The sequence below is a fragment of the Giraffa tippelskirchi genome, chromosome 1 (assembly GCF_054371585.1).
Source record: "Giraffa tippelskirchi isolate mGirTip1 chromosome 1, T2T-mGirTip1v1.2.pri, whole genome shotgun sequence".
Classification (NCBI taxonomy): domain Eukaryota; kingdom Metazoa; phylum Chordata; class Mammalia; order Artiodactyla; family Giraffidae; genus Giraffa; species Giraffa tippelskirchi.
The window spans coordinates 8,720,175-8,792,263 of record NC_137275.1 but is presented as its reverse complement, the minus strand read 5'-3'; the positions used below and the strand labels follow the sequence as shown (position 1 = coordinate 8,792,263).

The 72,089-nt window shown below is 42.9% G+C and overlaps 1 long non-coding RNA gene across 1 annotated transcript; it reads left to right on the top strand.

The window, feature by feature from the left end:
* Positions 1-15,246: 15,246 nt before the first annotated feature.
* On the top strand, positions 15,247-65,326 carry LOC145505025 (uncharacterized). The gene is made up of 4 exons (XR_014052719.1): positions 15,247-16,553; positions 37,760-38,092; positions 64,721-64,788; positions 65,099-65,326. It is a non-coding gene; the product is annotated as an uncharacterized LOC145505025 (long non-coding RNA).
* Positions 65,327-72,089: the final 6,763 nt, after the last annotated feature.

Genomic DNA, 72,089 nt, shown 5'->3' with positions numbered 1-72,089 from the left:
AAAACCCAAAGTGAAAGGGTTTGGAGAGTTTCCGGGCTGGTAAACCAGAATGCCTTCAATCTTTTCCAGCCTCAGGGTCTGATGCTGGGAAAGACTGAAGGCAAAAGGAGAAGCAGGCAGCAGATGATGAGATGCTTAGATAGCATTACCGGCTCGATGGACATGAATTTGAGCAAACTCCAGGAGATAGTGAAGGACAGAAGAGTCTGGTGAAGGACAGAAGAGTCTGGTGTGCTGCAGTCCCTTGGATCACAGTCAGACACAACTTAGCAACTGGAAAAAAACACACCAGAATGCATCTACATGCCAACATTCTGGCCCCAAACTCCACAATGATAGAATCTCCTTGTTCATGGTGGCTCAGATGGTAAACAATCCACCTGCAATGGAGGAGACCCAGGTTCGATCTCTGGGTCGGGAAGAGCCCCTGGAGAATGAAATGACAACCCACCCCAGTATTCTTGCCTAGAGAATCCCATGGACAGAGAAGCCTGATAGTCTATAGTCCATGGGGTCACAAGAGTTAGAAACAATTGAGTGACTAAGCAGACACGCACCCTAGCGAGTAAACACATTTCCTGAGTTCTATGAGATGCTCTAGCAAATTAACTGAACCCAAGAAAGGGGTCATAGCAAACCTCTGATTTAAAGCTACTTAGTCAGAAGTACAGGGGACAACCTGGATTTAAGAAAGTACTGTCTTTCCCTGGTGGCTCAGACAGTAAAGAGTCTGCCTGCAATGTAGGAAATCCAGGTTCAATCCCTGGGTCCGGAAGATCCCCTGGAGAAAGAAAACCCACTCCAGTATTCTTGCCTGGAGAATCCCATGGACAGAGGAGCCTGGTGGGTTATAGTCCATGGGGTTGCAAAGAGTTGAATACAACTGAGCAACTAACACATTTGTGGAACTGAGTCATTACCCTGTGGAATCTGACTCTCTCTTTCCACATAGATAGTGTCAAAATTGAGTTGAACTGTAGGACACCCATCTGGGAGCAGAGAATTATCTGGTGCTGTGGAAAAACCCATGCATGCACATTAGAATTGGGTGCAGAACCCTTAAAAGGGATTATGGAAGGATCACTGTGTATCTGAAAATGAACACTTTGAAAACCAGGTTTCTATTTTTAAAATCACACTCCTGTGTACTTCTAGTTAGCCCCGTTGGGATATCACTGTTATTAAACAGTACCACATTTTTCTATAAATTGGAAAATTCAAGGTTTAAATTCACAGAGAAACTTTATTTTCCAACCCTCAACTAGTAAGTGCCAAGCCTGCCACAATAACAATATTGGAAGTTTGGTCTCCATTCAATGAATTTGACCCTGAAGACAAGTGAAATCAAAGTCTTCTGTGCTGAAATAAACTGGCCCCATCATTCTCAAGATTTGAGGTACCAGGTAATTTTCTGCACAGATTTGGCCTGAAAATACAAAGGAAAAGTTCAACCAGGGACACAGCGTCTCTTTGGCCGAACCCTGCAGGGACGTTTGCCTCGACCATACATTTTTTTATTGTCCAGTTAAGTTTTGAGTAATTCAGCTGATGGGATTTTCAGCTCTGCCCATGGGCTGTGACTCATTCCACCATCAAATTAACAACTCTTTTGGAAAATATTTTTTCATGACTTGGCCAAAACTTTCCATGGCTTAATTTCATCCCTTTCTTCTCAGGGAAACTCTTTGAACACGTCCAATGATTGCACACTTCAGAAGAACCTTTATTTCTAATCAAAGCAGATGTCTGACCAACCTGCTGATGTCAGCTTCCTCAGCCCCTCTCCCTGATCCCTTAACCTTCCTTCTATAGCTTCTAATCAACTCTTTCTCCTCTACTAAAGTGGCTTTACAGTATCTTGAACCAACCAGCTCATGGACTTAAAAGTCTTTTGGCAAAAAGAAAAGATGCACCAGAAAGGCACGTCCAGAGACCTGGACTCTTTCTCTGTTCCTCTAAGAAAAGTGAGATTTTAGCCAAATTGCTTTTTCTTTCAACTTTTTCATCCATAAAACGGTGAGACAAATGGCTCTACAGTTGTTGTTGGTCAGTTGCTAAGGGGTGTCCACGACTCTGCAACCCCATGGACTGCAGCTCACCAGGCTTCCTTGTCCTTCGCTATCTCCCAAAATGTGCTCAAACTCATGTCCATTGAGTTGGTGATGCCATCCAACCATCTCACCCACTGCTGCCACGTTTCCCTTTTGACTTCAATCTTTCCCAGCCTCGGGGTTTTTTCCAGTGAGATGACTCTTCACATCAGGTGGCCAAAGTAGTGGAGCTTCAGCTTCAGCATTAGTCCTTCCAATGAATAGTCAGGGTTGATTTCCTTTAGGATTGACTGGTTTGATCTCCTTGCTGTCCACAGGACACTCAAGAGACTTATCCAACATCACAGTTTGAAAGCATCAATTCTTCAGCACTCAGCCTTCTTTATGGTCCAACTCTCACATCCATACATGACCACTGGAAGACCATAGCTTTAACTATATGGACCTTTGTCAGCAAAGTAACATCTCTACTTTTTAATACTCTGTCTACATTTGTCATAGCCTTCCTTCTAAGGAAAACATATTTTAATTTCATGGTTTCAGTCACCATCCACAGTGATTTTGGAGCCAAGAAAATAAAATCTGTCACTGTTTCCACTTTTTCCCCTTCTATTTGCCATGAAGTGATGGGACCAGATGCCATGATCTTAGTTTTTTGAATGTTGAGTTTTAAGCCAGCATTTTCACTTTCTGCTTTCACATTCATCAAGAGGCTCTTCAGTTACTTTTCGCTTTCTGCCATTAGATAAAACTGAAGAGCTCAATCTATTCAGATCAGTATGAAACAGTAGAAAAGCTAATCTACATGAGTCTGAGTAAACTCTGGGAGTTGGTGATGGACAGGGAGGCCTGGCGTGCTGCAGTCCATGGGGTCGCAAAGAGTCAGACACTACTGAGCAACTGAACTGAACAGAAGTCAAGCAGCAGGCATGGCATGATATAGATATAGATATGAGAACCCTGAGAGGTAGAGTTACAGGATTCTGTCCATGAGATATCAGTGGACAGTGTTTCAGTCAAAAATTTCCTCAATAACACTGCATAATAAGCCAACCCAGAAGGAAGTGGCTATTATCAGTAAGCTTGTATTCTCATGCTCCTGGATCCATAAGTCAGCTGAATCAACTCTACTTTATACCATGGGTGATCTGGACTTGACTGCAGGCCACAAGTAAGACTTGGGCTTCTTCTACATGTCTCATCTTAACTGAGCCCTCTCTCTCATGATAACTGCAGCCAAGAGCCAAGCCAAACTACACAAGCACATTTAAGGTCTGCTTATGTTCCATCCTCTGGTATCCCATTGGCCAAATTATGTTGCTTGGCCAAGTTCAAGATCAAAGAGTCTAAGAAGGATACACTGCCCACATCAGGGAAGGAGGAAAAGAGAGGAGAGTGAATATTGCTGCAGTTATCAAATCATCATATTCAGCTCTCCTTCCCTTATCATCTTTTTTTGACATTGTCCTTCAATATATACGTACATATATATTTTTTCTCTATATGTGTGTATGTATGTGTGTGTATTTTGTTGACTTGAGAATCAAATATGACCAGTTTCTAGAATGCACAGTTTCCTAAGGAAAAATGTCCTTAGGAAGTGATTCATGTATCTTACAATTTTCAGGAGACCAAAAGAAAGTTATTCTGCAACTATGGTCAATTATGTAATAAATGTTAGAATTAGACAAGGGCTGATTCTGTGCCAGGCAACCAATCCAGATCCTTTTCATTCATTATCTCATTTAATCAAATTATCATTTAAACATCCCAACTTGATGCTTTACCATATACAAGATACCATGGAAAGAATTAATCCTAAAAAATATCTTTCCAACTCACAGCATTTTAAAATGTTGGTCTAAAAACACTTCTTCCTTTTGCAACCAATTTAATCAGTATTCACTAAATAGCTCTAAGTCTCAATTTCCCCAGCAAAGTCTAAAATAAAGTATTATTACTCATATGTTTTAGATCAGGAAAGTGAAGAATAGAAATTATTTAATGTTAGCTCAAAAGTGAAGGAGCAGAGATTAGAACCCAGATATATCTGATGCCAAAGCCCATAACCTTCAAACCATATTATGTGTCCTTAGGTAACACTGAAATTTTGCATAATGTGTGCTTAATTAAAGTTTATAGAATGAATAACAGAAAGAAGGGAAAATGGAAGGAAGGAAGAGAGGGAGGCAGGGAGGGACAAAAGAATTAAAAAACCTTCCAAATTGGAAAACTGAGCACACTTCAAACAAATCCACAATAACACAAGGCAATATCAAGCTATAAACTAAAGGAAAACAGGTATTTTTCTTCCCACAATGAAATGTCCAATTGGTAGATCCATTCATTCATTAAATAAACAGTACTACATCTTAACACAAGTCCCCAGTGGTAGGAGGGTAGGTCTGCCTGTGTCCTAGCCTAGGAACCCAACAGGGAGAGGCACCAGGGATGCCCAGTACTCACAGCTGGCTTAGAGGCTTATCACCATCACCACGCTGTGCAAACGACCCCAAAGTCCCATTGCCTAAACATGGCACTCAGGTTCCTACAAAATTTGATCACAACCTACTTCCTGTCTATATCGTCTTTCTTGGCCCCATAGTCTATCAGCACTCAACATCTCACCAGTCTTAGAATACACACCTCTTCCAAGCTCTGTGCCTTTGCACTGGTTCTTTTCTCTGCCCAGAATTCACCCCCTCCTCCCATCTCTGGTCTGGAGAATCCAATGGACTGTATAGTCCATGGGGTCACAAAGACTTTCACTTTCACTTTCCCATCTTTACTTTTTCTCAAGACTTTTCTTACCCTTCTAATATCCAACCCAAGTTCCTCTATGACACAATCCTCAGATTTCCCTGAGAGATTTAGTTCTTCCCTCAGTTGTGATCCTACATCATGTAAATGCCTCTACTACAGTAGATATCTTGGGTCACAGGATTACCAATCTACTGAAAGAAAGTGAAAGTGAACTCTCTCAGTCATGTCTGACTCTTTAAGACCCCATGGATTGTAGCCTATCAGGCTTCTCCATTCATGGGATTTTCCAGGCAAGAGTACCAGAGTGGGTTGCCATTTCCTTCTCCGGGGATCTTCCTGACCCAGGGTTCGAACCTAGGTCTCCCGCACTGCAGGCAGACACTTTACCCTCTGAGCCACCAGCTGGTGCAAAAGTAATTGCAATTTTGCACTGTTGAAATTTGCCATTTGATATTAGAATATATTCTTAAATAAATGTGGTCATGTTATATGTTGTTTTGATGCACATTTCTCGCTTTATGTTTTGTTGCTAATAACTTATTATTTGCTGGATTTATTTTATGTTAATATGTATTTTAGACTATGGAAATGACGTTAGACAAAAAGCAAATTCAAACAATTTTCTTATTCGAATTCAAAATGTGTTGTAAAGAAGCGGAGACAACTCGTAACGTCAAGAAAGCCTTTAGCCCAGGAACTGCTAAGGAACATACAGTGCAGTGGTGGTTCAAGAAGTTTTGCCAAGGAGACGAGAGCCTTGAAGACGAGGCACAGTGGTCAGCCATTGGGAGCTGACAAGGATGAACTGAGAGCGCTCATTAAAGCTGATCCGCTCATAACTACAACAGAAGTTGCTGAAGAACTCAATGTCAACCTTTCTACAGTCATTCGGCATTTGAAGCAAATTGGAAAGATGAAAAAGCTTGATAAATGGGTGCCTCCTGTGCTGACCAAAAATGAAAAAAAACCCATCATTTTGAAGCGTCATCTTCTCTTATTCTACGCAATAACAGCAAACCATTTCTCGATCGGATTGTGATGTGCAAGCAAAAGTGGATTTTATACAACAACCAGCAACGATCAGCTCAGTGGCTGGACCGAGAAGAAGCTCCAAAGCTCTTCCCAAAGCCACACCTGCGTCAAAAATGCGATCATGGTCATTGTTTGGTGGTCCACGGCTGATCTGATTTTCTACAGCTTCCTGAATCCCGGCAAAACCATTACATCTGAGGAATATGCTCAGCAAATTGATGAGATGCATCAAAAATTGCAATGCTTGCAGCCAGCACTGGTCAACAGAAAGCCCAATTCTTCTCCCGACAACACCCGACCAACCACACATCGTACAAAAAACGCTTCAAAAGTTAAACAAATTGTGCTACAAAGTTTTGCTTCATCTGTCATATTCACCTGACCTCTCACCAACTGACTACCACTTCTTCAAATCTCCAAAATTTTTTGCAGGGAAATCACTTTCACAACCAGCAGGAGGCAGAAAATGCTTTCCAAGAGTTTGTTGAATCCTGAAACATGGACTTTTATGCTACAGAATAAACAAATATATTTCTCATTGGCAAAAATGTGTTGATTGTAATGGTTCATGGTTTGTTTAATAAAGATGTGCCTGAGCCTACTTATAATGACTTAAAACTCACAGTCCAAAACCCCAATTATGTTTGCACCAATCCAATATATGCTTAGTCGCTCAGTCATCAAGTCTGATTCTCTGCGGTTCCATGAACTGTAGCCCATCAGGCTCCTCTGTCCATGGAATTTTCCAGGCAAGAATACTGGAGTGAGGTTGCCATTTCCTATTTCAGGGGACCTTCCTGATCCAGAGATTGAACTCATATCTCTTGTGTCTCCTGCATTGGCAGGTGGATTCTTTATCACTTTGCCACCTGGGAAGCCCTAACTGGTCTATAGACTGTGATTTACAAAGCTCACTCCACTGAATGCTGAGGTCTTTACAGAGAGGAAATATGTTATGCACCTTTGTTATCACCCTGTTGTACTTAGCCTAAATCCTAGCAGATTAGACCATCTCACTGTCTTACAACTTCAATCAGTTTTTCCCTGTCAATTGGTTGTGACAAGATTTGCTGCAAGAGAAAAGAGATGCGATTTTTTTTACATCCCAAGATAGAGCCAGGCAACAGTGAGGACTTTGCCCTATTTTCTTGGCTTATTCCTATCCTTCTTTCAACACTCACCTCCTCCAGAGAGCCTTCCCCAAATCCAGGTTGAATGTGTACAAGCCCTGACCATTAGGTTAGGATCAATGAGGGGCCACCCAGAGAGCCACATACTAGGACCCTAGGACTGGAGGTCAGTTCAGCCTGACACTACTCTGAGGCTAATCCTTCATTGCATCAAGCCAAGTGGCTGAAATAATAGCCAGGAAGGGAGCCAGGTTTTCAATCAAGGAAATATAAGAGTGTGCATCTAACCAAAGAATCAGTGGCCTCCTGCAAGGTTAAAAGCTCAGAATCAAGAGAACAGAGTAAGTCAAAAACATAAATATACCTCAATGTTTATAGTGGCACTGTTTGTCTTCCCTGTAGCTCAGATGGTAAAGAATCCTCCTGCAATGCAGGAGACCTGGGTTCTATCCCTGGATCAGGAAGATTCCCTGGAGAAGGAAGTAGCAGCCCACTCCAGTATTCTTGCCTGGAGAACTCCATGGACAGAGGAGCCTGGTGGGCTATAGTCCATGGGGTCACAAAGAGTCAGACACAACTGAGCAACTGGCACACGCACACATTCATGACAACCAAGACATGGAAGCAACCTAAGTCTCCATCAAAGGATAAAGATGTGGAATATATATATATGATCCTTATATATGTCCATTATATATATTATAAATATATATATGTATATATATATATCCTTATATATAGAGAGAGGGTGACAGAGGATGAGATGGCTGGATGGCATCACCAATGCAATGGACGTTAACTTGGGCAAACTCTGGGAGACAGTGAGGGACAGGGAAGCCTGCCATGCTGCAGTCCATGGGGTCACGAAGACTTGGACATGACTGGGCGATTGAACAAAAACAGCTATATATATAATATTTTATGGAATTATAGTTGATTTACAATATTGTGTTAATTTCAAGTGTACAGGAAAGTGAAGCAGTTAAACATACACATATATCTGCTCTTTTTTAGATTCCTTATATGTCCATATATATGTGAGATATATATATATATATATATGAGATGTATATATAGTGGGATATTATTCAGCCATAAAAAAGAATGAAATAATGCCATTTGCAGCAACATGATTAGACCTAGAGAATATTATACTAAGTGAAGTAAGTCAGAGAAAGACAAATATTATCTGATATCATTTATATGTGGAATCTAAAAAATGGTACAAATGAACTTATTTATAAAACAGAAATAGACTTACAGACATAGAAAACAAACTTCTGGTTATAAAAGGTGAAGGGGGCAGGGATAAATTGGGAGTATGAGATTAACAGATGCACAACTACTATATATACAGTAGATAAACAACAAGGACCTACTGTATAGCACAGAGAACTATACTCATTATCTTATAATAAACCTCAATGGAAATGAATTGTAAAGATATATTTATATGCACATTTTATATAAATGTAAAAGACAGTCCTTTAACCCATTTTGCTTCATAAGAAATACTTAAATTATAAGAATCTATTAAAAAGCAGATATGTATATATGTATAACTGCTTCACTTTGCTGTACATACACCTGAAACCAATGCAGTATTGTAAGTCAACTATACTTCAATTTTTAAAAAGTATAGAATAAGAATTTGGGTACAAGACAAAAGAGCTCAGGTGAATCAAGAAATGTTATTCCTTTTATGTGATTCCTTGACGATGCCAGAGCTAGCTACTTCCTTCCCTTTGTTTCTATGGCAATGGGACAAACCTTGACTAGAGCACTTGTCTCAATACCTTGTAACTGTTTATGAATCAGCCACTCCTGTTCACATGAGAATTACTTGAAAGCAGTGGTTCTGTCGCCTTCTCCTCTGTATCACCAGTGCCTGATATGGAACTTAATCCTTCAGAGATGGGAATCAAGGGAAAAAAAGGAAAAAGAAAGAGGAGAAGGAGTGAAGAAGCAAGGAAGAGAAGGGAGGGATGATGCTTCCCAAAGCCGACATGAGTAAAGAAGTATTGATTCTGCACCTACTAGCCACCCGCCAGCCACAAACCTGTCCTCTTCCAGCCTTTTCTACATTTGCCAAGGGTACCAGCAACTGACTTGCAGCACTCACTCTTCCTCTCATCTTTCCCTCGTATTTTCCTCATTAGCACAGACGTCAGCCTCCCAAGTAGAAGGCAGATCTAACCCCTTCCCATTGGCAACACCACTCCATCATACTCCAAGTCCTCCGTAGTTTCCAATCTGATCTTCCTGCTTCCTCTCTAGCCTTCTACAAAAGCAATACTTTTAAAATATAAATTGGAATATTTATTTGCTGATCAAATATCAGCTTGCTAATCAAATTCTTCTAACGGTGCCCCATAAGCTATAATCCGAAATCAAAGTCTTTGCAGTGGCCCCCAGTGTCTTTGTGATCTGAACCTTCCTACCCCCCAATCTCATTTCCCTCCATGCCACCTGGAACATCAGGTTCTTGCCACCACTTGGTTCTATTCCTTGTACACGTTACACTTTCCAACACAAGGACTTTGAGTCTGGTCGTCTCTTCCTTGCACAGCTATCTCCCTCATTCAAAGTGTCACCTTCACAGAGAGGGTTGCCCTGATGTCCCTGGAGAAAGTAGACACACAAACAAACTCACACTACTCAGACACATACACAATTAAACACATACACACTCAGAGACCCCCTCACATACATGTGCTTGTGTGCTTAGTTGCTCAGTCATGTCTGACTCTTTGCAACCCCATGGACTGTAGTCTGCCAGGCTCCTCTGTCCATGGGATTCTCTAGGCAAGAATACTGGAGTGGGCTGTCATGCCCTCCTCCAGGGGATCTTCCCAACCCAGAGATCAAACCCAGATCTCCCGCATTGCAGGCAGATTCTATACCGTCTGAGCCACCAGGGAAGCCCAAGAATATTGGAGTGAGTTGCAGTTCCCTTCTCCAGGGGAACTTTCCAAGCCAGGGATCAAACCGGGGTCTCCTGCATTGCAGGTGGATTCCTTACCAGCTGAGCTACTAGGGAAGTCCCCTCACATACATACATACATACATAAATACAAAATCACATGCAAAACAAACACACACGTATACACACATTCACACATAAACTTTCTCTCTCTCACACACAAGTATACACAAGCATATGCCATTATAAAAATAAAATTGAGAGTCAATTTTATGCAATTCCAGGCTGGTTCTTACTAAAAATTTGATGTGTAATTTTTCCCATTTTTAAAAAATGCATTTTACTGTAATTTGTCAAGTTCCACATCTCAGTGGACAAATTTGTTTTAATTTAAAGCTAGGATAACTTTAGGAACAAGACATGCTTCATGTTTTCATAGTCTGGGGAGTTGTGGTTTAAGCTTCACATTGAGGTTTTCTTTAGTTCTGTTGTCTCCCCCAGGACTGAGAGATGATATTCACTTTGACAGCCTGAATCTTACGACTGAGAAACAAAGCCTTGAATTTTAGACACCTGAGAGTTACACGAAACTGCGCCATTCTTGTAAACATTACAGGTCTTCTGGAGCCTATGAATTGCCTCCATTTAAGCTCAAAAGCCCTAGGACACGGTTCCCGGGGCCTATAAACCCTGTGATACCAGGCGTAATAACTCCCCTGGCAAGAAATAAGCTTGACTTCCCGCGGCCTATAAAGGACCTTGCCTGACCTTTAATATCAATCAGGGGTAACGCGTACCTGGGAAAACCCAGGCCTGGGGCCTGGGCCTTGAGACAGGGAAAGGGCTGGAGACCCCAGAACCACAGTCCTGCCTGGCAGCCTGGCAAATGCCACGGGCATACCTGCTCCTGCAGTGGGCACCCCTGGAGCTTCTCCTTCCTCACCTCTGGGGAGAAGATGTGACGACTATCTACCCCAGCAGGTCGTTGTTGATATTGTTTAGTCACTAAGTCGTGTCTGACTTTTTGCGACCCCGTGGACGGCAGCGCGCCAGGCTCTTCTGTCCACGGGATTTCCCAGGCAAGAATATTGGAGCAGTTTGTCATCTCCTTCTCCAGGGCATCTTCCTGATCTAGGGATCAAACCTGCGTTTCCTGCATTGGCAGGCCAGATTCTATACCTCTGAGCCACCAGGGAAGCCCATGCTACAGGGTTACATGAGAATCAAGAGGCTACAGCATAAATGATGGAAAGAGTATCCTTTGTAGTCACTGTAAAGAGTGTGGACCTTAGGGTGCACACTGGACCTTGGGGTCCACACTGTGTGCACACCAGGGTGTGCACAGCCTAGACCTTGGGGTGCAGAGACCAGGTAAGAAGCAAAGTCAAAGGACATCACTTTATTAATATGAAATCTTTATGATAAATAAGAGGCCTGGCCTACAGAAGACACTCAGTAAATGTTCATCTTTCCATGAGATTCACGGACTTATAGAGCTTCCCCAGTGTGAGTGTGACCTTTTGACCTAAGTAACCTGAGCAAATGCAGTTTAGAGCTGTTGCCTTAGAATAATGATTCCTTTCACCACCAAAAGTACAGCAGGCAGGACAGCAATGGTCACCTCAGACAATATTCTCATTTTTGCAGAAGAGGGAACCGCAGCCCACGGATTAGAAATGACCTGCCACAGTTGATACCCATACCACAGTGTCCCTGGTCATTTTGAAAACCCTGGAGAAATTCTGAAATCTGTAGCCTCCTCTGCTCTCTGAGCACTTCACACCCAGCCTGGGTTTCTCCCTGGACCCACTGTCTGTTGGAGATTCTGAGAGTCAGAAAAACACCTCCTGATGTTTTCTAGAATAACTTGATTCATTGATAATGAGACGTATATACAAGTGGCAATATAAATCCATGAACTGACCAGACTGTGGTGACATTTATTATTTACTTGAAGATTTATAGCAATCTCTGGACTGAATAAATAGGAATTATTTGGAGGCTAGTAAATAGCAAAATGGAACTTTTCAGCGTAAATGTGAATTGTATTCCTTTGTTTTATGTAAAGCCCAGCATCAGATATTTACCAGAACCCACTAAAAAACAAGAATTCAGTAGAGATGAGTAGGTATGCACTGAGATTTTATGTTATTTATTATGTAGATGAAGAAGACTCTTGAGAGTCCCTTGGACTGAAGGGGATCAAATCAGTCCATCCTAAAGGAAATCAATCCTGAATATTCATTGGAAAGTCTGATGCTGAAGCTCCAATACTTTGGCCACTTGATGCAAAGAGCTGACTCATTGGAAAAGACTCTGATGCTGGGAAAGATTGAAAGCAAAACGAGAAGGGGATGGCAGAGGATGAGATGGTTGGACAGCATCACTGACTCAGTGGACATGAACCTGAGCAAACTCCAGGAGATAGTGGAGGACAGAGGAGACTGGCATGCTGCAGTCCATGAGGTTGCAGAGTCAAACAAGACTTACTGACTGAATAACAAAAACAACAACACTATAATAATAAAAGGAGAATGATTTCTATCCACCAGAGCTATCTGATGAGTTTAAGAATCTTTATGCAAAAGATGAACTGAGGAACTAATGATAAAGGTGGATAGAAGAATCACAAGCAAGGTCCAGAGAGGGGGAGCCATGGCTCCAAATCTCCTCTCCAGGCACACAGGTTCTCCTTAGGGTCACAGGAGTAATGCAGAGATGGAGATATTCAAGGTCACATGAACTGAGACTCATTTGCCACTAGGCTCTACATAGGGAAGAGAAAAGGCTGTGTTGTACCTTGCAAATCTCAACACTTGCAGATTTTACAAGACCTTATGAAGTTTTGTACTATCCCTTGCTTAGGTACTATTTTCATTTTTTAATATTTACTTATTTATTTGGCTGTGTCAGGTCTTAGCTGCAGCATACAGCATCTTTGTTGCATCACGTGGGATCTTTCGCTGTGGTGCACAGACACTACTTGCTGCACTCGGGCTCTCTAGTTGTGACACACATGGTCCCTGGGCTCAGTAGTTGCAGGGTGCGGGCCCATCTCCACAGCATCTGAGATCTCAGTTTCCCAACCAGGGATCAAACCAGTGTCCCCTGCATTGCAAGGTGGATTCTTAACCACTGGACCACCAGGCAAGTCCCTGTACTATTTTAAAAACATGTATTTATATCCAGGAGTTACAGGAGATGCAGATTCAATCCCTGGGTCGGGAACATGCCCTAGAGAAGGGAATGACAATTCACTCCAGTATTCCTGCCTGGAGAATCATATGGACAGAGTAGCCTGGTAGGCTACAGTTCATGGGGTTACAAAGAGTTAGACACGCCTGAGCACGTGCGCGTGCGCACACACACACACACACATATTTATCCCATATTGGTAAGAAAAGGAGTGGCTAAAATTCCAAGTCAGTATATTCAAACTTTAAACCAATATGGTCCCTAAGGAATTTCTGCAGAGGGAAGGGGACCTCAATAGACTTCACTCCCATGCATACCATCCTAGATTGAACCAGAGTGACTCCATTTTTCATTGGTTTATACCTTGGGATTCTGCACAAAATGCAATCAGAACAGGAGAGAACCCCAGGCTGACCAAACCAACCCTGCAGCAAAGATGAGAGGAACATCTCTAAAATATACTCTGTGCAATGCTTAGTCGCTCAGTCATGTCCAACTTTTTTTGTGACCCAATGGACCATAGCCTACTAGACTTCTCTGTCCATGGGAATTCTCCAGGCAAGAATAAAATAAGAATACTGGAGTAGGTTGCCATGCCCTCCTCCAGGGGATCTTCCCAACACAGGGATCGAACCCAGGTCTCCCACATTGCAAGCAGATTCTTTGCCATCTGAGCCACAGGGAAGCCCAAAAATACTGGAGTGGTGGTGTTGTTGTTCAGTGGCTGAGTTGTGTCCAACTCTTTGCAACTCCATGGACTGCAGCACAACAGGCTTCCCTGTCCTTCACCAACTCCTGGACTGGAGTGGGTAACCTATCCCTTCTCCAGGGGCTCTTTCTGACCCAGGAATCCAACTGGGGTCTCCTGCATTGCAGGCAGATTCTTTACCAGCTGAGCTACCAAAGAAGACCCCTAAAACATATGACTGAGACTAAACTTATTGTTTCTCACCACCCACCCCCGCCATAAAATCTCCAAGTCTCAAAGAATTGAGAATGGTTTTCAGCCAAAACCCAGCATGGAACTGAGGTCCTAAGTCCAACCTCCTGCAAAGAACTGAGTCCTACTAACAATCACATGTTTTTGAAAGTACATCTTTCCCCAGCTGAGCTTTCAGATGAGATCCAAGCCCCAACATTTATTGCAGCCTCAAAAGAGACCCTGAGGACCCAGCTAAGTTGTGCTTGGATTTCTGATACACAGAAGCTGTGACGTGATAAATGTATATTGTTTTAACCCACTAACTGATCATTTGTTACATAGCATTAGATAACTAATATATCCCTCCAAAACACACTCAACAGGGTGGCCACACAAAACCGATGATGCCCTTCCTCTGATTCAAACATTTCCTTCAATTCATAGAAAGCAAAATAATGGTATTCATCAAGTGTCTACCATGTATTGATGCTTTCATGTGCTATTAATATCTCATTTAATCCATACAGTGAACCAACCAAGTCAGAATTATTAGCCCCCTTTTGCAAATAGGAAACCTGAAGGATTAAATAACATATTCAAAACTACAAAGCTAGGAAGTGACTATTCAGAATGGAGACCCAAATTGTCTGACATCAAAACTCTTCCCTCGATACCATGCTTCAGCATCTTGGCTCAGCATTAGTGCAGAATCAAGAAGACACTAAAGCCAGGCTAAGTCGAGCAGATGAACCTCTAGGCCTAGGAGAAGGGAAAGTTCAGTGAAACCAAAGTGTTGTTGTTTAGTTGCTAAGTCGTGTCCAACTCTTTGCGACCCAATGGACTAAAACAAGAGGGGAGAGAAAGCTAGAGTGTTTCTGCTCACTGTCTGACTTAGGAGAATTTTACTGATATGCTTCAGAAAAATGCAAGTTCAACAACAACAACAACAAAACTTGTTTACTATTAATTGCAGCACTCTGAACATCAATGGACTTCATGAGAAATGTTTTAAACTCAAAGGTAAAATTCCAGAGTCAAGAGTCTAGGGATTCCTTAGGCAACTATCTGAAAGCTATCTTCCTGATACAGAAAACAAAGGCATTTACCCCAACCCTTCTTAGCCTAAGTGTCTCCAGTGGCCAAAGTACAGCCTACTATTACCTCACAATTCCACTCTCTGGCAAAAGCTTAAATCTCCTAGAAGTATCCCATTAACTTCACAAATCTCTCACATACCAGAAGCCACATCAGCCTTTAAAAACCAAAAGGGCAGAGGGAAAAAATCTCACAGAAATCTTATAAGGATGCTGAGGTGTTACAGGCGTGTTCTCACAGATGAGACCTTTGATAAATCGAGCATGAGTCTCCAAGAGAGAAGAGAGTCAAGAAGTCAACCTCTTCCTCCTCTCAGATTTATGAATCTTCCAGCCAGAGGCAAAAGCATCACTCCATCAAGATCAAAGCTCCAAGAAGTGAGAAGAAAAGCAAGAAGAACAGAGATTCCCCCGGGATGGAAGTATGTCTGTTTTATGTAACATACATGGTCTGTGTTCTAGAAAGCACTTGCGTAGGAAACCCATTTAATAGTCCCCATAAAATAAATACTTCCTTTGCATTAAGAATACAAAAGGACGGATGTACTCCTTGCTTGGAATGTATAAAGCAAAGGTTAAAAGTTCCATCATGTTTTCTGCTCATGGAAAATAACTTTTGAGTCTTCAGCCCAGAGTCCAGATATTTTCTTGGAAGAATCAAACATGGAGGCTGAGAGTATTTGCAAAATTCAGCTGCCACAAGCTGTTTTGTCAAGACACTTATTCTGTAAGGGTGATTTTGGTCATTGAAGACAAAGTAGGTTCCAAAGACTGACTTAAAAGATAATAACTACACCAGGGAGCCTTAATGGTTTGCAGGGCTCGGTGATATGAGTTCTTAGCAGACTCTCTGCCGAAATCCCACATGATTCACAGACCTACTGATACTCCCTCTTTACGTTTGCTATTTGGTACGATGGTCATTGACCAAAAGCTATTAGGCAATGATGTGATCGTGGACAAAGAACAAAGGCTGGGAGAAACCAACTTCTCAGTTCTGAGAAAAGAAACACCAAAAAGGAAATGAAAATATCAAAGGGCCGCGTGTCCCATGATGCATGTTTCAGCCAAAGGCAGACGTGGGCGAAAGTTCCTCAGCCTTGTCTGAATAGCACCTCATTCCTCCACGTCTGCAGAATTGGAAGGCTGAATGAGGACAAAAAAGGAGCATCGGGATCCAGGAGATCCAGCACTGAATTGAAATAGGAGCCCAAGGGCATTATTTCTGATCTGCATCCACTCCTTCTCTTGCTCATCTGTAAAATGGGAACAACTCTATTTGGGTTGCCAAAATCTCTTCTTTATTCCACTAGTCATCTGTTTCATTCAATTACTTTAATGTATAAAACACTGCATATGAAGGTGAAACCACCATGGACCCTGCCCACGAGGAGTGCCCAGTCAGGAGAGGAGACACATACATGCGAAATAACATTAACAGAGGTAAGCATCATATTAAATAACCAACCAGAGGAAACTGTAGCCCCCACTGCCAAAAATCTAGTCCCCAACTTGTAGCTTTTTGCCTCACATAAACATAGGTTATTACGCCATTTCTTTTCCATACTAACCCCATTCATGGTGCCATCTTCTTTTCTTCTTTTTGCTTTTTGCCTAATTGTCCCATTTCATTCCAAGCTTATTCTCTCTAGAAATATTGTCTAATCTTTATAAATCCTTTCTTGAAAAAATAAGATTGCACTACTCAGCCACAAAAAAGAATGAAATATGTCATTTTCAGCAACATGGATAGACCTAGAGAGTGTCTTATTAAGTGAAGTAAGTCAGACAGAGAAAGACAAATACATGATATCACCTATATGTGGAATCTAAAACATGACACAAACGACATATGAATAAAACAAAAAGGCTTATGGTTATAGAGAACAGACTTGTGATTGCCGAGGGGAAAGAGGTGGGAGAGAGCAGGATTGGGAGCTTGGGATTGACCGATGCAAACTATTATATATAGAATGGATAAACGACAGGGTCCTACAGTCTAGCACAGGGAACTATATCTTGTAATAAACAATATACTGTAATAAACAATAATGGAAAATAATATGAAAAAGAGTATATACATGTGCATGGTGGTGAAGTAAGTCAGACAGAGAAGACAAATACACGATATCACTTATATGTGGAATCTAAAACATGACACAAACAACATGTCTATGAAACAAAAAGGCTTAGTCACTAAGCCTTAGTGGTTTAGTCACTAAGTTGTGTCTGACTCTTGTGACTCCATGGACTGTAGCCTGCCAGCCTCCTCTGTCCATGGGATTCTCCAGGCAAGAACACTGAAGTGGGTTGCCATTTTATATATATATATAACTGAATCACTTTGCTGTACACCAGAAACTAACACATTATAAATCAACTATTAATACAAATTTTTAAAAAGAAGATTGTATATAAAGGGATATATGGGTGCCTCAGAGAAGTCTTCATGAACACATGGCTGGCTTCAGGTGACTAATGTCCAGACGGGAAGTACAAATTGTTAACTGTTATACAACATAAAGTATGTATGTTCTTGGTGATGAGGACGACAGTTGGGTTTTTTTGTTTGTTTGTTTGTTTTGACTTTCAAGTCCCTTTACTTTATAGGGCTTCCCAGGTGGTGCTAGTGGTAAAGAACTAAACTGCCAATACAGCAGATGTAAGAGACTCAGGTTTGATCCCTGGGTGGGGAAGATTCCCTGGAGGAGGGCATGGCAACCCACAACCCACTCCAGTATTCTTGCCTGGAGAATCCCATGGACAGAGGAACCTGACAGGCTACAGTCCATAGGGTCACAAAGAGCCGGACACGACTGAAGCAACTTAGCACACACATACCCTTCACTTTTCAGGATGAGAGTTATCTTAATGCTATCGGTATCAACATGGAATGGAGATTTACATAAATCTTTTCCCACAAAAGATCTAGCAGTGGCTGTAAGCCACCAGACAGTAGAACCATCTGCACATGGTCAGGGCCCAGTAAACGGATACCATTCCCTGGGTCTCTGGCTCAGCCCTAGCCCAGAGCCCAGGCTCTCCTTGCAGCTGCCCTAAAGGCTCAGCAGGTGAACTTGCTTCACCAGAAACCTGTGTCCACTCAGGACAGAATTCCAATCCTGACCCAGGCTCTGGTTGCCTTCTGTTCTAAGACAAGGGCCTGCCAGAAAATTCTCCTTGGGCAAGAGCCTGGAACACATGCCTCTTGACCTCTCAGGGGCAAGGCAACCTCATGCTGGTCCCTGAGCCTAGAATCTCGTCCAGCTTGCTCTGACTATTGGAAGAAAGTGAAAGTGAAAGTCACTCAGTCATGTCTGACTCTTTGCAACCCCACGGTCTACACTGCCCATGGAATTCTCCAGGCCGGAATACTGGAAGTGGGTAGCCTTTCCCTTCTCCAGGGGATCTTCAAAACCCACGGATCGAACCCAGGTCTCCCACGTTGCAGGCGGATTCTTTACTAGCTGAGCCACAAGGGAAGCCCAAGAATACTGGAGTGGGTAGCCTATCCCTTCTCCAGGGGATCTTCCCAACCAAGGAATCAAACCGGGGTCTCCTACATTGCAGGCAGATTCTTGACCAACTGAGCTGTAAGGGAAGCCAGCTTCAAAGCCCAGTCTGAATGCTACATCCTCCATAGGCACCCTTCCCCAACCGTGACAGCACCAACTGCCGCCTGCTTCTTGCGCCCAGCCTGCGTCACGGAATCACTGGACTGTGTGCAGTCAGCGCTCTCTCTGACCAGCTCCTGGAGAAGAGATTGTTCAGAACCGTTTGACTCACCCCTGGGAATCCTTCCTCGGCAACTAGCATAGTGCCCAGAACTTGCTTGGTGAATTCTTATTAAATCATCTGTTTTCTTTTTGTTGTTGTTCCCAGATCTCCATTTCTTTCTTTTAAGTAATTGGAGACCAAATAACAGCGTGAGGGACCTCCTTGGTGTCCCAGTGGCTAAGAACCCACACTCTTACGGCAGGGGCCCAGGTTCAATCCCTGGTCGGGGAACTAGATCCTACCTGCCACAACTAAGAGTTTGGTGCCACAGCTGAACCCAGGCACAGTCAAGTAAATAAACAGACATAAAATAAGATAAGGAAAAACAAAATAAAATAGTCCTGTAGGACTTTAAAAATATATAACAGCACAAAAACTCTTCAAGGGAGAAATCCTCAGATGCTCTCTGTCAGGCCAAACAGCAGGAACATGTGTTGGTGTCAAACCGACGGTGAGAACACAATGGATGCATTTCATTTTTCACCGTGATGAGGAGGAAATAGCACAGTGTGGCACAAAACAGTGAGTTCAAATCCTGACTCTATGACTTAGAACTTGTGTGATGCTTTGTAAGTTTCTGAGCCTCTTTGATTCTGTGTTATCATCTGTAAAACTGAGACTGTGAATATTACTCAGCCATAAAAGGGAACACGTTTGAGTCAGTGCTCATGAGGTGGATGAACCTAGAGCCTATTATACAAGGAAGTCAGAAAGAGAAAAACAAATATGGCACAACGCATATACATGGAATCTGGACAGATGGTTCTGCTGAACCTATTTGCAGGGCAGCAACAGTGATGCAGGAATAATGAATAGACTTGTGGGCACAGTAGGGGAAGGAGAGGGTGGAATGAATGGAGAAAGTAGCACTGACACCCATACATTACCATGTGTAAAACAGATAGGGGCGTTGGCGAGGAGGAACTTGCTGTACCTTACAGGGAACTCAAACCTGGTGTTCTGTAACCACCTAGAGGGTTGGGAGGGAGTGGGAGGTGGGAGGGAGGTCCAAGAAGGAGGGGACATATGTATGCCTAGGGTGGATTCATGTGGATGTATAGCAGAAACCAACACAATATTGGAAAGCAGTTATCCTTCAATTAAAAATAAATTAATTTTCAGAAGAACCCCAAGACTGTGAAGGACCATAGAGGAGACCCAGTGAATGTGCGTTAGAGCACGCCAGGGCCCAGAGCACAGTAGTCACTCAATAGATGCACTTCCTTCCTTTCCCCAAATAAGGAAACCAAACTAATCCCGTCTTCCTGGGGGGCAGGGGGGGAGAACATATGAAAAGAGAATTGAGCAATGTCAGAAAGAGCAAGCACATTTGTGTAAAGACCCACTCCTGCTCATGTGGGTTTAACTGAATAATTCATGTTTGCACCCAAGGCAATTAAACAGCCAAGCCCCACAGACATCCATCTATGCTTTAGACATGGGAATTTATATTAAAATTTTAGTATGCTTGGGATACATAATTCTTGACCTAAATAAGATTGAACTAATGATGAAAGGCATACCATTTTTTTCAAGTCAAATTGTGAATACTTCTTAACAGAGTATTAGTGTATCATATATATATATATATATATATATATATATATATATATATATGACTTGAACCATCTGCTCTATTTAAAAAAAAAGACATAATGTAAAGAAGTCCAATCATAATTGGCAGTAAGAAAAATTGCATTCCTCCTGCCCTTTGCTCAGGCATGGAGCCATCAAAGTGTTATGCCATAAAATTTAATTTTTGAGTTTTGAATGATTTACAGTGGAGCAGGACTTATAAATCAGAACAGTAACTATTGCTATGAATAGAGATGTATGTTTTTCCAAAATGTCTAAATGAAATAACTTTGAATCACACTAAAAGGCCTGCACAGTTCTCCAAAGGCAGCCATAATTGAAGTTAATCATTCTTGTTTGCACAGAAGGAAACTTACTGACACCTAGGCACCTCCCCCTCCTTAAAATGAAGTGATCAAACAGTCATCAGCTCTTCTTATGAAAGCAGTTAATCACAGCAATATATCATATGTCAGTTTATAGCCTTGTCTGTTAAGTTTGTAAAGCCGTTCTAATGTCTCTGAATGTATCCTAAATCAGATGCAAACCTTAAAATAGGATACCCAGAGCATCATTATGTGAAAGTCTTATACATATGTGCTCACTGACAAAGAATCCCTCCCTTTCTTTCACATCCCAGTTTCTGATCTAGCAGCAAGTCCTCTATACCTTTCTACTTCTGTCCATCTTGCTATTCTGCACCCACCGGGATCACTCACACAGCCTCCTAATTTCCCGCCTGCCTCTAGCGTGGGGAGAGTGTAGGAGTGGGCTGACTAACATGTGAGCCGCAACATGGTATTCCTTTTCTTAAAATTCTCCAATGCCTTCCCATCACATTGAGCATAAAAGTCAGCCTTCTCGTAGTGCCGTATAGGGCTCCCAGGAGCCAGGTCCTGCCCATCCATGGCCCTCATTCAGTCTCCTCATTGATCTTCCTATTCCCTGAACATGCTACTTTGTACATATTCCATGATCTCAAACTTGTGAAAAAGTCTAGACCGGCGGATTGAAATGGATGGATTTCTATGCGTCGGGCTCACTCACTCAGTCGAGCCCGACTCTTTTGCGACCCCATGGACTGTAGCCCTCCAGGCTCCTCTGCTCATGGGATTTCCCAGGCAATCCACTGGAGTGGACTGCCATTTCCTTCTCCAGGAATCTTCCCGACCCAGGGATCAAACCTGCATGGTCTCATGCGTCCCCTGCATTGGCAGACTGGCTCTTAATACTGCATAACAAAAACACAAGCTGGGAAAAAACACCAACGTATTAATAGCCTTTATCTCTGATGGATGGGATTTTAGGTAATTTTATATTCTTCTGCATGCTTGGCTGTGAATTACAAACTATTAGAAATGAACATATTTTAGTTAGAAAGGAAAAAAGACATCAGGTATACTCTGCAATACCCCAGAGGGCCAAACAAGGACTCTGAGGTGCAAACCCACAAAAGATGCCAAGGTTCAGGTCTTTAATTTCCTGCAGAACAGGCAGAACAGAAGTCTTCATTCTAAATTTTATCACCCCCAGAAGTCTCTTCCAGTGACTGACCAATCAAAACATTTGTTGAACAGCTGTGCTCAGATCTCTCTCCCCACCCCCACCCCCAAAATGTGGATAAAGGAGGCTTGGAGCCAGCATGGACCACAGAGATAAAGGGCAGTTGCTGAAAACAGCAATCAGAATCAGGGATTCTGAAATCACATGCGTCCTTAAGTATCTGGTAGTATTAATAAATTCTTAACATTTTTTCATGTCTCCAGCTAGATTATAAGCTCTGTAGAGGCAGGGGCTGTGTCTGCCCATCTTGTTTGTTCAACAAACATTTGCCAAGTGCCTGCCTCACACAAGCACTGTTTGAAGTGTTGAGAACACAGCAGTGAAGGACAGAGGCTTGGTTCCTGGCCTCATGGGGTTGAATTCTAATGGGCAGAGAAAGAAAATAAACAAGTTACAAAGGATACTAGAGAGTGATGAATGATGCCAGAATAGAGAAATGAGGTGGAGGAAGATGGGCTGGCTTTTTTAGCCAGGATACCAGAGAGCACTTCTACTTCCCTGGTGGCTCAGATGGTAAAGTATCTGCCTGCCATGCGGGAGACCCAGGTTCAATCCCTGGGTCGGGAAGATTCCCTGGAGAAGGAAATGGCCACCCACTCCAGTACTCTTGCCTAGAAAATTCCATGGATGGAGGAGCCTGGTAGGCTACAGTCCATGAGGTTGCAAAGAGCTGGACATGACTGAGTGACTTCATTTTCTTTCTTTCTACACTAGAGCTGAGACAGGAAGACAAGGAAGGAGCCAGCCCCAGGCCATGGCCATGTAGGCAGGGGGGTACCTGGGCCAAGGCTCTGAGGCAGAAATGAGGTGTGTGAAGGACAGAAGCAGAACTAGCTTGGCTGGAGCTCAAGGAGGGAGAGAATGAGCACTGGTAGGAGATGAGACCAGATTATAAAAGGTCTTACCCATGATGATAAGGAGTCTCTTTTTTCTGAGTACAGTGAAAAGTCATTGGGAGAGTGGATTCACGGGAGTGAAGTGATCTGTTCTAGCTTTTTAAAAACCCACTCTTACTGCTTTGTAGGGAATGGACTGGTGGACACAGGGGGAAAAAAAAACACACAGAGGGTGATCGCTTATATGATAAGATTTTGAGATAGGACAGAGCCATGGAAAGGAGAGAAGGGAATGGTTTCCTGACTGAAGGTGAGGTTTACAGGATCAGTAATGGACTCAGATGTGGAGACACTGATTTTATTTATTTATTTGGCTGTGCTGGGTCTTCGTTGCTGGGCAAGCTTTCTCTAGATGCAGCCAGCAGGGGCTACTCTCTGGTTGCAGCGTGCAGGCTTCTCATTGTGGTGGCTTCTCTTGTTGGGAAGCAGAGGCTCTAGGCATGGGCTTCAATAGTTGCAGCATATGGGGGTCAGTCATTGTGGCTCACGGGCTTTGTGGTGCACGGGCCAAGCTGCTCCTCAACGTGTGGGATCTTCCTGGACCAGGGATCGAACCAGTGTCCTCTGCACTGCAGGTGGATTCTTAACCACTGACCACCAGGGAAGCCCAAGATGTGGACATGTGGAAAGTAAGAAACAATAGGAATTGAGGATGATTCCTGGGTTTATAGCTCATTCACGGGTGTGTCCGCGGCACCCAGATCTCATCCTGACACAATGAGTACTTGGTGATTGTTTGAATGGCTGGATGGACTGAAGGATGGATGGATGAATAAATGGACAGTCTGATTGTGAGGAGAGTCCAGAACAATCTATGTAGGAGGGGGAGGGAGGCAGCAGTTGTAATCCTCAATTCTTGAGGCCCCATCAGGCATTTTCTCAGGATCTCAACAGGGACAAGAGTGGGGAGAAGAAGACTTCAGAGCAGATAAGAGTTCAGTGATACTGTGAAGTCAGACAGGCTTGTATTTAAGACAGCTCCAGCTCCTGCTCACTGTGTGTCCTTCTACTTTGTGAGCCTCCCTGAGCTTCAGTTTCTTTATCTATAAAATGGGGATAACTATCAACCTCATGTCTTCCCTGATAGCTCAGTTTGTAAAGAATCTGCCTGCAATGCAGGAGACCCCGGTTCAATTCCTGGGTTGGGAAGATCCACTGGAGAAGGGAAAGACTACCCACTCCAGTATTCTGGCCTGGAGGATTCCATGGACTGTATAGTCCATGGGGTCACAAAGAGTCAGACACCTTCTGAGCAACTTTCACTTTCACTTTCATCAACCTCATGGCTTCTCAGGTGGTGCTAGCAGTGAAGAACACATCTGCCAGTGCAGGAGACATAAGAGATATGGGTTCAATCCCTGGGTCAGGAAGATCCCTTGGAGGAGGACATGGCAACCCGTCCCAGTATTCTTGCCTGGAGAATCCCATGAACAGAGGCGCCTGACAGGCTACGGTCCACGGGGTTGCAAAGAGTCAGACACATCTGAAGCATCTTAGCATACACGCACATCAATCTCATGGTCCTGCCTTTGCTGGGCACGCTCATGTGGCCACGGGCGAGCCACTTAAACACTTGGAGCCCCAGTTTCCTCATCTGTAGGATGGAACAAATAATTTCTACTACCTCTCTCACAAGATGGTTGGAAGGCTAAGCAAAAACAATAAAAAGCAGATGAGTAAATGAACGCCTGGTCACCTCTGGGACAACATGAGCAGGAGCACAGCTTCCCCACCAACATCAGAGTCAGGAAAGGGGAGAAGGGTTCCAAGCCAACCTCCAGCCTGGCCTGGAAGCTCAACCCCCTTCTCACCAATCCCACATGGCCATTACTTCTGACCTGAACGTCACGGTTCCAACAGGAGCAGGGTCGTGCCCCACAGACAACTGTCAAGATGTGAAGAGAGAAGGCTTTTAAAGAGCAGAAAGGGGAGTTTGGGGCACCTTGTGTGGTCTTCACTGCAGCTCGTAGGAAGAGCCCTGCATTGTGGGCGCTCTGGCACTAATTGAGGATGACGGGCTGGATAAATGTATTTATTGCTGCAAAACCCAGAGCTTTCTGGCTTGCGCCCCATCCGGCTCGAAATGCCCCACACCTGAGGCCCATTGGGCAGGCAGACGGCAGGGAAGGGAGGTACCAGAGAGCCCCAAGGGCCAGAGGACCAGATATAAATCCCATTCAGACTTCCTTTCCTAAACCCAGGAAATACCAGTCAATTTATATCTCATCATCTTAACCCTGCAGGTCTGGTTAATGGTTTGACCCATGTATTCTCTCCTTTTCCAAAATCTTGTCCCGTTCCCTCTTAACTTGATTTACTCTACTTACTCCAGCTGCTGACTTTGGCAAGTTTTCTAGCTCTCAACCGACCACTGCATGCGGGCATCCTCCTGAAGGGTTTCCACGGCAGCGAGGGTGCAATTGCTCTGGCTACAAGCTCAAGAAAGTGCCCACTCTCATAACCTAGACTGGAAAAACACCCTCCCCCCCCCCCCAGCCTCACCCCTTTTCACTTTCAACACCCAGGCACACTTTGGGGCACAGCATGAAAAGGCAGGCTAAAAGGGGCTTATATTTTTATACCATATTTGAGTTAGCTGTTTTATCTGGACGTGAACCTGAGCAGGGAGACGACGGGGAGAGAGAGGGGCTTTATGAACTCAAAACCAAAATAGACCATTTAAGCAGAGCTGAGTGAAGTCACAGAATATGCTGTGGAAAAGACTTTCAAGGCATTTTATAAATTTTGCACCCAAAAAACTGTCTCGGCCAGGTTGGACCCGCAGCTTTCAGATATTCAAATCCTCTATTTTTCCATGATTTTCCTTATGGTTTAGGGACTTAAGAAAACAATGAGAACGTGTCCCAAAAAGTTACATGAGCATGGCATGTAAGCTCACTTTCCTACAAATGAGCCACAAAAACTACAGGCTCTGTGAAGAGAGTGACTTTCTCAGAAGGCTCCTTCCTTCTTCCTAACCTTTTTTCTTTTTTCTCTTCTTTCTCTTCTCACTATTACCATTAACGCTAATTTACCATATCAACAGTGGGGACTTCCCTGATGGCTCAGTGAGTAAAAATTTGCCTGCAATACAGGAGACACAGGTTCAATCCCTGGGTCAGGAAGATCCCCTGGAGGAGGAAATGGCAACCCACTTCAGTATTCTTCCCTGGGAAATCCCATAGACAGAGGAGCCTGGTGGGTTACAGTCCATGGGGTCACAAAGAGTCGGGCACGACTGAGCACAGCACAGCGTCATCAGTGAGTTCTGACTCCTGGTTCCTGATTTTACTTGGGCTTCTAGAGAAGAGAGAGGCAGCATTGTTAATCTAGAAACCAAACTCAGCATCTTAAGTGGTTTTCCTGAGGAATCTACTCAACCCCAAAATGTCATGCATCTGACTGGCTTTCTGTGTCTATGCATTCTGTCTCCTCTCTCACATCCCCTTGATGGGGACACTGCCAACAGAGGACCCCGTGCCCACATATGTGTCCTCTCTCCAGGTCTTTGTTCCTTCCTGTAGATCACCCTGCTCTTTTTCAGCCTTTCAATCTCAATTTCTAAAGTCCTCCTCGGACCCCAGGCCTGGCTGAGTGCCACCTCCCCCATGAGTCTCCCATCTCCAGCTCCTCTGAACACTTCCTCTGCTTCCCTTCTATCAGATGCATTCTTACCATCTTGGCTAAGATTATTGGCTGGTCCCAGACGAACACCCTCATTCCTAGACTTGCTAGTTGTGTGATCATAGATTAATAACCTAAACTTCCTGAAACTCAGTTTCCTCTACTGTAAAATGTGAATAACAATATTTGTCTCAGAGTCCCAAGAAAATGAAATTAAAAACATACGTGATTACTCAGCTATAAAAAAAAGGAAATAATGCACACTTGTAGCAACATGGATGGGCCTAAAGATTAAGACAAATGTCACGTGAAATCACTTATATGTGGAATCTAAAAAAATGATATAAATGAACTTATTTACAAAACAGACTCACAGACAGAGAAAACAAACTTATGTTACCAAAGGGGAAGGGATAGGGTGGGATAAATTAGGCATTTGGGATCAACAGATATATACTACCATATATATAAAATAAACAACGAGGACCTACTATACAGTACGAAGAACTATATTCAACATTTTGTCATAACCTAAAATGGAAATGAATCAGAAAAGGAATATATATATATGTATACATATATATATACATATAATGGAATCACTTTTATGTACACCTGAAACTAACACATTATAAATCTATTATATTTCAATTTTTTAAAAAATCTTTAAAAAAAACCACATTTACACAGTGACTAATATTTTCTAATAGTTTAGTAAAATGTAACTTACTGGTCTGTTTGTTACCTTGCCATATAAATATTTGAGTCTAACCATATCCTGTCTACTAAATCATAAGATTCTTAATATTGGGATTAATATACAGTTTTCCTTTTCATCTCTTACCATCCTAGCTAGAAATGACTGAACATGAATCTATGCCAAGTCCTGTGCTTATTGCTTTATGATTGTGATGGTAGTTTTATGTGTCAACTTGACTAGGCTAGAGTAACCCAAGTGTCAATCAAACACTAAGTCAAGTGTTGCTGTAGATGTAGAAGGTTATTTTGTAGATGCGATTAACACCTATAATCAGTTGCCTTTAAGTAAAAGAGATTATCTAGCTCAGTCAGTTGAAAAGTCTTAAGAGCAGAACTAAGATTTTCAGAAGAAGAAAAAAAACCCACCTGTGGGATGTAGCATCAGCTTCTGCCTGATTGTTCTAACACATTCTCCCTGATGGCCTACTCTCCAGATTTTAGACTTGACCAGTCAGCCCCCACTCTTCTGCAATCGATTAATCAACCAATCAATCAGTGGATTTGTTTCTCATGGTATTACCATGACTAATGTGATGTTAGTACATTTTGAATCCATACAAGTATGTGATGCTCAATCTTATGTGTCAACATGGCTGGGCCATGGTGCTCAGATATTTGGTCAAACATTACCCTGAAGGTTTCTGCGAGAGTGTTTTTAGAGGAGATGAATATTTAAATCAGCTAACTTGGAGTAAAGTAAATTGCCCCTCACAATGTGGGTGGGCCCCCACCAATCAGTTGAAGGCCTGACTGGACCAACGACTGATCTCCCCTGAGCAACAGGGAGCGGACAGCCTTCAGACTTAAAAGGCAACATCAGCCTTTCCCTCGGGCTCAGCCTGCCAGCCCAACCAACAGGCACAAACTCACCAGTACTCATGATTGTGTGAGCTAATTCCCTAAAATCATTTTCTCTGTATACACACATCCTCTTGGTTCTGCTTCTCTGGAGCACCCTGAATACTCCCAAAATAGAATGGGGTTTGCTTTTGCACTGACTGTCACTGTCAGCATCTGCAATAATATTGGTACAAGTGTTAGAACCGGTATTGGTTTAGTGTGATATTGCTATAGGTATTTGTATTACCATTACTAGCATTAGGATTCAGATTCAGATGGACATCCTATTCAGTACTGATAAATATCACATAAGATAGTGGCAAAGGGAAGTTGTTGTTGTTGCTCAGTTGCTAAGTCATATCTGACTCTTTGTGACCCCGTGGACTACAGCACGTCAGGCTCCTCCGTCCTCCACTATCTCTCAGAGTTTGCTTACATTTGTGTCCATTGAGTCAGCCATGATATCTAACCACCTCATCCTCTGCCACTCCCTTTTCCTTTTGCCCTCAATCTTTCCCAGCATCAGGGTGTTTTCCAATGAGTCAGCTCTTCGCATCAAGGGGCCAAAATATTGCAGCTTCAGCTTCAGCCTCAGTCCTTCCAAAGAATAGCCAAGATTGATTTCCTTTAGGATTGAGACTTGAATTCTAATCCTTCAAAATACAAATGCTGCACTCTTCCCACAACCCCCTCCTGTCTCCCAAGTCCAGGGGCTCACACCTCTAAGGTAGTCAATAAATATTTAAACTGAGCAAACTGCAAGACATGCAAAAATCCACTTTTCTTGTAGTATCAAAAATTTAAGGAGACAGACACACCGGAGTCTTTCCTTCAAACTGAGGATCTTCACAAGTCCAAAGAAAGTCTATTGGAAAAGTTTCCACTGGAGAAAAGGAAAGTCCACGAAGTTGGAACACGTAATAGATGAGAGTCACTACACGTATGTGCTAAAGGCCAAGTACTAACAGGATAAATGTTCTATGAAATACGTACATTATAAATGGACTTCCCCATAGGTGGACAATAGTGACCAATCAGAGGAATGGCTCTTCTCACCCATTTGGAATAAATAGCCTTGGGAGACTCTGCCGGTGACGACAAGGAGGGAGACTTCCCATTCATCTTAAGTCTTATTTTCTTGGTTCGGGGTCTTTTGAATCAGAAACTTCCCCTTTATGTCGACAAGGCTTGTGTGAATGTTTCCTTTATGATGCCACATCTGAGGTTCCAGGAGAAAAAAAATTCATTGGGATTTTTTTTTTTCATGAAATAACTGTATCCCAACTCTGAGATTAAATTGAAAATACAAGGAACTATTGAACTTATTTGCAGGGTGGTAATAGAGATGCAGACTTAGGGAACAGATTTTGGACACAGCAGGAGTAAAAGAGGGTGGGATGAGTTGAGAGACCAGCATTGAAACACATACATTACCATGTTTAAAATAGATAGCTAATAGAGGGAGGGGACATATGTATACTTATGACTGATTCACGCTGTTGTTTGGCAGAAGTCAATACAATATTGTAAAGCAATTATCCCTCAATTAAAACTAATGTTTAAAAAAAAACACAATATAAAGACATCTTTGAAGAATCAGGCTGTCGTTTTCAACCACAGCTGCATTCAAACACAATCTAAGATTAGAGTTGCAAGATTTAGCAGATAAATATGCAGGATGGGCAGTTAAATTTGCTTTTCAAGAAAAAATGAATCATATTTTCAGTGTACCTATGCCCCATGAAATATTACAACATATATTTTAAATTTATCCATTATTTACCTGAAGGGCAAATGTAACTAGACATTCTGTACTTTACCTGCAACCATATCTGAAATGTTTTACCTTTGCCTCTGCCCAGCCCCAGAAATTCTACATTAATTGCTCGAAGATGTCCCTTTCCCAGCCACACACAGGTGCTCACCTCCACGCTTTCCTCTTCCTTCCCTTTCGGGTCTATTGTTGTTGTTTAGCAGCTCAGTTGTATCCAACTGTTTTATAACCCCATGGACTGTGGCCCTAACCCTAGGCAAGAGTACTGGAGAGGGTTGCCATTCCCTTCTCCAGGAGATCTTCCCAACCCAGAGATCAAAGCCGGGTCTCCCACTGTGGCTCCTGCATTGCAGGAAGATTCTTTACTGTAGGTACCTTGTACCTACTTTATTGCATAAGCATGTGTGCTCAGTCATGTCTGACTCTTTGCAACCCCATGTACTGTAGCACACCAGGTTCCTCTGTCTATGGAATTTTCCAGGCAAGAATACTGGAGCGGGTTGCCATTTCCCCCTCCAAGGGATCTTCCTGATTGGCTGGCAGATTCTTCTAACACTGAGCCACCTGGGAAGCTCCGTTAACACAGTGTCTGTGGCACAGGAAATCTACTGAGATCATTAGTGTTTTTTGCTGCTGCGATGATACATTCAGAAAGCATGAGCACTAGTTGTGTTTTGGTCTTTGAACTTTTCTCTCTCCCGCCAGGATCATCAGTTGAATTCCTGTGTCCCCTAACTTCAGAGGCCAGCCCAATTCAAAGGTGCTTGCAGGTGTTGAGGTCCTTCTGTCTTCTGGGAAAGTCTTCGCTCCAAACGCATGTAACAAGCTTTCCCTGAGTGAGGAAGGGGAGGAAGGGAGGAAGCACTTTTGAAGGAGGTGGGGTGATGCCTAAACATGGAACAGAGGAAGGAATTGCCCCAATACTGGACAGCGACTATTGAAATACTATCTCAAGTTGTCTCCACGCCTCAGCTCTTGCCCTCTACATTCCCTCTCCCTGTTTAAATGGAAATCAGATCACACCACTCCTCAGCCCAGATTCGTCTCACAGCTTCCATTTTACTCCCGATAAAAAACTGTGTGTTCAGTCACTCAGTTATGTCCGATTCTTTTCTGATCCCATGGACTGTAGCCCATCAGGCTCCTTTGTCATGAAATTTTTCAGGCAAGAACCCTGGAGTGGGTTGCCATTTCCCCCTCCAGGGGATCTTCCAGACCCAGGGATCAAATCTGCATCTCTTGTGTCTCCTACATTGGCATGTGGATACACTACCACTGTGCCACCCGGGAAGCCCCATTCCATCTTATTCCCAATAAATGATGGATCTTGACCCGTCCCGGTGCCTTCATCTCATGCCCGCTACAGGCTGCTGTTTTACCCTCTTAGCATCTGCATGTCCCCTTCCCTTGGCCAAGGATTCTCTTCTTCCAGATACCCACCAGTTCATCTTATCTTTTATTTTATATTTTACCTTTGTGCAAAATGTGAGGCTCACCCTGACCTCCGCCAGCACCCCCTATTTTGCTTTCTCTGTGGCACCAAACTCTTCTAAGCTTTGATACAGTTTGATTAATTTATTCCATGTGCTGTTGGTCTCTCTCTGACTCTCTGCTACTGAATATCCTGAGGATAGTTTTGTGGAATTTCTGTGTGTTTCATTTCTCTATCCCCAACACAAAGGCTAGGGCCTGGCTTACAGTTAACAACGAGTAAGTACTAGGGAAGGAAATCAAGAAACAGGGAGGAAGGAAGAAGGGGAGGGAGGAAGGGGGTGATCAGAAAGTGCCCAGTACAGTGAGAGGGTCAGGGGATGTACCCCTCTAGACACAGGTGTACCCAGGATTGAGCTGAGTCCTACGTCTTACTGTGCCTCCTAATTAGTAAACCCTAAAGGTGCACAGAGACCTCACAGAGCATTAGGAAGTAACCATGAGGTTGACCAGGTCTCCCAAAGCTGTGTACTCCAGCAATGATACCTGGGATAGTCTTTAAAATCTAGGGAAGGAAAAGCAGAGATACAAAAATGACCAATGAGGCTGAATTTCCCACTAGTATGTGAAATCGGGGCTTAGAATCAGATTAAGATTGATTTAGAGAAATCTATTTCTTGGGAAGTCAACTAATAAAGTTTATACTGGCTAAATTATATATCTGTTTAAAATAGTGTGATGATTGACTAGGAAAAATAGTGTAGTCCTTGGGATGCCTCCCTTGCTAGCTGAGTGAGTCACCTCCCTGAACGTGAAGAGTCACAGCTATAAGGTGGGATCATTGTACCTCATCTATCAGTTGGTATGGGTTGGGTTATATGGAAGTAACATGTAATCCTCAACTCTGAAACAGCAAAAGGGCTTGTTTTCCATTTTTAATTGGAGGGTAATTACTTTACAATATTGTGATGGTTTCTGCTATGAATCAGCCATAGGTAGACATATGTCTCCTCCCTTTTAAACCTCCCTCCCACCTCCCACCCCATCCCACCCCTCTAGGTTGTCACAGAGCTCCAGGTTTGGGTTCCCTGCATCATACAGCAAATTTCTACCGGCTATCTATTTTACATATGGTAATGCATACGTTTCAATGTACTCTCTCAATTCATCCCACCCTCTCCTTCCCCCACTGTGTCCAAAAGTCTTCTTTATGTCTGTGGAAGGGGCATGTCTTGATCACACAACATGTCCATCAGGGGTCAGTGGGAGAGCTTTGCTCCTCATCTCATTCAGGAACCCAAGGTCACCTCCCTCCCATACATCTGGGGGCTGTGCCAGAGGGAACATGAGGTCTGGAGACCCTCTCAGAATGAATCAGCCTAGTCATTTGCAGAGATGTAGATGGACCTAGAGACTGTCACACAGAGTGAAGAAAGTCAGAGAGAGAAAAGCAAATATCATGTATTAACCATATATATGGAATCTGAAAAAAAAATTGGTATAGATGTAAAAGATCTATTTACAAAGTAAAAACAGAGACACAGACTTAGAGAACAAACGTATGGATACCAAGGGGGAAGAGGATGGTGGGATGAATTGGGAAATTGGGACTAATACATATACACTATTGATACCAAGTATAAAATAGATAGCTAATGACCACCTACTGTACAGCACAGGGAGCTCTACTCAGTGCTCTGTGGTGACCTAAATGGGAAGGAAATCCAAAAAAGAGGGGAAATAGGGAAACACACAGCTGAAACACTTTGCTGTGCAGCAGAAACTAGCATAACATTGTAAAGCAACAACACTGCAATAAAAAAATTAATAAAATTAAAATTAAACTAAATTTAAAAAAGAAAAAGAAAGAATCAGCTTTGCTTTGCTCATCAAAGTCACTGTGGGGACAAGTCTAATAGAGAAGCCCCACCTCAAAGAAGCCAGTTCCAGGTAAGAGAGCTTGAGAAGGTCTCACATGGCAATTGAATACATGAAGGGATCTTTGTCTTTTCTATTCACAACCCAAGGTCACCTCTAGTCACAAGGGGACCAGGAAGCATAATCCTACTAATGTGTTCATTTTCCAACATTTGACTCTTGGACCCTCTTACTGCCATTTTTTACTGTAGATTACTCTCAAAATTTTCAAGATGGGGGCAACTGGGAGAAATAACTCATAATCAAATGATTCATGACATCTTTCAGTCCTCACAGAACCCTTGTTGCTGTTGTGTCTGAAGTTTGTGACCTCATGGACTGTAGCCCAATGGGCTCCTCTGTCCATGGGATTATCCAGGCAAAAATACTGGAGTGGGTTGCCATTTCCTACTCCAGGGGATCTCCCCAAACCAGGGATCAAACATGAGCCTCCTGCATAGGCAAGTGGATTCTTAACCACTGCACCACCAGGGAAGCCCATATAGAACCCTACCAATTGGTTTTTATTATTCCCATCTTGCAGATGTGGAAATGGAGGCATAAAGATATTTGGCAGCATGCAAAAGGTCCCACAATAGACAGACAGAGGATCCAAGATTTGCAGGCCAGGCACAAATGCAAAGTCATTCTTATTCTTTCCAGAATATCGTACTACCCTTGACTGCTCTATTTTCCCTTTTAAATGACTTGCATTTTCATATTAGATCCATCCTGTCCAAACCAAAAAAGGAGATGGAATATTTAGCAAAATATGTCTGTTGTTCAGTTGTTAAATGGTGTCCAACACTTCGCAACCCCATGGACTGCAGCAAACCAGGCTTTCGTTTCCTCCACTATCTCCCAGTTTGCTCAAACTCATGTCCTCACGTCCACTGAGTCAGTGAAGCCATCCAACCATCTCATCCTCTGTCGTCCCCTTCGCCTCCTGCCTTCAATCTTTCCCAGCATCAGGCTCTTTTCCAATGAGTCGGCTCTTCACATTAGGTGGCCGAGGTATTGGAGTTTCAGCTTCAGCATCAGTCCTTCCAAAGAATTTTCAGAGTTGATTTCCTTTAGGATTGACTGGTTTGATCTCCTTGCAGTCCAAGGGACTCTCAAGAGTCTTCTCCAGAGAAAAAGAATAAGCATAGCAAATGTTGGATTGACTCAGTTTTCTTTGGTCATCTTTGTCTTCTGTAAGTAGACGGAGAAAGGAAGGGGAATAAAACACAGGGCAGATAAGAGGCCCCTTGATATTGCTGAGGAAGCTTCTGCTTATTTTGAGAGATTCTCCAGGGACTCAAACATGTGTAAGCCAGCTCTGTCCGAAACTCATGTTTCATGGAGTTGATTCCTTATGAACCGTAAAGTGGTTTTCACTTGTCCCTAGTGTTATTTGTAGAAATTTGTATCCAAGAGATCAGAAAATGATTATATGTTCTCTTTTCAAAGGGCCCTCATGAGCAGTCTGTTATAGTTCTTGGTTAGGGTGGCATATTCAGTTATGTTTCAAGTTCCAGCCTGTTGGGACTACCTTCATGCAAAGCCTTGCACAAGTTTAACTTAGCCAGAACACAGACTAACTGTGTTGCTTGAAGGATCTGATTTAAATCTCATATAAATTCAGTGTGTTTAGTATGCCATATTTATTTCTGAAATCTTTTCTGACACCTTGTTACAATTAATCTACACCTCCCATTACAACCTGCGTCCTAAGAGACAAGTCTGAATCATTTGACCTGAGTCACTGGTGATATATCCTGTTCTTCTACACAAACGGGCTTCCCTGGTGGCTCAGATGGCAAATACTCTGCCTGGAATGCAGGAGACCCAGGTTTGATCCCTGGGTCTGGAAGATCCCCTAGAGAAGGGAATAGCTACCCACTCCAGGATTCTTGCCTGGAGAATTCCATGAACAGGAGCCTGGTGGGCTACAGTCCAGCGGATTGCCAAGGGTCAGATATGACTGAGCAAGTAACACTTCATACAAAAGACCCGTTTCTCAAGGATCAAAGATGCCAAATTCTGAAAGAAAAGCTCTCAATTAGGGTAAAAGCGTCAGCCACAAAAAAGATAGAAGGTAGAAAAAGAAATAGTCAGCTATAAAGCTTTAGCTCATGGTTTACACATCTCTTTCATTTGATGGCCTCGTATGCACGCCTTTTTATTCCCAATTTACACGCCAATAAAGCAAGGCAAGAAGATGAATGAGCCTGGATTTGGACCCCTCACCAAAGACAACTGTCTCTCCATGTTCCACAAGGCAACTTGTGAGATATCCCACAAGTTTGAGCAGAGAGAAACTGTCTGTGTATGTGATGGTCGGCCCATAATACCTTCCCAATAGCAATACTAAGCTGAGATTAAATCTGAAGAGTACAGGCAAGTCAGCTCCACGTTAGAAACAGAAGGAACCCCGAACACTGCACATCTCAGCTCCTTAGTTTTCATAGCGGGAGACTGAAGGCCATCAAGGTGACATGCTCCCTAGCAAAAGGGCCAGGGCTGAATCCAAGCCCTTCTTGATATACAGCTGGGAAAGTCCATCTGTATGATTGGCCAGGAACTCTTAATAGTGTGAGAATAAGTTTATATTTAGCCTAGAATTAAATAAGCATTTAATATAGACAAATCTAGCATATTATTTTAATTTATTGCCATTCAAGCTAGATCAATCTAATTTATGTGTTTTAAAACTACTTGACATTTACTTTCCATCTTAACAGTAATAAATAAGCACTGCCCTCCTCCCACTCATCCCCACCAAGGGCTCTTTCCTGCTGTGGCTTTCCCTCTGTGCTTTGCCCCTGCTTCAGTCCAACTCTAATGCCACCTTAAAGATTCCAGTTAGGCTGACCACCTAAGTCCTCCAGATCAGAGGAATTTTCACTGAAATTTCTATAGGAGTTTTGTTTTATGCCCTACAATCTCCCAAAGAATGTATACATTCTTTATGTATTTTAAACATTCATTATGTCTTTATACATTCATTATGCCTTTCTTTAGATACTAACTCAAGTCAATTCATGTAGGTATCATCTATCAAGTCTGTTTCTGAGTTTCTCCAGGTCAAAATTTCTTCCTTTCTTTCTTTTAATCCCCTTGGCTTGAAATAGCAAATAGGTTCCATCCTACAAAACAGCACTGATCAACTGATAAGAACCATCTTGATTTCCAAGAAGAAAAAATTCAGGCTTATCAGGAAAAAGCAGTGAAATATGTGCTTTGACTCTCCTTGAGTGGTGTCTGCTTTAGGACTGAATACAGAGTTTGTGAAACAAGCATTAAGTCTAGGCTTACTACTGCCTCCAAGTCTAGAAGACAGCCTTTACACAAATACACCCTCCCATCTACAGCACCCCCACACACACACAGGAGCCTCAGAATTGGCTCATCCTACAAAAAGATGTCCAAAAATTAAATCTCCTGTTTTGCAGATTAAGAAACTGAGATAGAGAACCCTTCATCAGATGACAGATAACCCGAGGTGACTGGAAGTCAATGATACAACTCTACATGGTATTACTTATATGTGAAATTTTAAAAATAGTACAAATGAGCTTATTTACAAAAGCAGAAACAGACTCATAGGCATAGAAAACAAATTTATTCTTACCAAAGAGGAAGTGGTGAGTGCATGCTAAGTCACTTCAGTCATGTCCAACTCTTTGCGATGCTATGAGCTGTAGCCCACCAGTCTCCTCTGTGCAAGGGATTCTCCAGGCAAGAATACTGAAGTGGGTTGCCATGCCCTCCTCCAATTGATCTTTCCAATCCAGGGATCAAACCCGTGTCTTTTTATGTCTCCTGTATTGGCAGGCGAGTTCTTTACCACTAGTGTCACCTGGGGAAGTGGTGGATAGGGATAAGCTGTACACTGCTATACATAAGCTAGATAACACAGATTTGCTGTATAACTTATCTCTGCCCATTTAGCACGCACAGGAACTATGATCAATATCTTGTAATAAACTATAATGGAGAAGATTTGAAAAAAGAATACACACACACACACACACACACACACACACATATGTATATGTATAACCAAACCACTTTCCTGAACACCTGAAATGAACACAGTAACATATCCCACAATAATGTGTGATCGGTGGGAGAGGAAGGAGTTTCAAGAGGGAGGGGATATATGTATATGTGTGATTGATTCACTTTGTTGTACAGCACAAACTAACACAACACTGTAATCATATTCCAACAATAAAATAAAATAATAAATAATACAATAAAATAATAGAAATAAAAATAAATTAAAAGGCCCCTAAATAAGCTATACTTCAAAAATACATGATTTTTTAAAAGAATGTAACTGAATCACTGTTATTATCCCTCAGCAACCCAGTTAGGAGCAATATTCCCAAGAAGGGTTGGGAGAGTCTAGTAGAATCAGTAGTATCTGGTCTTTATCTAGTTAACTGTGCAAAACTTGGAAGCCTAAAAAAAAAAAAATGAGATTTTTTTTTTTTTTTCTTTAGAGCAACACAGCAAGAATATCAATTGGGAGAATCCAGCCCCTCAGTGCTTCTCATCTTACCATGCCAGAGTTCTAACAGATCCCCCTCTTCATCCTGACCATGAATGCCTCGGTCAGCGTCCCACCAGAAGGAAAAAAAAAAAAAAAGCAAGGAGAAAAAAGATCAGGAAAAGCCCACACTCCTACAAGTAGAAATTTAAGCTGCTCTGAGCGTGTGCTAAGTGAGGGAGCGCCGTGACAGAGCACGGGATGCGGCGCCTCGCGGCTCCACCCCAGACCCCGAGACGAGCGGAGCTTCAGGCGTCCTCAAGTCCCCGGGTCCTCGCCTCCATGGGTGAGACATCCCGTCTTTCCACAATGAAGTGCTTGCTCTCCGGGGAGGCCCCTGCTCTGCCCTGCACATAACTAGACACTTTAATTCCAGTTCTCAGTTTCATTGGTGCAACAGTGTATACTCTAACTATGAGAAATCGAAATGTAAATTATTTTAAAAAGAATGTGGCAAAGACAATCAGATGCAGCCAGATTTAAAGTATTCAAATTAGATTTAAAATAAATTGTTTTGTAAATAACTCCAAAGAAACAATGTCCTAAATGAAGACACTTCTAAATATTCCTCTATTCCTTTTTCCCTCCAAAGGATGAAAGGGATAAACTCTAGCTACCCTAAAAGGGAGTTACTCAAGATGCCCAAGTAATGGATGAATTAAAACTAAGCACAGCTATTATTTATTGCTCTCAGTTCCAGGCACTGTGTCAAGAAGTTTACAAGCATCCTTTTATTTAATATTCATGCCAGTCTCATAAGGTCCTATTGCCCCCATTTTACAGATGAAGGACTAGACTGAGGGACATACGTGACTTGCCCTTGGTCATACACCAAGACTCGACTAGGGTAAGGGAAGAGAGGCCCCTAAGTGCAGAATTTAAGGAGGCACTCAATTTCAAGGTTTCACAAGTGCAAGGTCATCTCCTGAGTGTGAGTGCCACCTTAAATTTAGATTCTGGAAGCTTCCTTTGCCCTACTCTAACCGTGCCCATACATGGGCAGTGCAATAATGGTACACCTTAGATTCAAACTCATAGCTATCTGCTTCCAAAGCCCTTGTTTATACCACTCATCCCCTTGTAGAGACGAGCAACTCTATCTATGACACTTTGCTCCAAAACACAAGTCTCTGCACAGGCATCTCTGAGAGCTGAGGTCACCAAAAAGCAGTGGGAGCCACAGGAGCCCAGTAAGGTAGCACAGTGGTGTGGCAGGGTCACACCTGCCCCAACCTTTAGTCATGTCATGATCACGGGGTACCCCAATATCCTAAAAGACAAATCTACTTTGTAAGTATCCTTAATATGAAACACGAGAGTACAAGCAGTCTGCTCTATTTTAAACCTACGTTAAGTGACCTATTTGTTCTGAGACAGAGAACATAGCGCATATTTTTCATCAATGCTCAAACCAAAACCAAAGCTCTGATTAAATCCCATGACCAATTCCCAGCACAGGCTCTACCCTGCTCATGGCTTAAGCCATAAAACTTCTAATTGCTCACTAGGGGTGGAATAAACTCGTATCTTGAGAGCAATAAGCTTGATGGCCATGAAGAGCACCATCATTTCTATGGCTGGAAAGGAGAGATTAGCTCAGGCTTTTGCCTCGTAGAAGCTCTCTTTGCTGACCTGCCGGTGGTGGGAGGATGCATGGGAATTCTACAATGCCTGCATTTGACAAAATTACCCCCAATTATGAGAGATATTACCCCAAATGACTCTTTTCCCTTGTCAGCCACAATTTCCCATTGTAATTTTCATTTTCATCTGAAAAGCATTTTTACCAGAAATAAAATGCTATATTTTAGTTTGAAAATGAGTAGCTGCCAAGTGTTGGCCATGTGACCTGCCCATCCTAACTGCGTTGCTCTAACATGGTCTTTTTTTTTAATACATTATTTTTTTCAGATGAGTTTTTTAAATTTACAACAAAATTGAGAAGAAGGTACAGAGAGTTCGCATAAATCTCTCTACCTCCCTTCACATGCACAGCCTCACCCATTATCAACATCCCCCAACCAGAGTGGTACATTTGTCACCATTGATAAACTTACACCAGTACATCATAAGCATCCCAAATCCACAGTTGTGTTAGGGTCCACTCCTGGTGTTGTACACTCTAAGGGTTTGGACAAATGTATAATGACTTGTATCCACCACTGTCATATAGAATAATTTCACAAGCATAAAAATCCCCCTCTGTGTTCTGTCCGTTCATCCCACCAGCTCTCCCACAGGATCCATTAGACAATATTGAGCTGCCATAGGATCTAGCAATCCTACTCCTGGACATATACCCAGAGAAAACCATAATTCAAAAAGATCCATGCACCCCAAAGTTCATTTCAGCACTATTTACAATAGCCAGGACACGGAAGCAACCTAAGTGTCCATGGACAGAGGAATGGAGAAAAAAGATTGTAACAGTGGAATGGGACATTCCAGGGGAACATGACTCAGCCACGAAAACGAAGGAAATAATATCATTTGCAGTAATACGATGGATCTAGGGATGATCATACTAAGTGAAGTAAGCCAGACAGAGAAAGACAAATATGATATCACTTATATGTGGAATCTAAAAATAATGATATACGTGAACTTATATACAAAACAGAAATATACCCACAGACATAGAAAAAAACCTTAGGTTACCTCCTTAGATAAATTAGGAGCCTAGGATTAACGTATACACACTTCTATATATAAAACAGATAAACAACAAGGACCCACTGTAGAGCATAAGGAACTATACTCACTGTTTTGTAATAATCTATTAGGGCAAAGAATCTAAAAAAGAATACACACACAGAATCACTTTACCCATGCATCTGAAACTAACAACTTTGTTAATCAACTATACTTAATTTTTTTTTTTTTTAAGTGGCCAGTGCCCCCTCACCCAAAAAAATTAGACCTTTCGTTCTACACATAGAGAAGGCTCAGAGTGCCTTTGGCCTTGGCAGAGGAACAAAGGTGGCTGCCTTCTGCAGGATGGAAGGAGAAAGGACCAGTCCCTCCCCTCTCCACCCAGCTCTTGAAGCCCACGTTCAGGCACAGATGGACAGATGGCAACCAAACCCATGAGACCCAATGAGGACCACACGGGGTGAGCAGCCCCCTCCCTTGAGGAGCTGTCTGTCTCGAGTGAAAAATCTCACCTTTCCTCCCATGGGGCACAGGAAAAATGGGAGTGTTTTGGAGTGTGAGCCGGAGAGTACAGAGAGCCTCAAGGCTGATGGAATAATGCCTTGCGGATTTCCTGCCTTGGAAGCCAAAAGGCCATTGCAGGTTTAAAGTCCTCCTCTCTGTAGCCTTTGGTGGCTTAACAGAAATGGGAAAGGGCAGATCTTTATTGACCTCATGTGAAAAGCTGAACTCCAGATCTTCAGCTCTTGTCTTACTTATAAAGCCTTTCCTGCCTCTCAAGGGGGCACTTTTGTCCTCCCTCTTTTATGTCCCTGCTGTACCCGCAAGTCTTCAGTGGCGGCAAGTCTGCCACGTCATTGTACTCATTTTTGTCGCAACTACAGATCTCATGAGAGTTATGGATGCCTGTGTGCAGGAAACATGCCTTTCTTTTCTGGAATTCGATCTAATTTCTATTCTGAGCCCCTGTGCACACCATGAGGCTCAGGTCAGTCAATATAAGGTTTCCCATCCTCTCTGCCTGGCATAGAACCTGAGGCTGACGTAGAACCAAGTGAGAGCTATGGAGGGTTGGGAGAATGGCAGGGTGGTTGGCCTTCAATTGTCACCTATATAGACCTTCCCAGATGGCACACGAGGAGCATCCAGGAAAACCCCCAGCAATCGGTTCTTGCAGGACACTCCTGGGTTCATCACATGCTCCACCCTGAAAGTGATTTTCCTCTTCATCTGTGTTGCCCTGTGCACACCGAAGCATCTTGTAATTGGTCAGCCTTGCCTCTGTAGGATCCTTCAGAGCCATCCCAGATCATCTGTCCAGGTATCTCAAATGGCCATTTATTGCTGCTGTTGTTTATCTGCTAAGTCCTGTTGGACTCTTCTGCGATATCACAGACCGTAGCCCATCAGGCTCCTCTGTCCATGGGATTTCCCAGGCAAGAACACTGGAGTGGGTATAGATTTCCTCCTCCAGGGGATCTTACCAACCCAGGGATCAAACTTGGATCTCCTGCACTGGCAGGCGGATTCTTCACCCCTGAGCCACCTGGGAAGCCCATAGCCATTTATACTCAACTTATAAAGCTTTTCCTGGAAATAATCTCCTGGCACAGGTATACACATGCACGCAGCCCTCAACACCTTTTACTTCTTCTCCAGTCAGGGTACAGCCAGCCAAGCCTGCCCCCCCCAGCCCAGAAAAGTGAGTGCGTCCAGACAGGTCACATGGATAATCATTTAAAACTAATTACTTACTTGTGTCACAGAGATGGCCCCCTAACATCTGGTTCAGATAATTTTCTCCTCCTCCCCCCACCCTTGCCTGAAACGTTCTACCAAATGTTGCAGAAAAAAATACAACCTGCGCAGCATCGCAGCTGGTCGATGACCCAGCTCTGCAGGCTGACACCCGGGAACAAATTTGCACCCGGCAGAGAAGATCTGATTTCATTGTGGTCATGTTCCATGATTCAGGGCTGAGCTCTATGACTTCCTCCCTCTCCATCATCCCAGGGGAAAAATTTCACCCTGAAATCATGCCCTAAACCCTAAGGAACTGCCCCAAGGGAGGCTGAAACAGAGCCTGTGGTACAGGCAGGTTTACACTTTTCATGTGATCCCTCCAAGGCACGCTGCTCCATCCATTCATTTGTTTATCCAGTAAACTTTTACTAGCATTCCTAATGCATGCCAGGCTTCCCTGGTGGCACAGTGGTAAAGAATCTGCCTGCCAATGCAGAAGACGTGGGTTCGATCCCTGGGTCAGGAAGATCCCCTGGAAGAGGACCTGGCAACCCACTCCTGTATTCTTGCCTGGGAAATCTCATGGACAGAGAATCCTGGCAGGCTACAGTCCATGAAGTCGCAAAAGAGTCCAACGTGACTTGGCAACTAAACAACAACAGCAATGCATGCCAAGCTAATCCCAGAGTGACAGTCAAAATTTCAGAAAAGGTCTAAAAGAGCACCTATTACAACCCTCTCTTGCCAAAGAGTAGTCCTGGAGAGGTCAGGTAGCACCCACAGCAACACAACTACTTGGCAGTGTAGCCAGGACTAGTCCCTAGTGTAGCTGACCACTCTTGTTCACACTCACAGAAAACTGTCTCGCAAGCACAGCTGCCTGAGGAGGTCAGCTCAGCTATACAGACCTTCTCTCTGTCCTCTTTGAAGTTAACATTAGCCCGTAAGACTAAGGAGAAAGCATCAACTTTTTTTTGTGCTGCCTATTGCTGTTGCCATAGCAACTCCATTCATGCCAGCAAAGAGATCCTGGTTATTAATCTGGTTGCTCTTCAAACTAATTTAAAACTTTCCAGAACTTCCAAGGCATCCATCACACTGAGATTTGTCTACAACTTCTCAGCAGTTGTTACTTTGCTTCTTCCAATAAGGTGGTATCAGCCCATTAGGAGGGGCTTCCCAATATTAGGAAGGCCTGTGCCTCTTGCCTTCGTTGTAATTCTATGTGGCTTCTCCAGACTCTCTTATGGTTCATCATGTCTACACCTATTTTCCCTCTGGACCTAGAGTGCCATCCCTTTTCACTGTCTTGTTTCACACTCATAACCTCTCTAACTCACACACTATTGTTCTTCAGTTGCTAAGTCATGTCCCACTTTTTGGGACCCCATAGACTGCAGCATGCCAGGTTTCCCTGTCCTTCATCATCTCCTGGAGCTTGCTCAAAATCATGTCCATTGAGTCAGTGAAGCCATCTAACCATCTCATCCTCTGTTGTCCCTTTCTCTTCCTGCCTTCAATCTTTCCCAGCATCAGGGTCTTTTCCAATGAGTCAGCTCTTCACATCAGGTGGTCATAGTATTGAAGCTTCAGCTTCAGCCTTAGTCCTTCTAGTGAAAATTCAGGGTTGATTTCCTTTAGGATTGACTGGTTTGATCTCCTTGCAATCTAAGGGACTCTCAAGAGTCATCTTCAGCACCACTGTATCACAACAATTTTCTAATTGGTATCTTAGCTTCTATCCACTGCTGGAATAATCTTTACAAAATGCAAGCCTAATCAGGACTTTGGCCACACACCCCACTTAAGTCATCCTCCCTATGGCTTCTTACAGCTGGGAATATTTCTTTTTATAGTTTTACTATTTATTTATTTGCTTATTCACTTGTGGCTGTGTTAGTGCTTTGCTGCTGCTGCTGGCTTTTCTCTAGCTGTGGCTAGTGGCGGCTGCTTCCCAGTTGTGGTCCATGGGCTTCTCTTATTGTGGAGCACGGGCTCCAGGATGTGTGGGGACAGGAGTTGTGGTTCCTGAGCTCTAGAGCACAGCTTCAATAGTTGTGGGGCAGGAGCCTAATTGTTCCAAGGCATGTGGGATAAATCCCGAATCAGGGACCGAACCCATGTCTCCGTCATTGGCAGGCTGATCCTTTACCACTGAGTCACCAGGGAAGTTCATAGAAATAATTCTGAAGAACCTCATTGGCAAGACCTTCCACGTGAAGTGAAAAAGTGAAAGTGTTAGTCACTCAGTCGTGTCCGACTCTTTGTGACCTCATGGACTGTAGCCCACTAGACTTCTCTGTCCATGGAATTCTCCAGGCAAGTATACTGGAGTGGGTAGCCATTCCCTTTTCCAGGGGATCTTTCCAACCCAGGGATCAAACCTGGGTCTCTGGCACTGCAGGCTGATTCTTTACCCTCTGAGCCATTAGGGCTTCCCTTACGATGGTGTAAGACCTTCCACGATCTTGCACCAACTGCCCTTAACAATGTCACCTTTTCATCTGTCCTTCTTCTCAAACCTATGATCCAGTAAACTAAATTCCATAGTGTTCCCCAAAACCCCTGTCCTGTTTTCTGTGTTTACACCCTTCAACGTACCAGAAAAGCTTCCTCCCACATTTTCACTTGGAAATCTCCAAGTCACCCTCACTTGGTTGATTAACTATTCACCACTGTCCTGAGAAAGTGAATTATGACTTTCTCTAGTCCTGTGATACTATACCTCTTTATCAATCACACTGTGCATTTATGGAACTAGGTGTTAGGTGTTGTTCACCGTTCATTATTTAGGTTCTTAATATAACTATTTTAACAAATCAGTGACAACACTTGCATTTTTAATATCTCCATTTCTAATTTCTAATATAGTACCATGGCATATAGTAAACATTCAAATTATGTCTGAGAGTGAGAGAAAGAAGAAGGGAAGGAGGGGGAGAAAAGGGAAAGGAAAAAAGAAGATGAAAAGGAAAAAAAGAAAAAAATGCCAGCAGCCCAAGCTCAGCTATACCGCCTCCATCTCCTATCCTTACCTGCATCTGACAGCAACCATACGTATTCATTCAGGTCAGTTCAGTCACTCAGTCGTGTCCCACTCTATGTGACCCCATGAACTGCAGCACACCAGGCGTCCCTGTCCATCATCAGCTCCCAGAGTCCACCCAAACCCATGTCCATTGAGTCAATGATGCCATCCAACCATCTCATCCTCTGTCACCCCCTTCTCCTCCTGCCCCCAATCCTTCCCAACATCAGGGTCTTTTCAAATGAGTCAGCTCTTCGCATCAGGTGGCCAAAGTATTGGAGTTTCAGCTTCAACATCAGTCCTTCCAATGAACACCCAGGACTGATCTCCTTTAGGATGGACTGGTTGGATCTCCTTGCAGTCCAAGGGACTCTCAAGAGTCTTCTCCAACACCACAGTTCAAAAGCATCAATTCTTCAGCACTCAGCTTTCTTCACTGTCCAATTCTCACATCCATACATGACCACTGGAAAAACCATAGCCTTGGCTAGATGGACCTTTGTTGGCAAAGTCATGTCTCTGCTTTTTAATGTGCTGTCTAGGTTGGTCGTAACTTTCCTTCCAAGGAGTATCGTCTTTTAATTTCGTGGCTGCAGTCACCATCTGCAGTGACTTTGGAGCCCAGAAAAATAAAGTCAGCCACTGTTTCTGCTGTTTGCCCATCTATCTGCCATGAAGTGATGGGACCGGATGCCATGATCTTAGTTTTCTGAATGTTGAGCTTTAAGCCAACTTTTTCACTCTCTTCTTTCACTTTCATCAAGAGGCTCTTTAGTTCTTCTTCACTTTCTGCCATAAGGGTGGTGTCATCTGCATATCTGAGTTTATTGATATTTCTCCCAGCAATCTTGATTCCAGCTTGTTCTTCCTCCAGCCCAGCATTTCTCATGATGTACTCTGCATATAAGTTAAATAAGCAAGGTGACAATATACAGCCTTGATGGACTCCTTTTCCTGTTTGGAACCAGTTTGTTGTTCCATGTCCAGTTCTAACTGTTGCTTCCTGACCTGCATACAGGTTTCTCAAGAGACAGGTCAGGTGGTCTGGTACTCCCATCTCTTTCAGAATTTTCCACAGTTTATTGTGATCCACACAGTCAAAGGCTTTGGTACAGTCAATAAAGCAGAGGTAGATGTTTTTCTGGAACTTTCTTGCTTTTTCAATGATCCAGCAGATGTTGGCAATTTGATCTCTGGTTCCTCTGCCTTTTCTAAAACCAGCTTGAACATCTGGAAGTTCACAGTTCACGTATTGCTGAAGCCTGGCTTGGAGAATTTTGAGCATTACTTTACTAGCATGTGAGATGAGTGCAATTGTGTGGCAGTTTGGGCATTCTTTGGCCTTGCCTTTCTTTGGGATTGGAATGAAAACTGACCTTTTCCAGTCCTGTGGCCACTGCTGAGTTTTCCAAATTTGCTGACATATTGAGTGCAGCACTTTCACAGCATAATCTTTCAGGATTTGAAATAGCTCAGCTGGAATTCCATCACCACCACTAGCTTTGTTCATAGTGATGCTTCCTAAGATCCACTGGACCTCACATTCCAGGATGTCTGGCTCTAGGTGAGTGATCACACTATCATGATTATCTGGGTCGTGAATATCTTTTTTGTACAGTTCTTCTGTGTATTCTTGCCACCCCTTCTTAATATCTTCTGTTTCTGTTAGGTCCATACCATTTCTGTCTTTTATAGAGCCCATCTTTGCATGAAATGTTCCCTTGTTATCTCTAGTTTTCTTGAAGAGATCTCTAGTCTTTCCCATTCTATTGTTTTCCTCTATTTCTTTGCATTGATTGCTGAAGAAAGCTTTCTTATCTCTCCTTGCTATTCTTTGGAACTCTGCATTCAAATGGGTATATCTTTCCTTTTCTCCTTTGCTTTTCTCTTCCCGTCTTTTCATAGCTATTTGTAAGGCCTCCTCAGACAGCCATTTTGCTTTTTTTGCATTTCTTTTTCTTGGGGATGGTCTTGATTCCTTATTCATTGGGCCATTTATTTACTTTGAGATCTTCCAGATGAAGGGGTTGGAGTGATATTTGCAGTGCAAGGCAAAAAAATTTTTTTTTCCTATACGCTCCCATTAAAGCCATCAATAAATTAGATTAGTGGTTTTGACATTTTCTGCCTACTTGCTGACCTAAGCCTCTAAATAGAGCCGCTATAGTCTTTTCTTACAGCCCATCTCAGTGTTTATAAGGTGGCAGAAGTTGTGGGACTTACCTGTCGCTGAGCCAAGGTCAGAGGGAGCAAAGCACAGCTTTATTACACTTTGGAAAAGTTCCCAATAGGAGGCTCTTTCTCACATGTATATGTCGTAGCTGGTAAAATACCTTCCAACCTCGCTGAAAGCATGGGCGGTGGCCAGTAACCCTCACCTAATATATCAACGTAAATCTTATTCCGATCACATTTTATTCCTTACTCTTTCTCTCTGCGGCAGAGCTGTATGAGGTCACTAGGAAATTGTTAGAATTCCCTTCCCATGGGATTTAAGAACACATTTTACATTTCAGTTCTTGCTACTCACATTCACTGTGGGAGGGGTTGGGGGTTTATGTCAATGTTATAGCAGAATGAGAGGCTCCTAGAACAAGGGGTATCTTAAAAAAAATTATCTATCTGGGTTTCTCACTTTGCAATGGAGGAAGGAGAGCGGTCTACAGGGGAATAACCTCTGCGTTGTCATTAAGCAGAAGTAAACTGGTTTAAAAAGCATCAGAAAGCTTCTACCCACCTGGTTTTTCTACCCCTGGACACTAGAATCTTGACTGAAATATACAGCTCCATTGGCAGAGCTCAGGCATGTCTAGGGAATAATACCTGTGAAGATTTTTAACTCAGGACCTTGTGACATTAATTCACAGACTATGTGCTCTAAAACAAAAACAAGCTGCATTTGTCTTGAGTGATAATCTGAGCTTGTATTCCTACAATACAAAAATAATCAGCTTCTAGTTCTTGCTAAGAGATGGAGGAAAGTCCTGAGCTACAAAGAGAAATGAAACACTCCCTGCTCTTGTCTGCCCTGGATTCTTTGCCTTCTTTCCGACGATGTCCACCCTCTTGGGGCCCATACTGTTCTCCTCTCCTATTATTTTTACTTCCTTTCCTAAGTCAAGGTCATATTTTTCAGCTTCACCTTGGGCTTTTCTCTAAGCTTCTTTGCTACAGCAATAAAAGTCTAGTTTTATATTTGACAACTTTTTACACTGATGAGGTGGGGCGGGGGAGGGTGGGCGGCCGAGGGGTGAGGGGCTGTCCAACATACAAATAGATTTGCTCCATGGGCTGGAAGCAGGGTGACTTGATATTTCCTGTGTAATATTAATAAATATTCTCCTTAAGTAGAGCAGACCCAGGGTTTTCCTGATTAACCATTTCATGACTCTGTTCCATAGACATTGGCAGGGAGTAGTGGGTCCTTGGGGAGTTGTTGGGATTTCTTTTTCTAATATAGCTTGATTTGGTGCAATAATTTTCCGGAAAATAACTTATCTCAATTAAAAAACTGATTTTTCCCTGAACAGTGCTCTAACCCCAAGCCTAATGAGATTTGGTCCCTTTGAAAAACATTCAGTCTACCAAGTATTAGACTCCCAAAGCATTGAGCTAAAGATTTAGCATTATTTCATTTAATTCTCATGGCAACCCTACAAGATGAATGCTGTTATCATTACAATCTTACAGAAAAGATGCTAGCACTTAAAGAGGTTAAGTTGTGTAACACTATGCATATGTTAAGTAGCAGAATTAGATCCAACTGGTGCTATAGCCAAAGCAGAGTATTTAATCATTGTACCAAAATGCTCGGGCACTCATAGCTGTGGACAGTGCCCTGGGCTCTCTTGTTAAATTTACTTTACAGGCACCCAGTGTTCATAGCAACATTATTTACAGTAGCCAAGTTCTGGAAATAACCAAAACCTTTTTGTTTTTGCAACAATGAGAGGACCTATGCTTTAGACACAAGCTAGGTTTCTTGGATGGCACTCTTTCTTGACCACCATTCAAGTACTACCTCCTCAGAATTGACCTGTATCATCAGGCATCCTTTCATCTCTATTATCTCTTGAACTTTTGTCTTCAGTCTTCCAAAGTCTCAACACCTTGGCAAACCCATTTCTTGGCAAAGCTGGAGATGACAGTAGACTGTATTAAGCCCAGGAGTTTACCTATGACATGGAAGGAGAGATCATGACTTGAATGACTGAGTGAGGATTAGATTTTGAATAAAGAGATTTATGTCAGAAAATTCAACTGAGTGTCTTTAACGTCTGACTCAAGCATGCAAATCCACTTGGCCTTTTTCACATACCTTCGAGTTTAAGTGCACCTTGGTTTTGTGCACACACTCTTGGTTTTGGGTTCACACTCTCTATTCCCAATATCAGCTCTTTCTATCTTTTCTAATTCCGTACTTTAGATCTATTTTATTCTGCTGTTGTAGAGTGGAGTGTTCTTTAGTTGTCTGTTAGATCTAGTTGATTTGTAGTGTCGCTCAAGTCTCCTATTTCCTTGGTAACCTTCATCTCCAACTATTATTGTTGACTTGCTTGTGTCTTCCTTCTATTGTGTCAGTTTTTGCTGCTTGTTTTTTGGGCTCTCTTGTTGGCTTTACGTTACAGGCACCCAGTGTTCATAGCAACATTATTTATAGTAGCCGAGATGTGGAAGTAGCCTAATCACCATCACCAGATGAATGGATAAAGAAGGTGTGACGTATATATATAATATTCCACTGTATGTAATGGAAAATTATACAGTCATAATAAAGAAAAAATTCTGCCGTTTGTGACAGTGTCGACAAACCTAGAGACTATTATGCTTAGTGAAATGTCACACAGAGAAAGACTCTATACTATCATTTATATGAAGAATCTAAAAAAAAAGAAATGTATATAATTTAAAAAAAAAACTGAAACAGACTCACCGATACAGAAAACAAATCAGTAGTTACCAGTGAGGAGAGGAAAGAGGGGAGGAGCAAGCTAGAGTAATAATATTGAGACAGAGGCTACTATGTGTAAAACAAATAAGCAAAAATGGTATTGTACAGCACAGGAAAATATAGCCAGTATTTTGTAATAATTTTAAGTGGAGTATAATCTATAAAAATGTTGAATCACTATGTTGTACATCTGAACCTAATATAATATTGTAAGTCAACTATGTGTCAATAAATAAATAATCATCAGTATCAGTTCAGTCGCTCATTCATGTCTGACTCTTTGCGACCCCATGGATTATAGCACGCCAGGCCTCCCTGTCCATCACCAACTCCCGGAGTTTACTCAAACTTATGTCCATTGAGTCAGTGATGCCATCCAACCATCTCATCCTCTGTTGTCCATAGGCTTAATTTAATTATATGTTTATAATTGTTATATCTTCTCGAGAAACATGCCCTTTATCTTCATATAATACTGCTGTTTGTCTCTTGTAGCATTTTTTTTTAAATTAAAGTTTATTTTGTCTAGTATAGTGTAGCCACTGAGCTCTCTTTTTGGTTACTATTTGCCTGATGTCATATTTTCAATCCTTTTACTTTCAACCTATTTTCTCTTTAAAGTGTGTCTCCTGTAGACAGCATATAGTTGAATTTTTTAATCTATTCTGTCCATCTCCACCTTTTAATTGAGTGTTTAATACACTTATACTTAATATAATTATTGATGAGATAGTCTGTTATGTTGCACCAAAACTGCTGAGCCCATGCTCTAGAGTTCACAAATCATAACTACTGAGCCCACATGCTCCAACTACTGAAGTCCATGTGCCTAGAGCCTGTGCTCTGCAACAAGAGAGCCACTGCAATGAGAAACCCATGCACTGCAATGAAGAATAGCCTCTGCTCGCTGCAACTAGAGAAAGCTTGAACAAGCAGTGAAGATCCAGTGCAACCAAAAATAAATAACATTAAAAAACATAAATCTGACTGTGTCTTCCCCTGCTTAAGCCCATTCATAGATCCACATCACCTACAAGACATACTCCAATCATTACCATGGCAGGGCAGAGAATGCCCTTTTGATTTGATACTGAATCTCCATTCAGACCTTGCAGCTTTTGCCCTAGCCATGCATGAACATACAATTCCGTATAAGTGCTGCATTCTCTCATTAACATTCTTGTCTTTTGTTCTCCTAGTGGTTTAATCAATTCATTCAATAAAATATTTTCTAAGTACCTATCATGTGCCATGGCTTCCCAGGAGGTGCTAGAGGTAAAGAACCCACCTGCCAATATAGGAGACAGAAGAAACAGGGCTTCCCTGGTGGCTCAGATGGTAAAGCGTCTGCCTGCAATGCGGGAGATCCGGGTTCAATCCCTGGGTCAGGAAGATATCCTGGAGAAGGAAATGGCAACCCACTCCAGTCCTCTTGCCTGGAAAATCCCATGGACAGAGGAGCCTGGTAGGTTACAGTCCATGGGGTTGCAAAGAGTCAGACACAACTGAGCAACTTCACTTTCACTTTCAAGAAACAGGGGCTCTATCCCTGGGTCTGGAAAATCCCCTGGCAGAAGATATGGCAACCTACTCAAGTATTCTTGCCTGGAGGATCCCAGGGACAGAGGAGCCAGGCAAGCTACAGTCCATAAGGTCACAAAGAGTCAGAAGCGGCTGAAATGATTTAACACACACACACACCATGTGCCAGGTCCTATGCAAGGCACGAGGGAAAAGGAAATCAGCAGAACAGGCCGAGGTCCTCTTCTTGTGGATGTCACATTGCAGAAAGAAGCTGATAATAATTAAACTAACAAATAAACTGGATAATTGCAGAATGCTGAAACTGCAGTGAGGAATGATAGTACCAGGCAAAACCTTCCATCACTGGTTTGGGAAGTAAAATTCTCTCTGAAAAGACATGTGTGAACTCAAACCTAAGGGATGATGCAGAGTCGATAACTCATGAGAGTCAAGAGATCCTCAGTGCAAAAGCCCGGAGGAAATGAAACCCAGAAAGAAATTAAAATACAGAAAAATTGTCCCGGAAGCCTCCACACATCCAACAAACACACACGCACATGCTCATACATGTGTAGACCTAAGTTCCTCAAGTGAGTAACTGCTGAACGGACCAGCTGACAGATGGGAAATCCTTGCACAGAGCTATGACAAGGGGAAGTCTGTGGGAAAAGGTGCTGTTATTTAGCTGGCCCACCCCTGCTGAGTGAGTCCAAAGTTTCCCTTGGATTCATTCCCACATGAACTTCCACCTTATGAGCTAAAAAGGCCTTTAACATTCACGTTTTTTACAAAGAAAGAGATGAGGATTAAGTAGCAGCTGCTTAGGGTTAGGTGAAGAGAAGAAACATATATATGCTGGGATGTAAAATGATTATATTTTGAAAAGAAACTTAAAACCTCCCATCCATGCTTCTCAGTGTCGTGATCCAACTAAGGAGTGTTGGGTAAGCAAAGCCCTTCAGGGGAGATGGAGAGAGGAACGAGAACGTGTTCCACAAAGCGCAGTGTTGACTGAAGAGGTGTCAGACTTGCCACTAACTGAGTAACCAGCCCACAAACACAGACCCTGCTGAGGCTGAGGACTTATTCAAGAAGTAGAACCATGGCTGGACGGTCCTAGAAAATTCTTCCCAATGCTGGTACTCTCTGCGTATATTTATTTTGTAAATAACTTTTGTTGTTGTTCAGATATGCAGATGACACCACCCTTATGGCAGAAAGTGAAGAAGAACTAAAGAGCCTCTTGATGAAAGTGAAAGAGGAGAGTGAAAAAGTTGGCTTAAAGCTCAACGTTCAGAAAACTAAGATCATGGCATCTGGTCCCATCACTTCATGGGAAATAGATGGGGAAACAGTGGAAACAGCGTCCGACTTTATTTTTTTGGGCTCCAAAATCACTGCTGATGGTGATTGCAGCCATGAAATTAAAAGACGCTTACTCCTCGGAAGGAAGGTTATGACCAAACTAGACAGCATATTAAAAAGCAGAGACATTACTTTGCCAACAAAGGTCCATCTAGTCAAGGCTATGGTTTTTCCAGTGGTCATGTATGGATGTGAGAGTTGGAGGGTGAAGAAGGCTGAGCGCTGAAGAATTGATGATTTTAAATTGTGATGCTGGAGAAGACGCTTGAGAGTCCCTTGGACTGCAAGGAGATCCAACCAGTCTATCCTAAAGGAGATCAGTCCTGGGTGTTCATTGGAAGGACTGATGTTGAACCTGAAACTCCGATACTTTGGCCACCACATGCGAAGAGTTGACTCATTTGAAAAGACCCTGATGCTGGGAAGGATTGGGGGCAGGAGGAGAAGGAGACGACAGAGGATGAGATGGCTGGATGGCATCACCGACTTGATGGACGTGGATTTGGGTAGGCTCCGGGAGTTGGTGATGGACAGGGAGGCCTGGCGTTGTATGATTCATAGGGTCACAAAGAGTTGGCCACGACTGAGTGACTGAACTGAACTGTATTGTTGTTGTTCAGTCACTTGATCACGTCCGACTCATTGTGACCACATCGACTGCAGCACTCCAGGCTTCCCTGTCCTTCACTATCTCCCACAGTTTGCTCAAACTCATGTCCATTGAGTCAATGATGACATCCAACCATCTCATCCTCTGTTGTCGCCTTCTCTTCCTGCCCTCAATCTTTCTCAGCATCAGGGTTTTTTTTCAATGAGTCGGCTCTTTGCATCAGGTGGCCAAATATTAAAACTTCAGTTTCAGCATCAGTCCTTCCAATGAATATTCAGGGTTGATTTCCTTTAGGGTAGACTGGTTTGATCTCCTTGCTGTCCAAGGGACTCTCAAGAATCTTCTCCAACACCACAGCTCAAAACCATTAATTCTTTGGTGCTCAGTCTTGTTTATGGTCCAACGCTCACATCTGTACATGACTACTGGAAAAACCACAGCTTTGACGGTATGGATCTTTGTTGGGAAAGTGACGTTTCTGCTTTTTAATACTCTGTCTAAGTTTGTCAAATTTTTCTTCCAAGGAGCAAGTGTCTTTTAGTTACTTACAATGTGTCAAACCCTTCTCTAGGTTGAAAGATCCATCAGGGAACAAGTAAAGATTGCTTATAGAATTATAATGGGGATAAAGATAGACAACAAGTAAATAAACAGATAACGTACAGGTTGTGTCATTGGTAATAAGTGCTATGGAGGAAAACCAAAAGAAAAAAGGGAATCAAGAAGTGCTGAGAGGTTCTGCTTCCAGCCAAGATGCAGTAACAGGAGTCAGAATTACCAGTACCCTTAAAACAATGAGAAAATCTAGGCAAAATACATTAAAACAATGGTTTTCAAGTCTTTGGACATCAGGTGATGAATGACAGATGAGAGGCAAGAAACAAACAAAGTGAGTTTCCTGGCTGGAGAGAGGCTATTATTATTATAATTCATCATATCAAGAATTAGTAGAGGGGCTTCCTGGTGGTTCAGTGGTTAAGAATCTACCTGCCAAGGCAAGGGACACTGGTTTGACCCCTGGTTCAGGAAGATCCCACGTGCTTAGGAGAAACCAAGCCCAGACACAGCTACTGAGTGGTGCTCTAGAGCCTGCAAGCCACAAATACTGAAGCCCAAATACCTGAGCCTATGCTCTGCAACAAGAGAAGCCACTGCGATGAGAAACCCACACACGGCAACTAGACGACAGCCCTACTCTCTGGATCTAGACAAGGCTCATATGCAGCCATGAAGACCCCCCACAGCCAAAATATCTAAAGAAAAAATGAATAAGTAAATCTTTACAAAAAGAGAAGAGAATAAAACTGCACGCTCATTTTAACAAATTCTTAAATAATGTATATACCAAAATTCAAAACCCACTATCATTTATTTTAAACCTTAATGAAAGTAAATAGACTATTTTCTCACTCTGACAAAATATATTAAAAGTTAAAAATATCTGGGAGTTAACTGACAGAATTATTCCTAAATGTAGCATGTCAGATGAATTCCTATGAAAGTCAAGGACAAGAACAATGGGGACCCAAAATTTTATCAGTCTTATGTAACTTCTGGGTAATATATAAGATAAAATAAAAAATAAGATTTTTAAGTATCTCCTAAGTGTCTTATCAATAAAAGCTTCATTTATTTGGAAAGTATATAGCTGTGTGTGTGTGTGTGTGTGTGTGTGTGTGTGTGTGTGTGTGTGACTGCGTGAGTGCTCAGTCATGTCCGGCTCTTTGAGACCCCATGGACTGTAGCCCACTAGGCTCCTCTATCCAGTCCATGGGATTTTCCAAGCAAGAATACTGGGATGGGTTGCCGTTTCATCCTTCAAGGCCTCTTCGCGATCCAGAGATTGAACCTGAGTCTCTTGTGTCTCCTGCAATGGCAGGCAGATTCTTTACCACTGAGCCACCTCAGAACCCCATAGTTGTATACCCAGAAAAAAGCAAAAAACTTTAATGAAAATCTTTCAAACTGATAAGATAGCTCAATAACATGGCAGCTAACAAATATATATCTTTTTGTTTTAATTTATTTATTTTAGTTGGAGGCTAATTACTTTACAATATTGTAGTGGTTTTGCCATACACTGATATGAATCAGCCATGGGTGTACATGTGTCCCCCATCCTGAACCCCCCTCCCACCTGCCTCCCCATCCCATCCCTCTGGGTCATCCCAGTGCACCAGCCCTGAGCACTTGTCTCATGCATCGAACCTGGACTGGCGATCTGTTTCACATATGATAATATACATGTTTCAATGCTATTCTCTCAGATCATCCCACCCTCACCTTCTCCCACAGAGTCCAAAAGACTGTTCTATGCATCTGTGTCTCTTTTTCTGTCTCGCATATAAGGTTATCGTTACCATCTTTCAAATTCCATATACATGCATTAGTATACTGTATTGGTGTTTTTCTTTCTGGCTTACTTCACTCTGTATAATAGGCTCCAGTTTCATCCACCTCATTAGAACTGATTCAAATGTATTCTTTTTAATGGCTGAGTAATATTCCATTGTATATATGTACCACAGCTTTCTTTTCCTTTCATCTGCTGATGGACATCTAGGTTGCTTCCATGTCCTGGCTATTATAAACAGTGCTGCGATGAACATTGGGGTACATGTGTCTCTTTCAATTCTGGTTTCCTTGGTGTGTATGCCCAGCAGTGGGATTGTTTTTTCCTATATGTCTAAAATAATAGATTATAAGGTGTAATAGAAAAAGATCCCTTTTACTGTAACAAAAATACTTCAAACTCCTATGAGTAGACCTAAATAAAATTTGCTGAATTCATATTGAGTACATACATGATATTTATAGAATTTATGCTATTTTGATATAATAAAGTATGCAAATTAACACCTTGATCGTGGGAGAATAGAAAGAAATGGAACAGTATCACAGGCTGGCAGGTCAATTGAGAGGCCATTGGTATATTCTAGGCAAGAGATGATAAGGCTCTGAACTAGGACAGTAGCAATAGGTACAATTAGGAGGAGAATATTTGGCTGATACTTAAGATCTAGAATCTGACAGAGTTAGAATCACTACATGAGTGGAGTTTTTCAAATAAACTTGTATTAACTTGTACCATTGACAAAGATCTTGAAAGCCAAGACTTGTGAGTGCAGGGTCAAAACTTGAAACAGGAAGTTTTGTTTTTGTTCCAAAAGTTTAGTTTGGAATATCAAGAACCAGGCCCCAAAGGGTTCCTTAAATAAAATTAATACCATAAACTGGTGTTTTTCAAACTGCAAGCTGCACTCGATTAATGGATCATAAAATCCATGTGTAGATTGCAATATGATGTGTAGATGTATTATATAAGAGAACAGAATAGAATAGTAGGCCACAGCCTATTACACATACAAGGACAATTCTCTTTTTATTCATTTATTTTTATTTACACTTTTTATTTTGTGTTAGAGTATAGCTGGTTAACAATATTATAATAGTTTCAAGTGGACAACAAAGGGACTCAATCACATATATACATGTATACATTCTTCCCTAAATTCCCCAATTCCCCTCCCAAAGGATAATTCCTGTTTCTTGATGTTTTTTGCTTTGTACATGGGTGTGGGGGGTGGGGGTCCTCAGTGTAAAATACATTTCTTACTGTGAGTTGCATCAAAGACTTGAAAAATACTGCCATAAGTTATAAATTTAGGGAAACCTTGAGAAAGAGTCTGATTGCCCAGCTTCTCAATAGTCTAGATAAATGAGCCCCAACTAGGAAAGTGCATCAGCTCAGAGGTGACAAGTCATGAAAGAATTTAAAAGAAGATAAGAACTGCAGTGAAAATGCAGCCCCAGGCTGAATGTTTCAGCCTGAGTCAGACATTCAAGAAGAGGAGATTATTCCCAGGAAGAGAAGCAGCAAATGCAAGAGAAGGTGGGAAAATGTCATAGACATTCAGAGGATATAGAAGAGGTCCGTCTAGCTGTAGCCAAGTTAGACTGAGTAATGAAGAGCTGAGAGGATCACACTGGACGTTTATCTATTAATAGTAGGAAGGTTGTTTTTGATGGTCCGTAGGGTATCGTGAAACATTTTTGCTCTGGTGAATGATGTGAAGATAACAGGATGGGCTGGAAGAAAGAGGAACTGAGGGCAAGAAGAATTTTTAGAAATCTCGTAAATAGTTTGGTCCAAAGGAGTAGACAAGATCTGTGGCAGAGGCCATAAAAATAACAAATTGTATGTATTCTAGGATGAAAGCCTTCAAAGCTCTTGGGAATGGGCTAGGAGGAAGGAACAAGAGTGCTAAGATAAAAGCCTCCAGTTCTTAGGCATTGCAAATAAGTCTACTTATTAATGTTGCTGGAATAATTAGTACTATTACTATCATAAATAAGGACTTTACACTTGCATTATACTTCATTATCTCAAAGTATTTTCACATCCATTAGTTATCAGATTTTTGTAATTACCTTAAGAGGCAATGAGGGGCTATACCACTATCTTTGTTTTAAAGATGGGGATAGGGTTTCCTGGTGGCTCAGTGGGAAAGAATCTGCCTTCCAATGGAGGAGACACAGGTTCAATCCCCAATCCGGGATGATTCCGCATGCTGTGAAACAACCAAGTCCATGTACCACAACTATCAAGCCTGGGCTCTAGAGCCCAGGAGTCATGACTATGGAGCTCACATGTCACAACTACTGACACTGGAGTGCTTAAAATAAAGCCTGTGCTCTGCAACAAAAGAAGCCACTGCAGTGAGAAACCCACACACGGCAACAGGAGAGTAGCCCATGCTCGCTGCAACTAGAGACCCAGCACAGCCAAAAATAAGTAAATAAATAAAATTATAAAAATAAAATAGACTTGGGGAAATTGGTCCTCTCCTGGTGGTCCAGTGGCTAAGACTACATACTCCCAATGCAGGGGGCCCGGGTTTAATCACACATACCACAACGAAGATCAAAGATCCAGAGAGCCGAAACTAACACCCGACACAGCCAAATAAATAAATGAATATTAAAAGTATATATGGGAAAATTGTATTCCAAAGAGCTTATCTGGATTTCTAAAGATCACATAGTTAGCGATGGGACTGAACCCACCAGATCTTCTCATTGTTCTCCAGCAATCTCATACTAAACCACAGGCCACATCTCGAGTACTGCCGGTTTCTAATAACAACCCATCAATCTGATGATAAAAATTACTCCAAGAATTGAATGGGCTCAATATTTCAAGGAGAAAGCCCATTAGAAAGGTCACTGTGGCTTGGTGTAAGTTTATTTAATAAATATTTTTCTTATTTGGAGGTTTTAATTTTAAGTATGTGGTCTACTCTTTTTGTATGATTATTTGCTCAAAAAAATTTTTAGTCAGCAACACACCTCGTAAAAATTTAATATGTTTCAGAGCTCTCTTTACAGTTTAAAAAAACACGAATCAGGCATTCTTGCGTTTTGAACGTGGCACCCTCCATAACCGGGCTCTCTCTGAAGAAGGCGCTTCCCGACCTGGTAATGAAATTATTCTTTTTAAAAGAAAATTACACTCGAATGGAGGGTTGTCTCAGACGGTTCCTTCACTGACCAAGGGTCTGAACGTCAGCCTCTCTATGGGTCCTGACTTCCTTGGCCACCCGCACACTTCTCTCTTTAAATTTGGAGAGAGCCTGTCCTCTGATGTGCATTTGGCTTTCAGAGCATTAGAGCAAGACCATGATGACTCAGCTGCCCGAGAGCCCTGGGTTGAAGTCACAGCTCTGGCTCTCCTGGGACGTATAACTTTGAACAAGTTAACTCACCTCTCTGAGCATCATTTTCTCATCTGTCCCATAAAGTGGTTAAGCTTCACATCTCAGAGATATCGCTTGGATGGAGGAAAGCAAACTTGAGAACAGTGAGCCTGAAGTGAGTATGTTTCCTCACTGAATATGTGTTATCTAAGAGCTTCCCCGATGGCTCAGTGGTACAGAATCTGCGGGAGATGCAAAAGATGTGGATTCGATCCCTGGGTCAGGAAGATCCCCTGGAGAAGGAAATGGCAATCTGCTCTGGTATTCTTGCCTGGGAAATCCCATGGACAGAGGAGTCTGATGGGCTAGAGTCCATGGGGTTACAAAGAGTCAGACTCGACCTAGCAACTAAACAACAAGGGCCTCCGAATGACAAGGTTTGCCAAGAGACTGGTTACTGGATTCACAGCTTCACTTACTTAGAAAATTAGTGCTTAGACTTCCAGCTCTTCCCTTTTATCAAGCCCAGAGATTTGTACCCATGGGCAACCTTACCTGGTCATATTCCATAACCAACTACTTTGAACAACAGGTTAGCCAAATTTATTCATAACTGGAGAGAAATAGCCCTAACTTCTTCAGTTCCTTTGTCAACTGAAAAAAAAAAAAAAGCACAACCTAAAAGTTGAGTATTCTCTTTTTCCTGGCAGGAAAAAACTGAGGACTTAAGCTCAGAAGACAGCCTCTCAGATAGCTTTGATACACTGCTCTGAAGAGGTAAGGGAGGGGCCAAGTTGTGCAGGAATTTTGTAACCAAAACCAGATACTCAGAACTTCAAAAGGGTTTTAATTTTGAAGTGTTAACTTCAAAATTAACAATCTCTTGTTAATTAAAGAAAATCAGACAGCTCAAGTTAATGAATTTAGCCTTTTTCTATTGGGCTTCCCTGGTGACTCAGATGATAAAGAATCTGTCTGCAATGCTAGAGACCCGAGCTCAACCTCTGGATCTGGAAGATCCCCTAGAGAATGGAATGGCAACCCACTTCAGTATTCTTACTTGCGAAATTCCATGGACTACAGTTGGACATGACTGAGTGACTAATGCACATGTGTGAGTAGATGTAAGAGTCTAGGCTCATTGAGATCATTCCTTTGATCTGCATCCTAACTGTCTAGGGCCAGCATCCTGTTCTTTCCCATCCTGAATCCCCTCAGGGTCCATAGTCAGAGCGACAGCAGTGCCTGATGGTCTGATTGTCATAACATCCTTTGCTTACCGGTTTGGCAGGTAACATTCTTCGTGGATGCCTTCAATCAGAAAATATTTATTGAGCATCTTTATGCTCAATTATACTGGAAAATGCCTTAAATCATAGGGTGCATACTGGAACGTTTAAGGGGAAATGTCATGTCTATGCATCCACGTGTGCTAAATCACTTCAGTCATGTCCAACTCTTTTACGACCCCATGGACTGTAGCCTGCCAGGCTCCCCTGCCCATGGGATTTTCCAGACCAGAATACTGGAGGGGGTTGTGGTGCCCTCCTCCGGAGGATCTGCCTGACCCACGGTTTGAACCTGCATCTCTTATGTCTCCTGCATTGGCAGGCGGGTTCTTTATCACTAGAGCCACCTGGGAAGCCCCCATGATGTCTGTACCTTAAAATAATTAAGCAGAAATAAAAGAAAGGAAAAGTGGAAAAACTGACTGCTAAACTAGATGAGGAAAATATGCATGTATATTATTTCTGGCTTTCTATACATTTGAAAGTTTTCATGATACAAGTAGAAATAAAACTAAGTATCACAAGAGAGGAATGTCTATCTGGGAAGATTGCGGGAGAGGATTAAGTGAGATACTTGACACAGACCCATAATAGATGCTCAAGAACCATTAATTCCACTAACTTTTGAGTTCACATGAGTTATACACTCTTAGCCACATATACTTAGTTCCTTCACCTTTGAAAACATACCAAAATCTTCACCTTGGAACAACATGATAAATCCTATAGCTTAATTTTGTCTCACAGCCTTGTGTGGGAGTTTTGTAACCAAGATCTCTTGGGCACAAAGACTGACTTTCGTGATGATGGGCCACCCAAGAGTTTTCCACTGACCATTTCTTTTTTAGCTTTTTATTGGAGTAGAGTTAATTTACAATGCTGTGTTGATTTCAGGTACACAGTAAAGTGAATCAGTTATACCTGGACACATAGCCACTCTTCTTTAGATTCTTTGACCATTTCTTTCTAAAAAGAAGGATAAGGCAGAGATAAAAGCTGCCCCTTTGAAGTTAGAGGGATGTGGATGTGTCTTCACTCCCACATGGAATAAAAGCTTAACTGGGCAGCTGATTGACTTGGTGGAACTTCAGTATTTGTAGTCGCACAAAAGGATCATTGTGTCACCCATGGAGATGTTTGTACACCCAGGGGCTATGACGTCCAGTACAAGATAGGTGGACTAGGCCAGAATACTGGAGCGGGCAGCCTTTCCCTTCTGCAGGGGATCTTCCCAACCCAGGGATCGAACCCAGGTCTCCCGCATTGCAGGCAGATTCTTTACCATCTGAGCCACAAGGGAAGCCTATAAGATAGGTGAAGTAATAGTAACTGTCTCCCACCCTTCCGCCCACTCCCCACCCCCCATCCCCAAAAGACATAAAGACCAAGCAAAGGGCCTAATTGGGGTTTGGATTTAGGCAGTGGGTGATTGTTGTACACAGTGATCTTTCGTTGGCATTAGTTACTTTGCTTTCTTGAGAATCCCTTGGACTGCAAGGAGATCAAACCAGTCGATCCTAAAGGAAATCAAGCCTGAATATTCACTGGAAGGACTGATGCTGAGGCTCTAGTATCCTGGCTCCCTGATGCCAGGAGCCAACTCACTGGGAAAGATCCTGATGCTGGGAAAGACTGAAAGCAGGAGAAGAAGGGGATGACAGAGGATGAGATAGTTGGATGGCATCACCGACTCAATGGATATGAGTTTGAGTAAACTCCGGGAGTTGGTGATGGACAGGGAAGCCTGGCGTGCTGTAGTCCATGGGGTCGCAAAGAGTCAGACACAACTCAGTGACTGAACAAAAACTTTGCTTTCTGTTTTTATTTGTTTTCTTTTCATTGATACACTTCAAGGAGAAAATAAGAAATGACAAGAAAAGCTTATTTCAACAAACATGTACTTTTAGAACACGTGCTGGAAGCAGAACTCATTCAATCCAAAAGCGACATCCAGCCCAAGTGGCCAGACAGGCCTCGGAGGCCCCTCCTTTTACAGTTAAGGAAACTGAGTCATCAACTGGCCAGAAATGGGAGAGTCGGGCCCAGCCCTGGGCACCGTGTATCCGTACACGGTGGCTGTTCTTGTCTGAACAAAAGGGTCTTGTGGCAGAGCTGGAAAGAGCAGACGGGACAGAAGAAGAACGATTCTCCTTTTTACTCCTCCAGCCTGGAAGTGGCAAGAACCACAGCAAGGAGAACATTCAACCGTACACATGCCAGCAGAATGACGTGTCAAAGGCACAGAGTAGCTGATTCACTGGGACAGGAGTTCAAGTACCGACAGTCCTCTGAAACTCCAAGCAGAGTGGTGAGGCCTTGCTCAGGTCTGCGAAGGCTCTGAAACAGGTCAACAATCAAAAAGATCCAGGACGCACAGCCTGGAGTGCTGAGAAGCTGCTGCTCAGAAAGGCGGGGCAAAGGGGACTTTTAATTACTGGCCTGTGGGGAGAGACGCCCGTACATGGTCTAAGGATGTGGAAGTGGGTGCGATGTGGTCCTGGGACACTCAACTCACATCTCGGGTCTGCTTTCTGCAGAGGAAGGATGCGCCTGGCCCGTGTGTGTTCCTTCCGCCCCGCTGCGGGTGCTGAGACCAGGGAGGGGCTGGGAGCCATGAGTGAGGCTCTTTCAAGAACCGTCAGGAAGTAGCTACAAAACCCAAACAAACATTCTTATTCCAGAACCTGGAGATGAGCCCAGATAAGTGAGCATGTAACCTCCAGAGCCCACCTCTGGCCCTCCCAGAGACACTGGATCATTCATCCCCTCACTCATCCTCACTATAAACATCCAGGAGACACTACACCATTCCAGGCAATCAGCTAGGCCCCAGGCGACTTGCACATTGCAGCTGATCTCCACACCATCATTCATTCCTTCACTTGTTCATTCATTCAGCGGACATTCCTGAGCATTGTTCTGCATAGTAAGTTCTGGAGTTGCAGCAGGGAGCAAGACCGACCTCCTCCCTGACCTCACTGGTGGTCGAATGGCTGCAGGGCATTCAGGGAGTCGGGGGACCTCAGTTGAAAGCACCTGGACACATAGCTTGAGCCTCAGTTTCTTCCCCTGCAAAATGGGCATTATCCTGCTTTTCCCACAGGGTTGCTATGAGATTCAAAAGTAAAAGAGGTGAAAACCCCACTCAAGTCCTCATAGGTTGGTAAGTATTCTTAGGAAGAGGGGAGGTTTTGTTCATTCCCCCTGAGCTATTTACAGACAAAGAAGGTACCAAAAATCTGTATCGAGTTACTGACTCATAAATGGGGAATTTCATAAAGAGACCACTGTGAGTGCAGTGACTTACTGAGTGCAGAAGGCTGTCAGGGCAGGGCCGAAATCACTTCCATTACATTCGAAGAGCACAGTGTGGTTTACAAAGGCGTTTTTGTAATGTGTAGAGCACCTCGGCAAGAGTTAGCCTTACTCAGGTGGGACTGAGGCGGTGTGGGGGGCGGCGACGTTGCTCACCTGGTTTGCCCACCCTGGAGGCAAGAAACTGAACTCCAGATTTGGTTAGCATTTTTATACCTGAAAATATGTTGAGAATAACTGAATCCAAACTATGAGATAAAGAACAATGTGCAGATCTCTACCTATGTGACTCATTGTGAAGAGTCATTGGCAAAGACCTTGATGCTGGGAAAGATTGAAGGCAGGAGGAGAAGGGGGCGACAGAGGATGAGATGGTTGGATGGTATCACTAAGTCAGTGGGCATGACTTTGAGCAAGCTCTGGGAGATGGTGAAGGACAGGGAAGCCTGTTGTGCTGCAGTCCATAGGGTCGCAAAGAGTTGGACACCACTGAGGGGCTGAACAACAATTTAACAATCTACAAGACGTACATCAATGGCACGCTCCAAACCCTGTCTGTGAGTTCTCCAACTTGATCAGGCAAACAAAAGGCATGCCCATCGGCAATCTTTCTTTTGCGTGTAGTATTTCTCGATTGGTTGAGATAAGGGGAGAAAGGGGAGCGGAGGGGGACTGTCACAAGGGTAAAATTGGTTGAAGGCATTTCCCAAAATCTTCTTGACGCTTATCCCTGCTTCCCAGGTGACCATCACTGCAGGATCCCTGCTTCCCCAAAGTGAGCATCACCGCAGAATTCCTGCTTCCCAAAGGTGAGCATCACCGCAGGACAGAGGAGGGTTGACAGCAGCCCTGCCCTCTGATTGGACCCCGTTCAAGGTCGTACCATCTGTGCTGCCCTGATAAGGCATCAGTTTCTGGTCTTCTCATTGTTCCATGAGAATCTGAGTTTAACCCAACCTGCATTGGAACACACATTTTCTCACTCTGGGACTGAATTGTCTAAGAAATCTCCATCTCATTGTCTACAATTGCTTTGTGCGTTTGGGGGAGGGGGTGGGGCGGGCAGCGAGGGGGTAACTGGCTGAATTTTTATGATCCTTATTGTTGCTTTCCTGACAGCCACGTCAAAACTTGGGGACACCTGTTAGTCTTCCGCTAGACAGCTTACAGAGGTGTCCACGGAAGGTGCCTGTCACTGAGGACGACTCGGCTCGTCCCTGCGTGTTAGCAGGGGGAGCGCAATATGGGTCACCCTAGAGGTTCTGCCCCACCCTGAGTATGTCAACAACTCTGTGTCATTTCCTGTATCCCAGAAACAAAACGAAACTAAAAGCATGTCCTTCTCTATCTGCGGGAGCCTGTGGCTTTGTTGACCATTTTCCATTCACTCATGAGTGGACCAGCCCTCTATAACCAACATCACATTTGAGCCTCAAGACTATACTGGGTGGTGGCCGGAGCACATAGAGACATATCAGTCGAACTTTTTTCCCAAAGGAACAGAATAGAGCGGTCTTGTCCTTCATCCCTTCTAGCTCCAAACTGATAGACAGCTTCCAGTCAACACCTTGACCTCTCTGATCCTCAATCTCTCTGTCTGTAACCCCTCTTCAACCACACAGGCTGTTTCTGCTCTGACTTTGGCTACAACTCCATGCAGGAATCAACTCCATGCCAGATTGCACAAGAAATCCAGTCACTTCAAGAAGTTCATGACTTTTAGAGATGGTAACTGAAGGGCTGGGGGTGGGGGTGGGGGTCCTAGAAGAAGGTCAGCTCATGCCAAGCATGGCAGCAGCCACTAAGGAGCCGGTGTTCTCCAAGTTTCCATCAAGACTCTCTCTCTCACTATTGCCCCTCCCCCATGCAATCCCACCAGCCTCTCCCCCCACACAAGACTTCTTCAGCATCTTCCCTGCACAGGAGATGGGAATCTGGTCCTTTCTTCCAGAGATCATCTCTGGTCCCAGCATCCTTCCCAGGTCTCATGTAAAGGTTTCTCTAAACAAAGACAGTCCCTTGTAGAAGGAAGAGCTGAGGATCTAAGTCTCTCCTCCTCTACAAGAAGATTGTAATATAATAACATGTCCTGTCCCCAGCCTAGGTTCTCATGAGGACCAAATGAAGGAGAGTGGGTGCAAGCAATCTTTGTAAGATGCAAATTAACCAAATGTCAGTACTGATGGTGGTGGTGGTGGCAGTCGCGTGGCATTAGAGTTGGGAGAAGTGACGCCCAAACCCAGTATATACACCTCCCACACACATGCTCACACACATGCACACACACACACACGACTGAAATAAAGGGCTCACAAAGCAATATCTACCCTACTGCGTGCTGTCTACTCTCCAGTATTTACTCTCTTCCCTTCCATTGCATTTAAAAATGCCAATTGTGCCCACAAAACTTCCTCCAAACCCACCAGTGAGTCACCAGCCTGACTTAGAAGAATCCTGATACAGTCCCAGCTTCATTGTATAAAGATGAAGCACATAAGGCCCACTGATTTTCTGAAACAAACGTCTGCTGCCCTCCTACCAGCTCACACAATGTGCTGGACTTGGGGCATGCCAAGGCCGTGTGCTCCTCGGCGGGTCTGGGCAATGATGAGCACAAGTTCGTATGATCCCAGGACAAGGGCTGGAGTTAATACTACACACAGAGTTCTTTTCTTTAAAAAATCGCTTGCCTAGTTTAGTTTTAAAAAATAGCAAAGCTTTTATTCTAACTCTATTTTTGAAAACTTCCATTTGCAACCCCAGTTGATGAAAAACAAAACATAAACGTCCGTGACTTCTGCTCTGTGTGTGTATAAATCTGCCAGAGTCTGAGGTCAAAGCAGAGAAGCCTAAGAGGGAAGAGTAGGCCTTCAGGGGCCAAATAATACAAATCCTAGGTTTTTACATCATTTTACAGCTTAAAATACACTTCCGTATAGCGTTGCCTGTTTTATTTCAATATTCACAACAATCCCATCATTTTATTATTCCCATTTTATGGGTAGAAAGCTGAGGCCCAGGCTGTGACTCACCCAGGATCACCCAGTCAGCAAGAAGCAGGAATAATAAATCTTTGATGAGTTGTAAGGGAAACAAGAAGGCAGCTCAGGTTAGGCACAGATTTGGGGAGGTCTGGGTTTCTCTTAAAATTACAAAATGCCACAATCCCTCATAAATTCAATAAACGCCGAGTCATTATAAAAATCAACTATATATTTCAATATATCATAAATGCTCTGCATAAACGTTGCATTATCATCCCTTTCCTGGCATGGACTTCTGTTCCAGGGGTAGATGCCAGAAAGCAGAGCCCTAAGGCAACTCCCAGCTTCAATTCTCAATAAATTTAATACAGAAAAACAAAGAGCCTCAGGACATAAGCCAAAAGTCCTTTGTCTCGGCCCCTGCTCCCCGTGTGGCACTGACTCACATTCTCCACTCCCAGAGTGAGTTTCCTTCTCCAAACTGTTTATTTATTTCTAGAAATTCTCACAAGGCTAATGACGAAAAACTGACATTTGTCTAAAAGAGCTCAGACTGCGAGAAAATGCAAAGCCCCTGAAGGGACAGTTGTGTGAACTTGAGTGGGGGGATTTTAAACCCCACTTGCAAATCAGAGCCAGAGGTCACTGTGAGAACCAGACAGGAGACAGGTTCGAATGCAGTTGATCTTTGCAAGGCCTAGATACTTGCAGAAAAAAATAATAAATAAATAGAACATGTACTCCCATTTGCTGGGCTTACAGAAGAATTCTCTTTTTAAACTTCCTTGGTCTTTCATTAACACACACACACATACACACACACGTTCACATACAAGTAGTACAAACAAAATTTGAAATGAACTTCATTAAGAATAGTTAACAAGTTTATAATGTAGTTTATAGAATTTGTCTCAAGCCCAAGAACCTGTAAATTGTTTCTCATGTAGAGGTAGGTCCAAAAGTTGTTATTAAATGCAAGATTTTATTTATTTTTGGAATGCCAAATTTTCAGCATAGGGTGCCTGAAAAGCTGGGCAAAATTTGAATCAAAAAATATTTTATATGGCACACTAAAGAAATGCCCAAAGTCCTTCAAGCTAGTCTTCATCAGTATGTAAACCAAGAAATTCAACATGTACAAGGAGGGTTTTGAAGAGGTAGAGGAACCAGAGATCCAACTGCCAGCATTCACTGGAACAAGGAGAAAGGAAAGGGATTCTAGGAAAACATCTACTTCTGCTTCATTGACTACCCTAAAGTCTATGACTGTGGGGCTAACAACAAACTGTGAAAAATCCTTAAAGAGATGGAAGTACCAGACCACTTTACCTGTCTCTTAAGAAGCCTGTATGCGGTCACGAAGCAACAGTTAGAACCAGACATGGAACAACGGACTGGTTCAAATTGAGAAAGGAGTACGACAAGGCTATATATTGTCATCCTGCTTATTTAACTTATATGCAGAGTTAAATGCATCACTGGATGAGGCCCAAACTGGAATCAAGATTGCCAGGAGAAATATCAACAGCCTCAGATATACAGATGATACCACTCGAATGGCGGAAAGTGATGAAGAAGTAAAGAGCCTCTTGATGAAAGTGAGAGTGAAAAGCTAGCTTAAAACTCAACATTCAAAAAACTAAGATCGTGGCATCTGGTCCCATCACTTCACGGCAAATAGATGGGAAACAATGGAAACAGTGACATACTTTATTTTGGGGGGGCTCCAAAAGCACTTCAGACAGTGATGGCAGCCATGAAATTAAAAGATGCTTGCTCCATGGAAGGAAAGCTGTGACAAACCTAGCAGCAGAAGCAGCAGCTAAGTCGCTTCAGTCGTGTCTGACTCTGTGCGACCCCACAGATGGCAGCCCACCAGGCTCCTCCGTCCCTGGGATTCTCCAGGCAAGAGTTCTGGAGTGGGTTGCCATTTCCTTCTCCAATGCATACATGTCTGCTAAGTCGCTTCAGTCATGTCCAAATCTGTGCGACCCCATGGACAGCAGCCCACCAGGCTCCTCCGTCCACAGGATTCTCCAGGCAAGAATACTGGAGTGGGATGCCATTTCTTTCTCCTGACAAACCTAGACAGTGTATTAAAAAGGTCCATATACTTTGCTGACAAAAGTCCATATTCAAAGCTATGTCTTTTCTGGTAGTCATGTATAGATATAAGACCTGAGCCATAAAGAAGTCTGAGCAGTGAAGAATTGATGCTTTGGAACTGTGGTGTTGGGGAAGACTCTTGAGAGTCCCTTGGACTGCAGGGAGATCCAACTAGTCAACCTTAAAGGAAATCAGTCCTGAATATTCATTGGAAGGACTGATGCTGAAGCTGAAACTTCAATACTTTGGCCACTTGATGCGAAGATCCGATTCATTGGAAAAGACCCTGATGCCAGGAAAGATTGAAGGCAGGAGGAGAAAGGGGTGACAGAGAATGAGAAGGTTGGATGGCATCACCAATGTGATGGACATGAGTTTGAGTAGGCTCTGGGAGTTGGTGATGGACAGGGAAGCCTGGCATGCTACAGTCCATGGGGTTGCAAAGAGTCAGACATGACTGAGCAACTGAACTGAACTGAACTGAGTCATTGGAAGGACTGATGCTGAAGCTGAGCTCCAATACTTTGGCCACCTGATGGGAAAAGCTGACTCATTGGAAAAGACCCTGATGCTGGGAAAGACTGAGGGCAAAAGGAGAAGCTGGTGGCAGAGGATGAGATGGTTAGATAGCATCACTGACAACAGGCATAAATTTGAGCAAACTCCAGGAGATAGTGGAGGATAGAGTACCTGGAAGGCTACAGTCCACAGGGTCCCAAAGAGTCAGACACGACTGAGCAACTGAATAACAACAACAAAAAGGAAATGATCCTGGAGGAAATAAGTAGCCACTGAAGAACTGTAAGCAATGGTAGTTGTATGCTCCTATTTGCATTTTGAAAGATTGCTCTTACAGCAGAGGAAGAATGGGTTGGAAGAGTGCAAGGCCAGGTACAGCCTGGCCATCTGGGCAGATATTGCCATATTCCAACCATCAGTGATGAAAAGAGGTTAGAGGAGACAGTTTTCTGGGAGCCTCTAATGTTTTCACATGTCTTGGGAGTGAGACATTGACTGCTCTCTGTACTGGACTATATCTTCAAAGCAGAAGTCGCTCAGTTGTGTCCGACTCTTTGCAACCACATGGTTTGCAACCACATGGTCTATACAGTCCATGGAATTCTCCAGGCCAAAATAACTGGAGTGGGTAGCCTTTCCCTTCTCCAGGGAATCTTCCCAACCCAAGGATCAAACCCAGGTCTCCTGCATTGCAGGCGGATTCCTTACCAGCTGAATCACAAAGGACCTTTGCCTATCCAACATCCTTGGAAGAGAAAGTGTCTCCCTTGAGAGCAAAGAGGCTTGCTTACAGCAAGCAGGAAGGAAGAACCGGTCATCTGTCCCCTCGTCCCAGAGCATTAGGCGTGCTTGCTGCCCATTATAGAGGATATGGGTGCCCGAGCTCAGGGCTCCTTCCGATGTCTTGTGCTCCCCATGTGTATAAGTGTCTTCTAGCTCTCACCACATTATCCTGAGGAAACTGGGGTTCAGGGAAATGGCAAGTATTCCTCACACTCTGGCTACTGCTGATTCTGTGAGAAATACAATAAGTGCCCTCCATACAAATGAGTTTCATTCCAAGACCGTGTTCGTAAGTCCAATGTGTTTGTAAGTACCACAAAGTTAGCATAGGTACCCAACTAACGCAATCAGCTACATTGTACTATATACATGGTATTGGGTTTATAATACTTTTCACACAAATAAACTTAAAAAAAGAACTGAAAATAAAGAGACCATTCTAAACCTTACAGTACAGTACCATGAAAAGTACAATAGTACAGCACAACAGCTGGCATACAGGGGCTGGTATCGAGTGAATGGGCAAGAAGTGTTACTGACCAGGGGTGGGAGATGGTAGAGCTGAAGGATCGTCAGCAACAGGAGATGGAGGGCAAGCTGCGACTTCTCTCACACCTGATGCTGATGGAGTGCACATTCCCATCTTTTAAAGTCCGCAACTTGAAGATTTGCACGTAGGGACTTACTGTACATTGTCCTTTGTCTTCACCCCATAAGATTTATGTCTTCTCCTGGCATCAGTGAAACCACAGTGGGTTTAACTGTTCACTTACAGTTAAGGGAAAATATCAGGCCCTTCAGGGCTTCCCTGATAGCTCAGTTGGTAAAGGATTTGCCTTCAATGCAGGAGACCCGGGTTCAATTCCCGGGTCGGGAAGATCCCCTGGAGAAGGGAAGGGTTACCCACTCCAGTATTCTGGCTGGGAGAATTCCATAGACTGTATAGTCCATGGGGTCACAAAGAGTTGGACACGACTGAGCGATTTTCACACACACACACACATCAGGCCCTTCAGTTTTTGACACTGAGATACGCTTGTTACAACAGAAATGGAGAGAAAGGAATGTACATGAAACAAATTTACTTGATTTTTGGCAATGAGAGAAGGAAAATATTAAATTAGAAGTAAATTTCTTCTTCCTCTTTAATACCCTCTCTTCCTTCCATGGATATGTCCATGAATCTACCCAACTCTTGATCTTTTGTGGTGCTGAAAGAGGTATGGATTAGGAGAAAAATCTAAGAGGTACAGAAAATTATGGGATTGATTTATATCAGGAAGTGTTCAGAGTAGATCATGAAATAAAGAAAAGAGAGAAGGGGAAATAACAGATCCTTACGTATGTAAAAAGTAGCAGTGTTTGAAGAGTTTTTAGGAAAAAGCAGAAAGGAGTTGCTCGGAGATAATTGATACATAGATAGATAGACAAGATAGATAGATAGAAAGATACAGTGAATGAGCAATAGCTAGAGACAGCGAGAAAGAAAGAGAAAAAAAATGCAGAAAGCACATTTCAGGTTTTGCTGTTTAATATGAATGGAACCTCTCTTTAAATTTATACAGAATTCAGTAGAGGTTAGAATTATTTTAAATTTTCATTTTTGGTTGCCAAACTGCTGGATTTTTTTCCCTATGAATTCAAGCCAAGGTTAACTTCAAGGCAAGAGCCAACAGACTAAGATATATGTATGTTACAGGTGTAAGACTTATGAAACA